The sequence below is a fragment of the Phaseolus vulgaris genome, chromosome 2 (genome assembly GCF_051622355.1).
Source record: "Phaseolus vulgaris cultivar YP4 chromosome 2, ASM5162235v1, whole genome shotgun sequence".
NCBI classification, from domain to species: domain Eukaryota; kingdom Viridiplantae; phylum Streptophyta; class Magnoliopsida; order Fabales; family Fabaceae; genus Phaseolus; species Phaseolus vulgaris.
Window position 1 is genome coordinate 40,042,900 of NC_143499.1, and position 66,771 is coordinate 40,109,670.

Consider the following 66,771-nt stretch of genomic DNA (forward strand, 5'->3'; position numbering starts at 1 on the left):
TTTTTTAATTTTTTTATCAAAATTATGATTGATTTTAGAATTCTTAGTTTTGGAGTATTGCATTCCACAAAGAGTAATTTTCAAATATGATGATGAAATGTGAAATCTGAAAAAAAAATTATAAATAATTTCTAGAATTTATATTTTGAAATATAAAATAAATAATATATTTCGAAATGTGATTTTTAAATAGAAAAAATATATTTTGAAACGTATAGTTTAAAATATAAAATATTATTTTTAATGTTTTAAAATGTATAATACAAAAACATCATCTGAAGCTGCGCAAATGAAAACCTTTAGATAAATAATTTTTGCGGGAGTGAAACTTGAATTGAACTGTTCTTACTTAATCCGTTTTTGTTTGATTCTGTGCCCTTGAAAATTTAGGCCTAACAAATCATTGTTGATGAATATTTCGGTGTAAAAGTTTTATAAATCCAAAATGTCTTTTAAACAATAATTTTTTTCGGATGGAAAGTTGATTCTTCATTACTCAAGTACCAAGTCAAATAATAACTACGTATGATAATATGTAATTTGTTATTTTAAAAAAATTTTGCGATTATTATTAATCTTGCTATATACACGTTCTTTCCAGATCTGATGGCGTCGTTGTTTTCATAAACATGATGAGTACAGAAGAAAAAGAAGAATTATTAGTCTGGTCCATGTCCTTCTCAGATCGGAGGTGATAATTAATTCTTAATTTCTACGAAACCAGATTCTAATACACAGGATTTAGCAGTAAAATTCAGATGAGATTTTTAAATGTCATGTTTGTCTAAGATTGAGGATGGTGAGGGTAACAAAACTTCATACATAATATATTTATTATTACTTTTATATATATATATATATATATATTATTTAATTGAGATATTAAGAAGTGAACTTTAAGTCTAAATCAACTCCATAAACGACTCATGAAGTGAGGTTTGCATCCACCTATATACTATGAAAAACTCTAATATCTAGTCGATGTAAAATCTCTAACACATCCCCTCACGTCGAGACTGCCAACTCATGCGTGGAACTATATATTATGGATAGTCCGATAGCGAGTGACACGATAGGTCCAACACAAACACTTGCTAGGATAGGTTCGAAAATGGCTATAATATCATCTTAAGAAGTGGACTTTAAGTCTAGCTCAACCCTATAAAACCGTCTCATGGGGTGAAGTTTGCACCCACTTATATACTATGAAAAACTTTAATCTCTAGTCGATGTAGAATCTCCAACATGAGAAGAAATAAATAGAGGAAATAAATGAAAAAATGTAAAAAAAATAATAGAAGGAACCAAAGCAATTATAATCCATTATATATATATTATTTATTTATTTTAAACACATTCACTTTATTCTCCATAACATACTAATTTCATTTTCAAGGATTAAAACATTCGTAAAATATTCCCCTCAATTTATTTAATTTTTAATTTTTACTGATAAAAAAAATATTAATTTCATTTTCAAACACATCTTTTCATTTTTAGAGTATAATAAATTATGTTTTTCCATATTTCACTAGCAAATCAGCATTATTTCTTCTTTTCTTTCTTTTTTTTCTCTCTTTTTTTTTCATCCAAACTCAACATTTTACTATAGAATATGTAACTTTTGAAATTCTTAAAATTTTGTAATAATTAATTCTAATAAATGCAAGCGAAAATGCATAAGAAAAAGTTGTTTTACTTTTTCTGCACGAGCATAGGCTCTCTTTTTCTTCATGTTTTGCATTAAACTAGAATAATTTATCCATAACCTTTGAACAAAGAGAAATTCTACTGTGAACAAATATACTTTAATAGAGAAATTATAAAATAAAGAAGAAAACCTTCTGGTTTGTATTGAAAGTGTCATAGATTTATGGTTACAGGCATGGCCAACCGAAAACTCTGACATAAAACATTGGCACTTTTGTTCTTCATTGGCCCTAGAATGCATCTTTGTCAGCTTATGAAATTCCTTGTTACTACAGTCTGCAGGCAAACACATGCAAAATGTGTCATGCTGTTTCCTTCCTCCAAGAATCCAATGCATGAATCACTTGTGATGTTTTCTGGTTGGAACTGTGTATCATGTTACTTCTATAGTAGCAGATAGGTTTTTACTTATTCAGGAACTCACAGACCGTGTTTAATGGTAATTATATTAAAAACTATATTAATATCAAAATTAAAGTATGCTTTTAATTAACTAGCTCAAATTTATAAGATTTATTAGAAAAAAATTATTATACTTATAATTTTAATATGCTCTTTAATAAAAACTTATTACTTTTAAGTATTTAAAATTAGTCCATGAGATAGAGATGTTAATGAAACTAAATGAAATTTATAGTGATTTTGTTTCTCTTAAACATCTATCATATATAGGTATTTCCCATAAGGGTTTAATTCTAAATTATTTTAAAATAAAATTAAGAATTAATTATTCATTTTGTCTAGTTTTTTAAAAATTAGTTTTAATACTTAACATTATCTTTTTGTCTTTGATTTTTTAAAATTTCTTTTGATATAATACTCAAATTAACACTAAAAAATAAAAAATAAATACATATGGAAACTTAAAAAATTATTTTATGTAAAAAAACTAAAATAAATGTTTTCTGACACATGAATTAATAGGAAATTAAATCTAAAATAATTTATTTTAAGCTAAGACAATCTTCTTTTTAACCACTACACAGATGTATATAATTAACTTCTGAAATTTAGAGTGAGTCCACATTTATGCTAGTATTAGTTACATTAACTTTAAATTCTTATTACAAATTTAAAAGTAAAAATAAATGAAATATTTTTTTAGAGTAGGGAAATGTCTCCACCTCTATTGCAATATCAGTCTTAAAATAATCATTATTTTTTCATTTTAAATTTAGTATAATATAATTTTAAGGGAAAAAATTTTGTTGACAAAAAAAAACATAGATAAACCATCATAATAATATTTTATACTAAAAAATAAATTAAATATTATTAAAATATTAATTTATTTATTTGTTAATTGCATGTTGTGTCAACATATCATATGTTAAGTTAAAAACATTTACCTCACAAAGTAATAAAATAATATTTAATTATTTATTTTATATTTTAATTTTAAATATTATTATATTATTATAATGTAATGTGAAAGTATATATTTTTTAGTGTAAAAAAATCTTTTCCAAATAATAACTAGTATAACTGAACTCACTCAGACCTTTAACATATTACACTACATCTCATGCCTCAACATAATCGGCACCTAATACAAAATTGCAGGACACAGATGGGGCATAGATCACCAATCATCCCATGCAAGAGCTTTTATTCTCTCTTTCCCAATATTTGTGTACAATTTCATGAAAGCAGGGACGAATATCACACACAAAACGACATAGTTGCCACCCCATCCCTAATCCATTAGAACACACTCCCTTAGTTTGTTGCCTGAATGAATCTACCCTATTTCATCTGCATTTTAACTTTTCCCCATTGCTTCTTGTCTTTTGCTATTAATTTTTTTTGCATATCCCCACATTAAATGCACACCCTCACTTTCACCCCAACAATTTACTCGGTTCCTTAACTAACATTAGCTGTGAAACACCAAGCTCACTCATGGAACCCCCAAAAAACCTTTGAGCCTTCCCTCAACAATGTTTCTCCTTTGAAGGAAACCAAACACTTGGTTTCCCACATAGAAATGGGTTGTTGTGTCAGTTGTAGTCACAAAACCTCGACCTCGCCACTAAGAAACTTCCATGCTTCACCACAACCGCTTACTTACCGAGAGAATCCTTTAGAAAGCAGCAGAGCAACAGAGGAAGAAAGTGAAACAGTGAAGCAAGTGCTCTTGGAAGGCCCCAAATGGAACCCAACAACCTTTGACAAACCAAAACCTCAGAAGCCACTCCAAGACAAGTTCAAAGATGAACAGAGCAAAGTTCAGAAAAAGCCATTGTCCATTCATAGAGCCGAAGACCCCACAGAAGAAGTTTGCAGCTTGAGCGAAACCATGTCCACAACTACTTCAATCACCGAGCACAGAGAAGAAACGTGCAAAAGGGTCGATATATCTCAGGCCAAATTGCAGAAAAATCGTTCCTTTCCCGGTGAGAGAAGAGAGAGAACAGTGCATGGTGCAAGGAACAACCTTAAGTCTATGAGGCTAGTTCAGTGCAGAGACCAAACGGCTCAGAAAACAGGCAGCGTTGGAACACTTCGCCGGCAAGATCCGGCCGAGAAATCTTTCCGGCAGTCAAGGTCGCCGGCCACCGGTGCCAAAACCGGAGGATCTAAGTCCGTCGTGGGTCGGAGCCCATCTGTGAGAAAAACTAACCGGTACCCAGCTAGGGTAACGACAAGCACAACGGGAAACGGTTGCCGGAAAAATGATAATCCGGCGACGGCGAGGAAATGGATTTCTGGCGGCGAGTCACTGGAGAATCCACTTGTGTCATTGGAATGCTTCATCTTTTTATAGGACTTTGTGAATGAGCAGCGATGGTGGTGGGTGGCGCCACCAGTGAGCCACCGTTTAGTGGGTGAGCTTAGTGTGAAATGATATTATGAGTAACTCGTCATTTATTATTTATGTACTTTCTTCGATCTTCTTAATTGCTTATGCAGTTTAGGTATAAATATGGTAAGTCAAAGGTGTGAAATAGGACATTGTCTTAACTTTTGAATTGCATCAATGGCATTGGTAAAATAAAAAACAAAAAGGGTAAAAAAATCTTGAGAAAATGTAAAAGAAATTAATAAAAAAAAACTAACAAAAGGCTTTCTTTCTAAATTTGTTGGTGAATAGAGCCAAAGCAATGCATACTGGAGTGGCAGATTTTGGAAATTATCCTCTGCAACAAGATTTTGGAAATTGTTTGATAAGATGGAGGAAGAGTTTGAATAGTTGCAACAGGTGTATTTATTTGGTGATGGCACTTATATTATACCAGAAAATCGAAGATGTTTTCCACAGGTGCCAGAGCCTCTTCATTATTAGATGGAAAACAAAATTAAACAACAATATGTAAAACTAAAATTGAAAAATATCGTATTTAAATGTAAATTTTACGAATTTCAGATTTGAGAATTAGAAAGATGGCTAATAATTTTTATTTTTATTTTTACTTTTATTGATAAATGACAACTTTTAGTTTTTATATAATATTTTTTGACCATGTCATTATTTAACCCAGCAAAATAAGGTAGCTACTTAGATAGCTTTTTTTATAAAAAAAAAAATATCAGAATTAGTTTAAAATATGACATAAAATAAACAGTATGAAAAAAGGTATATTAGTTGAAAGTAAAAATATAATTAAAACGATTATCTATAAATAAAAATCATAATAGTTTTAAATTAATTGAAAACTAAAATTATAAATACTCTAAAATATATTTTCAGCAAAATGAAATTGAAATTTATATAAAAATATCATATAAACAAGTTAATTTTATAATTTTCAACTATAAACTTTCTATAATACGTTTGTAATGTTATACTAACACTTTTGTATTATTTGGTAATTGATATATTTGATATGCATGATATGGCAACTTTGTAATATTTGTGATATTACTGTTAGAAAATTATTAAATATAAATTAATTTTAAAAATTAAAAATAATTACTTCTTATATTGACAAAATTATATATTATTTTAGAGACAAAAAAATTATTGTATCTAAATTAGTTTTTATAAATAGTTTTTAAATTGATATTTAATTATCTACCTTAGTTTTAGCTACCAATTATTTAGATTTTAAAGTTCGTATCTAAAATTTTGGTATTACTAGTTTAGAAATTATTTATTAATAGAAACTAATTTAGATACCAATAATTTTTTTAGTCTATAAAAATAGTATTTAATTTTGTCAATATAACAATTAATTATTTTTTGTCTCTAAAAATAATTTTTATTTAATAATTTTCTTGTAGTGTAGGAACTAATAATATTATTTTTTATAAATAAAAAGATAAAATATATTTTTTTTTTTAAAAAAACTTCAACAAATATTTAAAAATTATAGTAAGGTTTTAGATAAATTTAGGGTATTTTTGTCTCTTTATTTTTAAGACAATCTCTTAAAATATAAGTAATAACAAGAGAACAACTAAAAGATAAGGAGATTTAAAAAAAAAAATACTACAATGAGAAGCTTATTTTTAGTTCAAAAGGTTTAACTAAGTTCACTTTTAAAATTCTAACCCATAACAAAGCGTTCACACCTATATATCCAAATTTTTTATTTTTATCATTATTATATATTAAATAATGAATAAAAATAAATTTATGATACATATATTTATAACATTTAAATATTTTTATAATTTATATTATCTTAGTATTTTTTATTATATATTAAATAATAAATACATATAAATTTATGATAAAAATAAAAAAATATAAATAGACATGCATTACAAATTATATTTAATTTTTCATATGAAATCTTGTTACTCACTCTCAATATATGTGGATTTCTAACCATAACACTAATTTAGTGTTTATTTTTATGATATTTTTTATGATAAACCTAATGGAAAGAGTGAAATAAAAAAATATTTATTTTAAAAACAAATTGATTCTGTACAAATAATTATATTAACATGTTATATAAATATTAATATTTAAAAATATTTTTATTAATCAAAGATATATTTGAAATTATTTATAATATTTAAGGTACGCTTTTTCATATTTTTAATATTTATAAATATAGTTATATATTGAAAATGCGTGTGCGGATAAGTTGGTTAATTTAAAATTTATTCATATAAAATCATTTCATTTGTATAATAGGTTTCCATCTAGTCTGTTCTTATAATCTCTTTATGAATATGTATAGTCTACCTATATATTGTTTTCGTTAATATATGGGTTTGGTCTACTCTCCCCATATTTTTGTATTTTCTTTCTTTTTTTTAATAATAGTTTTTTCATGTGATGATAAATGATTGTTGTTCATTGAGGTATAAGTCTAGCTGAGATGTCAAGTTGCATAGCGATGTCTAACATGAAAGTTTTTATAAAAAATATATAGTTATATATCAATATAAGAGGTTACGGGTTACCTCAGTGCACCACAATATTTTAACTCATCATTTCGAACAATTTTTTTGATTGTGCTTTAATAAAGAGGGTAATAGCTTGTGAAAAAGTTTGTGGGTCTTTGTGATTTGGTGTATTTGGAAGCATAGAAACAGGATTATTTTTAATCAATCAAAGATAGATGCAGAGGAAATCCTTACAATGACACAAATTCAATCTTAACCATGAATGAAACATAAAGTAAGGAATGTCAACTTCTCATTTTCTGATTAGATATATCTCCCTCTATTTGTATTAAGATGATAACAAAATAAGAATGTGGGCATAAAAGCTTTACTTGCCTTATTTTGTTTAGCTTTCTGTTTTTTGGCAATGCTGGAATTGAATTTAAAAATATGTAATTTGAGTCATTTGGTTTAACTTTGATTACCTTCTTGAGATGGCTAAGAGGTGTGGAAGGTCGTTCTTTTTAGTGCGGGTAGTTTTTGTTTGGTAGTAGGATGCTTATTTCGGGTAGGGAACCTTTGGGGCAGCCTAAAACCACATATTTCTAGTTTAGGAAAATATTATGTTTTTTGGGCTGTGTGGAGTGCATACAGTTTATAATCATATGTAGCTATTCTGGTATTTATGTAGAATAATTACAATATTATGTGGAGATAATTGATATGTCTCTTACTCTAGGAAGGGAAAGGTTTTACTTTTGGTGCAGATATTGTTTCTAATTTGAAGCTAAATAAATATGTAGCTCACGGAAAATTGTAAATTGGTGAGGAGGAAGTGTAAGTGCAGGTTGAAAAACCAGTCATCAAGAGATTGGAAGGAACAAGAACATCAATTCATTTTTGTTAAGAGATATTTGGAAGATGTTGTTGGAATATTGCATGAGACCACAAAGTTTTGTATGGAGGTTGTATTAGATTATTGATATAAAACGGTTGGACCACTTTTAAAATGTTGTTTTTAATTTTATTAATTATTTGTTAAAAAAAATTATTTAAATATAAATAATGTTAAAGAAGTCATATAAATTGTATATATTACATTAAAAAAACTTAATTATATTATTAGGTAGTGCTATGTACTTTTAATTCATATAGATTAGTGATTTATTTTTATTATTTTTTATTTATTACTATGTATGTAACAAAGTAATAATTCAAAATATTGAAATTTTAAAATATAATTAAGGATATAATATATATATATAATAGAGATATGTTGATTATATATATATATATATGTCTATTTTTATGTAAGTTTTTATCTTTTATTTTATTTATTAGTTTCACTTTGATTTTTTATATTTTTTTAGTGTTATGTTAAAATATTTTCAAATATATATATATATATAGAGAGAGAGAGAGAGAGAGAGATTAAGTGTACAAATTCTATGTCTTGTTTGTATAAATTATACTCTAATATAGAATATAGTTTATAAAACAAACTAAAATATGAATCATTTAATTATTTTGTTATTGTTTTTTAATTTTAACAAAATTTAAAATAATATTTATGAGAACATAAAATTATAATTTACCAGTTGGATTAACAAAATCTACTTTTATGTAAAGTTATTAATGATATAATATTATTTCACTCTTTCCATTACTAATAATGTTAAAGTATATTACATCCTTTATACACATCAGGACTATTTCAATTTCAATTTTAATTAACCATATTATGTTCTTTATCGTTCAATGACAAACTAATTTTATTGTCCAACCCTAAACAAGAACAAAAAAAAAATAATATACCTTTTACTAATATATGTATTTGATACTTAATCATTTGAAGAATTAGCCACACATTAACTACTAATAACTACAACCCAACTTTCAATGCGAAATATAAATCCGCTTAATACTTATTCATACAAATTATTTATAAATCAATAAATAAAAATCTGTTTGAAATTATAATGAAGTTGTATTAAAATTAATAGTAGATTTTTTTCAATATTCTTCAGCTAATATTTGAAGTATAGTTGTTAATATATTTTTTATTTGTCCATTTTGATTTTCCTCCCAAACTTTATCTTTGGATCAAAGTTTCATCCTAAAACTAAAGTGAGTTATGCACATGGTTTTGCATCTCGAGGCCTGCTAACCCCAATGGTTCACTTTGATAACAATTTTTATAGCACACCACCAACAACATTAATTGCATAGACCATGCAACAACACTTTTACAAGCAACTATCCACAAACTTTATAAAGTTCTTGAACTTTGTGTCGTTAAAACTTTCTTACAACAAAGTATGTAATAGAGAAGAAAAAATTGTTGCATGTTGTGTTTGTTTTAGCAATGTGATAAGAGTATTCAAATCATTTGTGTTAATAATTGAGCTAGGTCTAGGTGCTATGTGCAATGGTTGAAAACTTATAAAAAACATCAAGAGTGCATTAACTATATCCAATGCTACATCTTTTAATAAAAAACAGTTATGATTCTAATTCTTTATTTTCATTTGTTAATGAAATGGCTAGAAAAAGCATATTGAATTTGATTTGAGAAAGGAGGGAAACCCATTATAATGGTTGCCTTTATCTCTAGGACAATGTAGATAACTTCATCCATAGTGATAGTGGTCCTCATTTTTTTATTCTAGAAATTATTTTATGGTGCTATGGATATATGAACCATTTTGGACACTTTTTTAGGTTTCATCCTCTCAAGCACAAGAGACAAAGAGCAACAAAGTGAAGAAGGGATGACATGGTTATGAAGAAGGAAGGTGTAAAGGTCCAAATTTCAAAATTCAACCCTAAAGAGAAACAAAGTGATTCCATGATGATCAATAAAAGAATTATTTAACATATTTCAGTGCTTTCATGATTCTTCAATATCTGCCTCCACTGAAATTCAAAAGGGTCAGGTTTTTATTTCTCTTTGAAATGCACCCCAAGACAATAGAGATGCTTTGAATAATTTTTTTTTAGTACCTAAAAACGAGAAGAATAAAAGAAATTGTAAGTTAAAATTAATTTATACATAAAATTAAAAAAGAAATAGAGAAATCAAGTATTGAGAGATAGCTTAACACTTTTTTGGAAATAAACCAATTGAGAGATAGTTTAAGGTATTTGGAAAGTGGATATTAATATGATTTAACTTTCAATAATCTATTTATCTCAAGCTATCAAATATATATTCTTCATTTATAGCTTTAGATACTATTCTTTCAAAAAAAAATATTACTATCATTTCGCAAAAAACATCTTTAAGTTCTCTTTTAGTGCTTATGTGGTGTAAAATCAATCAAATTAAATTACAATTACACTTTTAAAGAAAAAGTGCATATCCACCTCAACGTGTTTATTTTGAACTTAAGTATGATAATGAACTATCTTTATGATTGATTTATTATTATCATAAAGTTTCATTAGCGTATTCCATTTATCTTTCAAATCTTCTAAACCAAAGTAGTTCGAAGATACCTATTATATTTTTTTTTCATTAAAAAAATACTGCAATCCCTATTAGAAAAATAACTTTTAATAATAGTTGAAAAAAATATATAATAAAAGGTTTAGAATTATTATCATTAATAATTCTGTCATTGTTAAAATTCACACAATATACCATGACAATTATAATTGTCAATTGTTTCATTCACATACAATTCCTCATGATAGTTGTTATGTCTCGTGTAGTTATATATTTTTTTTTACTTTTGGAGCAACTTTAGATAATAGTTGAAGATTTGTACCATAATCATTCGTAGTATGTGTTTTTTTATTTTATTTTTTTTATATATTTCTAAACATATGCATTCAAAAAAATATTTCTAAACATATAAGTAATTATAAATCACAATTTTCATAACAAAAAATTATACTCAAATGGTCCAACACCATTTGAAATTAAAACATAATTAAAGATGTGACTCACTATCAAACAAGTTATCAATGAAAAAAAGTTATAGATAGTACAAAATAATATCACATGAAACTGGAAAGATTTATTAACAAACTCATCAAAGACTTTAAACTTTCCATCCCATAATACCTTCAAATCTTCAATCAACAAACTCATTACATTTATTTCATCTCTTGGTTGTCTCTTGATCATAGGTCATCTTAAAGAACATCATGCATTAGTCTTCATACATCATTATAGACGAAAATTATAAATAACTAGTAAAATAATTCATAACTATGATTAATACCTAAATTATCAAACAAATTCATTCCATTTGTAACTAGTACAAGTCTAAGATTTCTTGTCAATGGTTGACTCGCCAACATCATCAATTTGATTCATGCTTGGCAAATTCAACAATTCACTATATTATATTTATATTGTATAATTTTTAAGAAATTCATCACAAAGAAAATACTCATTAATTTCATCAATATGCAATCACTACAAGAAAATAACAATTTAGTCACCGAATTTAGCGACCGAAAATTAGTGGTCGCAATTTGCAACCGAAATAGCCACCAAATACCCGTAGTGTCAGATCTGCGACCGAAATAGCGACCGACTGAATTATTTATAATGTTAGTTAGTTTTGCGACCGAATCCGCGACCGAATATGAGAGTGACAAAACCATTGGTCGCTAAAGTGGTGGCTGTTTCGAATAAATTGGGAAAAATATATCTGCAACCAAATTAGCAACCGAATATGTTTATTTTTTAGCCACCGATTTTATTTCGGTCGCTAAATTTTATTGCTTTTTTCTGCCACCGAATTAGCCACCGATTATGTTTACTTTTTAGCCACCGATTTTCTTTTGATCGCTAAATATAAATGTTTATTTTTGCCACCGAATCAGCCACCAAATTTATTTAGTTTTTAGCCACCGATTTTGTTTCGGTCGCTAGATATAATTGTTTATTTTTACCACTGAATCAGCCACCAAATACGTTTATTTTTTAGCCACCGAATTTCTTTTGGTCGCTAAATATAATTGTTTATTTTACTACTACTATTAATAATAATAATAATTCATTTTTATTTTAAAAAACTATACAAGGATCACACACACTTTTGAATATTAATGAGTACTCATCCGTTTAAAAAATAATTAGTTGTATTACTGGTTTCTTTTTCTATTTAAAAAATATATGTCAAATATATTTGTAATTTCTTAAATTTAAATAAAATTTATTAAATATTCTTTTTAAAATATCAGCTCAAATAAAAATTCTAAATAAAATTACATAAAAAAATATTATTATTAATAAAATTAATACTTTAAAAAAAGTAAATTATGCTATATAATTAAATTTAAATAAAATGATATCTTTAAAATAACTTTAATTTTATAAAAATAAATAAATTTTTAGAATTAAATTGTAAATATTTTTTTAATTATTAAATTTTAATTATTAAAATATCCATATTTACTATCATGGATATTTAAATATTTGTTTTTAATTTTACACAAATGCTATATTTTTTAATATTTTTTAATTTGGAATTTGTTTTTTTTTTAAGCTTTGGAGTTATTTGGAAGTGCAGGTGCTCTTAGGGTACCAAATACCCAAAATTGCTTATAGGAGTGAAGAAAGGTGCGGAGGAAGCTGCAGCGGTGGTCGGAGGAGGAGGAAGTTGCAGCGGTGGTCGGAGGAGGAGGAAGTTGTAGGTGATGGTCGTGGTGCGAACGGAGGTACGAACAGAGGCGAACGGAGGTGTGAGCGGAGCCGAGCAGAGGCTAACGATGCGAGCAGTGCGAGCGAACGGTATGCTTGTCTTTTGGCTATATGATTGATTGAAAATAGCTACCCCTAGAGTCGTATTCTTTTGGCTTTTTTCTTTTCTTAAAGCTTCATCTTAGTTCTGTCTATTGAAGTGAAACTCCAATTCTGATTGGAAAACAACAGCAAAAGCATATGTAAAACTGCATCTAAGTTTTGTTCTAGTTAATAGCTGTTTGAGTTGAGTAAACATATTTGACCTTCATTTCAATCAATATATCAATACCTTGGCAGTGAAGACCGAATGAACTCTCCCTAGTCTCATAGATTTATGCTTATGAGGTATGACCCATTCTACCAAGCAGACAAAAGACTCCCACTGGTTTCTTTGCAGTGAATCCCCAACAAATAGCAGTCTTTTCCCTTGAAGCTTTCTGAGGGCTAGCTCTGGGTTGAAACTGCAAAATATAGTCATTTTGGAATGTAGTTTACATAAACTAATCATACATGTATATGATAAAAATGTTTATATACATAAAGCAAGTTCTACAATTACAATTGGCAAGTTGGAGTGAGGAACTTACCGTGGCAAGGTGCAATCTTCTGGCTGCCACTCCCAGTGACGATAGTCAGAATCATTCCTCCCATTCTTGACACAAGAAAACTGTCTATCTATATATGGGCAGCTTATGTCAGAGTAGAGAGGCGTTACTGAAGAGTTAAACACCCATTTCCCATTGGCAACATTGCACTCCTCAAGGTCAAAATCAAACTTGTCATCAATCCATGATGATGCATTCACAATCACAACCTCTTCATCTGCCTTTTTGTCACCTGCTAGGACTGTCATTGTATGATGAGATATAATTGCATTAGAATCAAACTCATAATAGATAAAAACATAAGAAGGCAAAGATGAGGTGAGGTATATAGTTGTGGCATATGAGAAGCTGACTTACTCGACTTTGGTTTGGTGATTTGTCTAGGACATGGTTTGAACTTGAAATGGACTTGGAAGAGAGGAAACTGAGTCTCTCTGCATACAAGATAGCCACAAAAACAAGAACGCAGGTTGTGATGATAATGATGGGAAGAGGAAGCTTTCCTCTGGCTTGCAACCAGTTTGAAATCCCTAAAATATCTAACCTACCATGACATTTATATGAATTTAAATTAATAGACAGAAACAGAATATATAAAAGATAAATTTGTCATAATAATAAAAGAAATATCTAAAACTACTCAAAATTTGAGTAAGGCAAAATCTTATAAATTTTGACATGTTAGAGATGTAGCGGGCATGCAGTGAACTTGTGAGCATTAGGCATGTGTCCTAAAGACGAGTGAGATTATTCTGGAGGGATAGAACATGTAATTGGAGCAAGTGTAACAATCAAGATTGCTTCAATTATGGGGTTTGACTGGCATCACATATGAAGGTGTTGTTCAACGGGTATGCTATTGTTTTGATTTTGTAACTCACATGCTTGGGTTTGGGACATATTACATGGAATGATGTTAGAAAATAGAAGGGGATTAAATCACAATACTTGTTTTTCAGCTCCCTGAAAATCTCTATCATCTTATACGAGTAAACTTGAAATTAAATCCAACCCAAAATTTTAAAATATTATAAATATGGGTCATTCTTTTGATTGATCTTTTCAATTCAATGTGTGTCTCACTTGCCATTCCAACATATAATCATTTTGTGTAGACTATTGCAGTTGGAATGAAATTAGATTAGTTTTGGGAGTTTATCATGACTAGATTGTGCAGATAGTATTCTGACATTTGTCAGGTTAAGGAATTGTTATTTTCTGTTTCTAGTTTGACTAATAGCTATTTGGATTTCAGTTGATAGCCACAAAATTTGTCCTCAAACCAAAATTAGGACACATTCCAAGAAAAAATCAATACATTGTCAATTAATGTGTTGTTTTGTTTTTATTTCCCTTTGCTTCTAACAACAGATAACCAGAACTAGATCTTTACAACATCTGAATGTTGGTGGTACATTTATCACGGATGAATCTCTGTTTGGCATTGCAAGGAGTTGTCCAAAGTTGGAGGCAAGTTATAAGAACTTGAATGTTAGGTTTTTGTGTTCAATTATTGTCCTCCTTCCATAACAAAAGTGTTATTGCCAGAATTCCAGAACAAGAGTGCTATTGCCAAGGCGAATCGGGCTGTTGAGAAGGGAGGCTTAGCCTACTGTGGTGGTTCCATATCTACCGCAGCTCACTTTGAGAAAATGGTAATATTATTATATTTCTTCTCTTTCTATATTTAATTTAAATACAATCTATTATATCTTTTTATTGAATTTATGTAGACTAAAGAGCTTGAACGACAACCAACTGCTTGGGAGGTTGTAGAGAGAACAAAGAAATTGAAGACTGGACAATGGGTCAATGACAAGACTCGCGACCTTGCGGTATGTTTAAAATTTGTTATAGTTTAATTTTTACTATATGTTTTCTTCGCAATAATCAATTTGACTTCATTTTCAGGAGAAATATAAGAAACGTCGAGAAGAAGCCCAACAACAGCAAATGCTTGAAAGCGCATCTTCGCAAAACTCTCATGTTGCCTCTATTGATGACAATGAAATATACATCGATGTTGTTGGAAGTGGAAATAAAAAAGGGAATGTCTATGGTCTTGGTGTATTGAGCAAAAGGTTTAATAGTTCAACAAGTGCTCACTCTGCTGCAAGTCAAGCTCCAGTAGTCCATCAAATAGAAGAAATGCGTGAGATTATTCAAAAGCTAAATTATGAACTTATGACAAAACGTGTCAAGGAGCGGACACTTGAAGAAAAGATGGAGCTATTGATGAAAACTCATGAAGAGCAAAGTGAACGCATGCGCAAACAAGATGAGAAGATGCAACTCATCCTACAACACATTCAAATGAATAATCCCGCATCAGGCTCTTCAGATCCTACTACCAGTGGACATCATAAAGGAGACCAGAGTAGAGATGACAGTTCAGAAGAAGATTAGTTATATGTTGAATTATATCATAGATTTGACTCTTTTAACTAGTTTTCAACAGTTTTAGTTGTGTAGTATGATTTACCTTTAATTTGAGCACAACTTCTTCTTAAACTATGTATTTGAAGTTCATTACAGTTTAGCTTGATTGAATTTTGAGTATCTTTATAAGCAGGTTTGAATTTTTTTATAAAATGGTCAAAATACCATTTTAAATAGGTATTAATAATACAAATAAAAATAGCCACCGAAATTGATTTGGTGGCTATTTAGCCACCAAAATCAAATCTGTCGCTGTAGAAGTCTCCATTTAGCCACCAAAAGATTTTTTTTTAGCGACCGAAAATGGTGGTCGCTATCACCTTCTAATTCAGCCACCGATTTAGCCACCGAAATTTAGGTAGCTAATTTGGGTTTTGAATTTCTGTGACCAAATTTTCTGCGACCAATTTAGTCACCGAAATTTCGGTTGCTAATTTGGTTTTCGAATTTTGGTGACTAAATTTATCTGCGACAAATTTAGCAACCGAATTTTCGGTTGCTAATTTAGTTTCTAAATTTTGGTGACCAAATTCCCTGCGACCGATTTAGCCACCGAAATTTCGGTTGCAAATTAGCGACCACTTTATAATTCGGTCGCTAACGGCTTTGCGACCAGGGTTTTCGCTTCCATATTTATTTGGTGACTGTTTCGGTCGCAGATATGATTAGCGACCGATTATAGTGATTTTAGCGACCGAATTTTGTGGTCGCTAAAAGTGATTTTTTTTGTAGTGAATCTTATTCTATTTAAACAATTCACGCAAGCACACCCTAAATCTTCATGAATCAACACTAGTATAAACATTACGTTGTACAAACTGTAAAAATTGTTCTAGCCTTCTATCATTCTTATCGATTACATGTGCTAAATTAATCCAACTTCTATTTATAACGTCGTTTTGTACATATATGGTATCCACATTTAAATTTTTCTCACCATGCATGTTTTCTCGTTTTTTTAAAACAAATGTGTGTGACCTTATTCCATTCAAGAAGATTCATTTTTATTTGATTAGTACACATATTTTAATAAACTTTCTTATATATATCAAAAAATTTGGTAGCCTTCACATTGATTTTAAAGTCACAAGAAATGAAAGTAGTGATATGAAATCAACCACAATCAATTATGCACCCAAAAATTAACACAAAATGCAATGAACCAAAATTTTATAAAATATATAAAATGTTGATTAAACACGTGTACCAATGAACTATTAAAAATGATTAATCTTCAAAAACTATTCAACCACACAATTCAAGATGCATTACAATATTTATGACTACTACCTCCTCTTATTTTTATAAAAAAGCAAATCATAAGGACAATTCAAATTGTAGGTGTAGTACACAAACTTTTATATTGAATCTCAAATGAAAAACTAATATTCACTCAATGTTAAATATATGACACAAATATTCCAAATTTTTTACAGCATAACACTTCAAATATGAGCTTCCAAAACATAAACAATATAATTTGTTGGAGTTTGGACAACCCCCAAAAAAATAGTTGTTGTTTCTCCACTTTTGAAGGTGGTTTCGAAAGAATCATCATTGAAAGTGGTTTGTTACAAATACAAAATTTTAAAAATGTTATTGCGCCTTTTATACTACAGTTATTAAATATGACACAAATATTCTAAATTTTTTATAGTAAAATACTTCAAATATGAGTTTCCAAAACATTAACAATACAATTTGTTAGAATTTGACATCCCTTGACAAAATAGTTGTTGTTTCTCCACTTTCGACAATGGTTTTCAAAGAATTATTGAAAGTGGTTTATTACAAGTACAAAATTTTAAGAATGTCATTGCATCTTTTAAACTACAATTATTAAGGAACCATCGTCGAAAAAACATCTCAAATTACTATATTCAAACTACCTAATATATTTGTTTATCCCTCCAAATTCAAGATTTGTTTATAAAATACTACTATATCTTAGCAAGATTTTTCAATGAATAACTGATCCTGCTGAATTTACATCATTATTAGTTTTTTGACTGGTTTATATCTTATGTCATGACCTAAATCTCAACTCCAACATAAGAATAAGTCTTAAACTTGATTCAATATGCTAATTGATTAATTAAACTTGATTCTTAAAATACATTATCCAAACTTAAGTTTAAAAAGTTGGGTACATGAATACATGTATGCTAACAAAGAGGATTCATATCAAATTCAAGAAAGGTACAAATTCAACAAATTCTTATTAAATTGGATCAAGTTAATCTTCAACTCAACTCATTTCTAACCCTACTTATTGAGTTACAATATTTCTTTAAAAAAAAAAAAGTACAATGTCATATAATTGATATTTAATTAATATTTAATCACATAAAATCATCATTGGCGAAAGTCTAAAATTTTTTTAGGTGTGTATAAGTTGATCAACAAATGTATCATTAATACAATATCTAAGCTTACTTGGAAAATTTAATTAATCTCTTAGTCAAACATTGGTTCATCTCCTTATCCACCATTACACTTTTGTCTACATTATCTAACTTATGACTTATGTTAATATAACAATTAAGAAGTTTACATGTTGTGTAATATGTCTACCACAAAAACAAAATAGCATATATTTTGTTGTTGTGATATACATACATTTACATTGTGTTTGGATAGAGAATTCTAAAAGGATAATCCATTTTTATAGAGAATTTAAAATGTTTTATGGAAAAATATATTGTTTAAGTAAATAATTTCACAAAAAATTGAAGTTCTAGAATTTTATTAGAGTAATTAGATTACTTAAAATTTAGAAAATTATAAATTTGACCTAAAAAGTAAAATATGCTTAAATTGATTTATTATCTTTCTGTATTCTTTTCTCAAATCAATTTCGTTGGAACATGATAAGTCTAGCTAAGACCTAGACATTGTTGGTTTAACTTATGTGTGAGTGTCAAAATATCAACAATATCAACATTGTTTTTTTTATAAAAGTAGCTGAAAGTTTTTTTCAAACTAAATTGGACTGTATTTATTTTTCAATGAACATCATCATCAGATTCTTTTATTGTTGATTTTAGACGATAGTTATTTTCCAATCAATATTAGTTAGACCTTTCTTAATCATCATTAATAATGTCAAACAGAATTCTTTTTATTTCAACTTATGTCGATTGATTTTATTTTTACTTAATGTTAGGTAGAGTTTTTTTTAATCAATATCAACTAGAATTTTTTATCAACATTAATTAGAATTTCCCAGCCACTAATGGTTTCAATTGATGCTAATCACAATATTTACATTGTTATGAATATTTTTTTGTTGTTGTAGACAGATGTTATTTTTAGTTCGATATTAGTTAAGTTCTTTTTAATGTGAACTATATTTTCTCAATTAACATATGTCGTATTTACTTTATTGTAGATAGTGATTACTTTTTTTATCAACAAAGCTAATGTTATTCTTTATGAATAATAAATTATGAGGAAACCTATCATAATTTCCTTGCCCAACTATTCTAGTTTAAATTTAGAAGCCCTGATACTAAAAGCTATAAATAATTATCAGGTCATATTTTAGCCCTAAGACAATAAACCTTTCAATTTATTAGGTACTTAATGTAACTTAAAAAGGTACTAAATAAAAAAAATATGTCAAAAACCAAAAACTAATTTAAGTTTTTAAAAAATATTGAAAGATCAAACAAGTAGGAGTAAAACATAATGCATAATATTATCATGTTAATTATTGAAAATAACAAATCTTGAAAAAAAAAATGACTAAATATATTAAATGTTGAGCACTTAAAATCAAAAGTCAAATAGTTGTGACTTATAAATTATCGTATCGGATGTTTAAGAAGTAATCTGATAATAAAGGTTGAAGTTTAAGAATTTATTTGACATTCTAAAAACTTGTTTCGAAAATTTTAATTTTAAAGATTAACATGACAAACATTTTAATTTTTTTTTTTAAAGACTAATGTCTTACTTGATTTGAAAGTGATAATGAAATAATAAACGCAGAGAAAAAAATAAAATATGACAAAACCTGTGGGGAAAAAAATCATTATTTAAGAGACAACTTTTTCTATCCCCACACATTATTACTGTTAGTAGTGGAATCATTCTTGTCATTTTCTATACCACAATGGATATAAAAGAGAACTGAACTTTGTATTGTTATATTTAAAATTGTGTCGTGACTCCAGTTGAACAATATTGATCTACCTGTAAAGTTTCAATAGCCATCAAATGCACTCGTAGTACCATTTCCAAGTGAGATGATTCGTTGATCTTGGTTTACCTCACTTTCTATTATTAATTACAGTGATATGTTTCTAACATTACTATATAATATGAAGATCTCATGAGGAAGAAGCAGAGAGGATTTACCCAATTGATGGGCACAATATTCAATCTATTGATAATTGATTTACAAAGGAAAAACCCCCCTGAAAGCTTCATTATGGGTGGACAAGAATTGGGAAGACACATATGGACAGAATTGATGTTTTACTTCAAAGATGGATATGATATGATATCTAGGTGCCAAACCCAGTTTGCCTAAAACTAAATCCTATTTCACATGTCATAAACTGTAAAGAGAGCTCCAGAGGTAAAAATGGATGGAAGGTAAACCCCAAGAAATAGTCTACTCTTCACAGAAAATGAATCAAGCCCTTGATTTGATGCAGTATGCAGAACTTTGTCTATATTCATATCTCTCAGACTCAAGTGAAAGTAGTAGGGAGGGTGTTGGAAGAGGAACAAGGTAACGTGTTATGCTGATGAGAAGGCCAAGAAATCCGTTCTGGACAACATGGAGCAGGATGGGCAATAAATGTAGGAATCTCATCTCCAGGCATCAGAACTGAAACCCCACTTGCATATACACTCATCTGAAAACATTACAGAAAACCAGGATGAAATTCATGCATAATTAAAACAAAAATGAAAGTTATCTCCAGCAATAGATTAATCAAATTATGGGATTGATTGAAAGAGTTGTATTATGCTACAACTTAAGTTAATCAACCAGGCTTCACATATTGTACATTCTAAACTACAGAGAAAAGCAAAAAATGCTCATTTGTTGCTCCATTTATGTCTAAGGATGTGTTTGTGTACTAAATTGAGTCAAATACAGCAAGTCTTTTTACAAAATAAGTTGTCACAAACATGACTGAAATTTATTGAAACAAGTTAAAAAGAATCACAAGTTATTTTTATAGTTCAAATAGATTATGTATAAACTCTTCCAAACACCCATTAAAAGCATTAGTTTTGGCATCATAATAGAATAAAATGTATTATCAATGAACATGTGAATTCTTTAGGGGCTAGCCTATTTACAGTATGGAATAGTATAGCTGGTGTTTATACACATTATGTATGTAGATATATAGTAATGCAATAGCTGCAGAACTATTTTCTAGTTAGACTTCTCAACACAAAAAGCAAATTCAGCAAGAAGGACTAGTCCATAAAAACGGAAGACAGTAGCATATCAGAAAGGAGAAAACAATTGATTAATACTTGACATTATCACCCCTTTTAAACAGAAGATTCGACCAGGTTAGTTGATTGTGACAACTTTACGATGGAAAGAAAAGAATGGAATCAGTTAGACACACAATGTCAGTCACAGCCAGGCAGGTATGGATCTAAGATGCAAGCATACAGGGAAAGTGAATTGGTCAGTGTCATTCATAACGTTTTATAGAAAAAGTGGCTAAAACAATCGTAGGTAAAACAACATAGAGCCACCCATATTGACTATTGTTGCACAGAGTTTTACTGTGAAGTTGTTTGCATCCGATGCTAAACTTATAAACCAAGATCTAGCGAGTGAATGATTAAATGTTACTGTAAGATTCACTCACAGAATCTTTTCCTAGACGCCTAGTGGCCCTCACTTCTGTATATGATTAAATGAAATAAAGTGAAAAAAACAAAAGCATTTATATCATAAATTTGACAAAACTGCATTATGAGCAAGACAATGAAATAAACATACACATGACACATTGATACACAGAAAACAAAGCATAGCAATTGCCTTAATTTTAAAAGTAAATGTTCTGCACATGTAAATAACATTTTGATACCTTTCAATAGTTAGTTATTATTAGAGGACAGGGGCACTAGTTAAAGAATCACTATACAATATTTTTTTTAATTAAAAATCACAATAAGATCATATTACAAAATACTCTTTATTCTTTATTTTTTAACCGGGTATTTGAGTGTCTCTGATAGATTAACAGTTCAAGAATCACATGCTATATGTCTACCTTTCTGTGTGATTCGTCTCCAATCCAATTTCCTTCAGGGCCTGGTTAGTTACAGAAATGTGAAGCTAACTTTTATATAAAGAAAATTCCAACACGGTCTCTGACTACTATCATTTCCATAAACAATAAAAAGAATCCAAGTCAGAAGCCAAAGTGCGTGGAGCATTTTCACTAAAGTCCATATTCTGTCAACTATATTCCATTAACACCATACTGAGATCCTCTAAGTTGATGAAAATGCCAAAAAAGAAAGCTATTAAATCCGTTCTGGATTAGTTCCTTTCAAAATAAAAAATTGAATTGGTTGATGAGGAAGCTTTTCTGTCTAAAATCTAATTGGCCAATACTAGAGAATCATTTAATAGTTTTGATAAAGGTGAAAGAAACAAATCCATCGGAGACAGTGTCTCAATCAAGTTGTGCCCTACTACCGAACTGAGATTGGATAAGTAGGTGGGTCCAGCGTGTTCCACCGAAGGAATGGCACAAGGCAGACAACACAATTGTTACATGGTACTGGTTCATCATAGGATGCTACACTAGACTACATTAAAAACGAAATATTAAAGTGGTATAAGCCAAGAAGATATATATGTACAATAAAATACGATATACCATGTGGTTACTTTATTTCTCTGTTGGCATAAAAGACTAGCATTGAAACGTTGACCAACTGTCTGAGACCACAAACACCGGCCACACACGGTTTCATCAAAGATTTTGGAGATGCTGGAGAGGATGAACAACAAGGACAATGTGGGTCTTAGCTTTAATCACAAAGATTTACAAAGACTCGTGGCAAGGGACCAGGTGTTGAGTAGAATGCTTCCACGCAGGACCATCTTCACATAAAAAACTTACAAGACAATACAGTTCACTCGCGAATCATAACGAAGATAATTGACAGAACGTGCAAATGCAGAATGAAATCAAACCAAAAAAAAAAACTGGTGGGGTTAGATAAAGCTATAGAGTTCACTTTCCAATGAAGAAAAAAAAGGGTTGTCAGAGCTAAACTCATATTTGACTGAAGGGAAGTTGAGGATTAATATTAAGCACCACAGCAAAATATTAGACCATGTCCTTACCAAAAAAAAAGTATAAACATTAAACATTTGAAGAGAACTGAAGAGTAAAGCCACTAGGAAAACCTCTAAAGGAAGACCGACATAGTTAGAGTCTCACATTCGTTGCAATATTTACAACCAAATTGGTAAATATAAGTAGGAGAACTTTTAAAAGTGAGTTAGACTCAGGTCCAAAGAATGAACAAGAAAACATAAAAGATGGTGGTGATTAAGATGATAGGCACAATCACAAACGTCTAAGAATCAAAACCCCCATAAGAAATTTGTTAAAAAAAACAAGAAGACTGAAAAATTTCAGAAAATCCCAAGATCCAGCATTCTTTGAGCAATTAAGTGAGGAAATTATCCGAGTTAAAAATTACATAAAAAAACACGAAAATGAGAAAACCCACCACAGAAAAAAAACAACTTTTGGCACGAAAAGGTGGAGACTTTATCATCGGGACGAGGGAATTTGAATTTTTTTTATTGATTTTACTTACTTTTGGTGAAGGGTGAGCGAGCTTCGAGGAGAAGCCGATCTGGGCTTCGACGTCGCGGGGGCCGGGGCGGGCGGCGGGGGAGAGGGGCGGCGAGGTGGGGCGGAGGAACCTCTCAAAAATGGCCATGACTAGGAACATGGAGATAAGAATTGCGGTGGCGACGAAGCCGAAGGAGACGGCGTTGACGGAGCTGTCAAAGTTGGTCCAATGCTCGTCTCTGTGGACGTTGAGTGGAGCCTCAATTGGTGGCCACCCGTTCGCATTGGCGTGGTCCCCCACCACCATTTTGGTGCCGATGAAGCTTCTCTTGTCTTCTGATGCTATGCTGTTTTAACCATTTTTGGTGTTTGACCAAGAAAGAGAGAGTGAAGTAACAGCAGTGTGGGAGAGTGTAGTGAAGTTTGGCAATGGAGAGAGTTTCAGTGTTAAGCAATGCAGAGAGAGAGCGAGAGAAAGGAGAAAGCGAAGAAGTGAAGTGAACTTGGAATTTGGATGAACCTCTCTCTCCTTTTCTTTATATTTCACAAATCCGATAAAAACAGAACCAAAAACCTCTTTCACAGTTATACCATGATTATTCATTTTTCTTTTCACTTTTTCTAATGAACCTGTTTAATCATTAATGATGTCTTCCCTCTCGCAAACTTTTTTTTCTTCTTTCGGTCTCCCACATGAGAATGTAAATTACAATCCTTTAATTACTGGACACTAAGATTGTTTTACACGGATTAAAAACAGTGAATAAATAAAAATATAATAATTTTATTAAACTGACTTTATTAAGGTCTTTAATATTATTAGAACTTTAAACAAAAATTAATTATCCTTAAATTAAAGATAGAAGCTCTTAACTAACATTAAGCACACTGCTTTACGTGCTCTAATATCATTATTCTATTTTTACCGGGATATCTAATGCAGTTATTCACATGAATTTCAATAAAAGAAAACTATTTAAAAAAATTTAAAGCACAGGCTAAAAACATCTAAAAGCTAAAATAGAATATATTTTTCGTTTATTATTGAATAACTAGAAGAAAATTATTAAAAAAACTTATTTTAAAAATAAAAAATAATTAATTGTTATATTAATTAAATTATATATTATTTTTAAGACAACAAATTATTGATATTAAATTTAATTCATATTATTGATAAATAACTTTTAAATATATATTTAATTAATTATAAATATTTTAAATATTAACTTTAAAATTTGAATAATTGATTATGGTATTTAACTACTCATCAACATTAGTTATTAGTTGACATATATTATTCCACAGATTGATCTACTAGACATGTTTGTGACAGTAATGTCAATGTTTAATGGTAAAAAAACTTTCTAAAATAGATCAAATTGTAATTTCATGATGTCCATACAAATTGCAATAAAGTGATATATATTACAAAAATTATGATGAAAGATAATATGAAAGACAAAAGAAAGAAGAATTTGTGATATTGATTTGTTATATAATGTACTTATCAGCTTAGAATATAATTTATTCTTAATCTTTATCCAATTAAATCAGTGTGAGACACATTTAGAGAGAAATATAAAATTAAAATCAAATAACTTTTAATAAAAAAATTAAATACAATTTAACAATTTTCTCATGTTTTTGTGATTTTAACTCGTATTTTATGAATTCATTTAATTTATTTTTAAAACTTTTTGAAACTACTTTTGTCATCCAATATTAAAAAAATTATAAAATTATATATAATAGAGTTTACTTTGATTAATAATAATTTACACATTGTAATATTTACATAAACATTATTATTTTAGAACACTACAAAATAATAGATTTTCATTCAAATATTATAATGTTGACATGTTCAAGGAATTCACATATATTTTTATACTCAAATTCTTTTTATCATACTTAATTTTACTATTATCTAAAATTTATTTTAATTTTTATAATTATTTTAATTATTGATAATAAAATTTATACTTTCAATATTGATAATAAAAATTAATTTGAAAAATATTTCATATTACATTATATTAAAAATATATTATAAATTATATTTATTTATAATTTTACCTTTTTTAATACTTATATTTAGATATTAATAAAATTGAAATGTTAACAAAAAGTTAATATATATATATATATACACTTTTTGTTAATTTATTTCAAATATGTATTATTGTATTTTTAACAATTCAACATATAATTATTGTAATTTGTCAAAATCACATTCTAGTAAGTAGAGTAAAATATCATAAATGGAATAAGGTATTCAATTTATTCAATCTAATAAATGGATTTTATGTGAAACTCTTCAAATATTATCTAATATATTAAACGTACTAGTTGTTTTAACAAAGGTTACCAAGCCTCTCAAAAACTCATTTAATTTCATACCTTCATGAAAGGCATCACCAAATACACAATAATTAAGATTTGGTGACTTTTTTAATACTAGATTAAAACATTTATGACTAAGCATTTTTCATATGTTTCATATAATACTTTAATATCAAATTGTCTCACAATTCAACTCCATGGAACATGTTAGAATTCATTTCAAAAGATATAATGTAAAAAAATAAAATTTATTTTACACTTTAATTTTCTCTCACTTTCACTCCATTTAATAATAAAATATTATATTTAACTAATAAAAAAATTAAATTAAATAATAATATATCTAGTTATCAAATGAAAGTAAAAAAATATTATGTAAATCTATCATGTTATATATATATATATATATATAATTTAATACTTACACATTATTCATGCGAAAAGTCAAATTAGCATCCTCTAATACACAATTCAATAAATAAAAAGAATCTCGTTTGAGTGAACAAACAATGATGTTCTATATTTTAGAAGTCAATACTTTTAGGTGTTGGCTCACTCAGAGATGAGTGATCACTCGAAAGAGATACTCATTATTTAAATGATAATCACTTAAGTTCGTAATTTCAAAATTAGAGACCTTACTCTCAATCTCTGTATAACATCAATTTATTGAGATCTAGCTCTTGTGATATAATATCTACTTAATGAAGAAATATATAAACTAGTTTGAATTAAAAAGTTAGTTAAATTATCATCATGTAGATTTCATAACTCACTCATTCCATAACCATAAAATTTCCAAGAATTTCATCAAAACTAATTTAGACTAAATTTCTTACATGCAATCACCCCTCGACAACTAAATATCAACTCATTACATGATCATTCAAATTATAACACTAAAAGTTACTCAATTTATAGGAAATTAACATTTACATCAAACATCATTAAATTCTTAAACCATGTGATTTTGATAAATTCCTAAAAAAATTACTTTAATTAAGAAACACTCCTTCTATAAAATTAAAGACAAGACAGATTCATTCTATTATGTTCAGGACTTCATGTACAAAGATCATGCTCTATATATACATATCCCAAATTCAAAGTAGAACCTATCAACTAACTTCAAAATTTACATTTGACTTTATCTTATTAATATATAATAAATAATACACTTAGAGATAATAATTTATTTAACATTTCTCCTTCAAGCTAAAAGATCCATATATATACTAAATTCACAACAAAAAAAACTCATTAAACTCTTAATTTCTATCCATGTGCAACTATACGCTTAACTTACCATTTATCATAAATCTCATATAGCTCAAAATTTACCACTTGACTTACACATGCAAGGTTTTTCAAACAAAATCCAACGCAAAATATCTTATATAACTTGAATGAATTGTATAAACTTAAGTTTCTTACACTCTAAGTATCTAAAAATGGAAAAAGATTTTGAAGCACAATACCACACGAGTCCTTAACTAGTTCAAGATCCTAATCCTAAAAAATACATAAGATAAAACCACATAATTTTTTTTTTTCAATAGCCCTATACATGCACGTGTATTTATTGAGTAATAAAAAATAATTTAAAGAAAGGAAAAGGAAACAAAACTTATCTAAAACACCTAATAATAAGATTTTACACTCTTATATATATAGCTTTCACAAGAAAAGATGTACAATATATAGAGATTAAATAACTTGGGACTTTAGAGTAGAGGGAAAGAGTGGAGGAGTTAGCTTTGTAGAATGAGGATGTGTTATATCTTTTTGAAAAGAAAGAAAAGTCCTAAATTTCTAATGGCACACTCTTCTTTTCTAAGTTCACTCCTTGCTTACTAACTCTCAATTTTAACCTCCACCATATCAACTTTTAAAATTTTCAAAACTACCCTCCTGAACCATATCAATTTTAACCTCCACCATATCAATTTTTTAAATTTCCAAAACTACCCTCTTGCACCATATCAGTTTTAACCTCCACCATATCAATTTTTTAAATTTCCAAAACTACTCTTATTCCAAATTAAAAAATCCAAAATAATAATTATAATTGAGAAATAAAAAAATACATGCTGGAAAAAAAATTCTGAACACAAAACTAAAAATACATTCTGGATAAAAAAATTTCAGAATTCAAAAATATGTTCCGAAAATTGAAATCCAAAATATTTCAGATAAAAGTTTCAAAAATAATTTTTCCATTTTTGTGTAAGGTTATTTTCATCATTTAGGAGGAGTATTTTTGTCATTTTCTAGAGCCGATTGGGTGCATGCTGAAATTGATATGGTGGAGGGAGAAATTGCCAACTTTAAAATGTTCTCAACCCACTCAAAACCCAAATTTTAAAGCCCAATTTCTCTTTATTATTTGTAACTCCCATATAAACACATACACCACATAAAATACATTATATCAAATAAGTTAAAACTTCAACAAATTTAAAATTTAATTTTCACTTGTGGATTATTTCACACACTTATATATTAATAGGTACACAATGATAAATGCTAAAAATAGCGTTTACCAATCTAAATTTATTATTCTATGAAATATAATTTCATTATTATTTAAAACTGGCTTTAAAATTTTCAAAACATAAATAATTAAATACTTATAAAATATTCTTGTATATTACAATTTTTGTTTCTTTATTTTTTTTTAAAGTATCGAGTTTCTACTTTTTTTCGTAAAAATATTGTGTCTCAAATATTAGTTAATAATCCACAATTAAGCTTAAATTACTTTAAATATTTTTCATTTTTCAAATATGAAACGTGTATTTTGAGACTTCAAATATCAAATAATATATATATATATATATATATATATATATATTACATTTTTGTTTGAAAAAAAATATTATAAATATAAATACTTATTTTTTTAAACTATAGAAACTTTTTCAGTTATACCTTTTAAGATATCTTAAAAATAATTTTTTATTATTCCAAAACTTTCTCTACCTTACAACAATCATTAAATAGCAATTAAATCTAGAGACAAAAAATAATTAATCATGACTAATTTATAAACTAAAAAATTATTGATATCTAAAGTGGTTTCTATTATTAATAAAAATTTATAAAAAAAATTTGTACCGGTTGAAGTCGAATGAGTCACGTCACTCGGTATCATTGACTGACCGACTAGATGATTAACTACACTAAAGAGTAAATCAAAGATAAATGACAAGTATGGTAACATCATACAAATCATGATAACCTTCCTATAAATTTGGGTTGCACCTCGTTAATATAGGATCTATGAGATAAATTAGCTAATACTGATTTATGGAAGATACGTGGCAGATACAACCCATAAATCAAATAGTTCACTACCAAACACTATAAATAAGCTTTCTATGCAAGAGTTATGTACCCTTTTATCAATTATATCATACAATCTTGATATACAGTACTTAACCTTATGCAGATTAACTCCTTACCAACCACCAAGGAGTTGAAGTTTTAAGGAGCGAAAGAGGAACAACTGAGCATGAAGGAGAAAAACAATAAGAACAAAGGAGGAGCGATCGAGACATCAACGATAATTGTTATTGTCAATTCAGTTTTAAGTAATATCTAGGTCCCTTTTAGTCTATACTATTAAAATTTTTAAATTGATATATAAATTAGTCATCAGTATTTTAATTACTAATATTTTATATTCTAAATTAATCTTTAAAAGATTAATAAAGACTAATTTAAAATATAAAATAATAAATAATTAAAATCGTAATAGTTAATAGTTAAATATTAATTTAAAAAATATTTTATAAATTTGTATTAATAATAAAAACTATTTTATATATTAATATTTTTTAATTTATAAAATAATCTATAATTTAATTAAATAATAATTAATTATTTCCATTTTAAATTAATTTTTATTTAATATTTTTTTAGTGATAAGTCAATATTTAGCCATTCACTTAATAAATTCTTGTTTGGTCTTTTATGTTATTTTTTCAAATATGATCTTTAGTGAAAAATGTCACTAAGTAATCTCAACATTGTAAACATGGGACACTGTTCTTTCAGTTATATTTTTATGATAGTGTATAATGAGTTCCTAAAGAAGTAAACTAACTTATTCAATCTCTTAAAAAATCATAATGCCCAAACTATTTCCGAAATATATTAATTAAAATGAGAAAAGAAACAATCTTTCGCATGTATAAATATAATTTTCAGAGACTATATGGTGACATTCAAGAAAATTATTCTGAAAAGAATAAAAAATAAAAAAATATTTATTTTCTCTCAATTTTGTTGTCTTCTTATACTTTCAAATTATTTTTTTTAGTTTTAAATTTGATCTTTGACTATTAAATTACAACTACATTCCCTACTTATTTTTTATTCAACAACGAGTTTCTTCATTTGATTTTAAATATTTATTTTTTATTGAAAAAATTATAAGTTGCATAAGATATTTATTATAGTTTTAAAAAAAATGTTATTGTATTGCTCCAATTTAAACTGTTTGTAATTTTATAAACAAGTTAAGACAACACATGTTTTTATAATTTGAACTATATTATTTATTTTACATTTTAAATTTATTTAAATTGAAAATACTTATATAACAAACATTTTAATTAGTGTGTATTATACAAGAGATATATTTATTTTTTTACATTTAAAATTTGTTATAAATAAGTATTTTTAATATATAAATTGTATTTTAGAGTAACAATAAATATTTTGAATTGTAAATATTTATAAAGTAGTTACCTTTTACCTTCCATTTTTGTTTTATCATTGATGACAGAGTCTCGAAGGTGTGGGACATAGAAGGTCAGTACCCAGTGGCCATTATCTTAAGATTAAGCTATCTTTCATCTTGATAATGACGTGTATAACAATCATGAACTTAACTTTTTATTATTTTTCGGTGGAAAGTTTATTTATATAACCATCTATCATTTACATATTTAAAGAGTTTTATCATGTTTTCTTTAAATATTTCAAATAATATGTTTTATATAAAAACTTGTGTTATTATGATCATTTTTATCTACTTTTATCTACTAAAGATAATTCTTTTTTGTTAAATATAAAATATTAGTTTTTATTTCTAATTTTAAATCTATTGACCAATTGTCATAAAAAAGTTATTAGAATTATTTTTTATTTTTTATGTAACAAATGAATTTCTAGCATGTATTATTATATTATAATATTTATGTTAATGATAAATAAATATAAAATATTTTAATATCTTAATTTATAGTGAAAATTCGTTTCTCATTTAAAAAGAAGCTGATGATTACCTATTTTATTCTAATAGAAATGAAAGACAATTTTACATTAAAAAAAATCACTTTTTTTTAATAATGTGATGCTGTAAAAAATAATATTACAATACATTAACATAAATTATAATATGAAAAAAATATATTAAGCTTTTCAACTTGCATTTAAATATTATATTTTTCTTGTTTGCTGAATAATTGTAAGGAAATAGAAAAAAAAGGAAAACATATTAACCCTTGTAAACTTTTGTAGCTGCTGGAAAAAGAAGTTAAAGGTTGTGTTTCATTCTCATGATGAAGCTTTTTACTTTTGATCATGATTTGGACCTTTCCCTTTGTATTACTGAAAAATAACATTTTTTGATGTCTAATTCCTTTGTGTATGATTGAAGTTTGCATGCAAGAGATGGCTCAAGATTTTCCCAATAAATTTTCTTCCTTTGAAAGTTTCAATTATTTAAACTTTGTGTCTAATCAGAATTCGACAAACTTTAATAAAACTTAGTGGCTAATTTCTTAATCATATCCATCAAAAAAATTCAGTTGCATCTTCCTGTAATTTATTAAAATAAAAAAAAGGACAGGGAACACCTTATCTGTGAGTTCCCAATACTCATTTAAAATAATATTTCTTTAACTAATTTTACTTTAAAATAATTGGAACAAAGGAAGAAATGGACAAACAAGAATTTTATATCAACATAATTTCTTAATAATTATTCTTCACCTCATAAAACATTGTAGCTATTATGTATTGAAAATATATGTGCTGCATGGTTAAATTAAACATGTATATTAGCAAAAATAATTGAGTTGGAAAAGTAGTAAACCAATGCATGGATTCAAGAAAAAAAAATGTGATGGATAATTAGTGTGTGTTTGATATTATTGCAAGAGGTTATATAATATGGGAACAATCACTGTATTAGGAATGGTTTTACCTAATTATTTTGATTAAGTGCAATTATTAAAAGAGTTATCTCATGTCATGATTATCCCTTCTAAAGAAGGGTCATTTTCATTAAGGTGCAAAGTGTATATATTGTAATCTAAAATATACAATATTTAGAAAATTATAGTATCATTTAAATATAAGTTATCATATAATAACATTATCATGCACCAAAAAAAATAAAAAAATAACATGTAATAGTTATTTTAAAATTTAAAATAATTTCTTCATTTATAAAGTAAAATTTTTAAATACTTTATAAAAATAGATTGTATATTTTATTTAATTATTATATATATAGTCATAGTAATAATTAACATGAAAGTTTTTATTTTAAAAAAAATTATTATATATGTAGCAAGATTATCAAGTTTTTATTTTTAAATTAAAAATTATGCTTTATTCAAATAAAATTTTTCTACGAACTAACGTGTAAGTTTGAATTTGTTCATTTATATACTAACTTGATTCCTCAAATATAAATTTAGCATAAATGTTTGAATATATAATGTATTAAAATAAATTATTGAGATTAGATATATTACATATATTAAATTACAAAGTTTTTTATGTTTTCCCCGAAATTTTATTTAGGGTTAACATTAATAAAAAAATTAAAATTAACTTTGTCACTAACTAAAATTAACTTATATATAAAATAATTTATAAAAGTTGTCTTCTATAATTTATCTTTTTTTTTAATTTGTGTTTAATGTAAATTTAATTATAGAGAAATTCATTTAATTTTTTTATCCATAAAAAATGCTTATGGAAAAGTTTATCCAAAGATACTCCTAAACTTAATTGAATGTAGCGTCTAATCCATTTTTTACAAATGTTACACGTTGAATTCAACTTTAACTTTTTAGGTATTCATATAGACTTGTATGTAAAACTTTATATACATTTAAATATTTCTTATGAGTTAATATCTTCATCCAATACTTCTTTTTTGTGTATTATTAAAATCAAAAAGTCATATTTAGAATATCATTTAGGAATCTTAGACATCACCCAATAATAATTTATTAAGTCTAATCACATAGATATAGTCTAGGTTTTAACACTTAAAATCATTAGTTTTAGCTATTATACAAGCACTTTAGTTTTGTTTTAATCTTTATCATTAAAATATATTTATGCCATTAATGCACACTAATTAACGTTGTTAGTTGTAGATGATGTGATGCTAATGTCCGTTGCATGGTAAAACAACTTATTTAAGTTCCTGTAGAAGCAATTGTTTATATTTTAATCCCTATCAACACCTTTTTAACTTTTTATTTTGTCTTCCTCTTTTAAAAAATAATTTTTATTGATCCTAACTGGGAGAATCTGTGAGGTTGCAAAGTTTAAATGAATTCTTGTGTTCATGGTTCTAACATACAAGGGTTTGTCGCATTAATATATATATAAGAAAAAAAATTATAATTTTTTCCTCTTTGTGATACTATTCAAGAAGATTCAATAACATATGGACTTAGATTTCAATAGCACTCTTGCAAAAATATTTAATTTAGTTATTTTTTAACTAATTATTTTTAATTTTAATTAATTTTTATTTAATAATTTTTTTAGTAGTGATAACAAAGTTTTTAAAATCAAAGCATTTGTGTTTTCGATCAAGTTGATCTATATAAATGCATAATCCTGAAAGAAAGAAAAAATCAAAAATAGATATGGTTGTAGTTTCGCTAGAAAAGATCAAGAGATTATGCAATATTCATACTAAAAAGGGATGTAGGATTTTTAAAAATATTATTGATGTAATGTAACTTTATAATTCTTTATCTTGATATACATACAAAATAATAAGTTATAAATATAATATATCATTTTTATGGACCGAAACACTAAAAGAACTCCATTTTATTAATTTATTATTGTTGATTAAAAAAATATTATTTCAAAATTTTATAATTAAATTAGTAATATATATATTCAAGTGGGAAAATAATACTTTGACAACCTTTAGAGTTGTATACAACTCTTGATGTACTCTTAATGTGATAGATTTATAAATAAATATATATAATAAAGGATAAATTTGAAATTAAATAATATGAAAAAATATTAAAATAATAATATTAAAAGTTGTAATGTAATTGTATAAAAAATGTGAGTTGTAAATGTATCATTATCTTCACTACAAAAAAAATCATGAAATAGAAACTAATTTTTAGAGACCAAAATAATTAGTTGCAATAATAATTAAATTAGATACCATTTTAGAAACTAAATAAAAGATTGGTTTCTAAATTAGTTTATATTATTGTTAAATAGTTTCTAAATTGGTATCTAATTAGCAACCAAGGTTGTAGAGACCAAATTTATAAATTAAATAATTGGTAGTTAAAACTTTGGTTGTTAATTAGATACCAAATTAGAAACTATTTAATAATAATAGAAATTAATTTAGAAATCAATTTTTTATTTATTTTTTAAAATGGTCTCAAATTTAGTTACTACTATAACTAATTATTTTGGTATCTAAAAATTGGTTTCTATTTCATGATTTTCTTGTAATGCTTATTCAATTGTTTTGAAGCTATTTGAATTTTTTTTCTTCACACTATAAATAGAAAGAGTATTAATATAAATCACTACATACAACATGTTATCTTCTCTTATAAAAAAAAAGTGCATTTCAACTTTTAATACACTTTAATTTAGTCAATGAAAATAAATTGACATGAGAGAAACTAAAAAAAAAAATATAATACACAAAATAAAATAAGGAATGAAGTGCTGATGAGGAAAAAAAGAGAAAAGAGATAATTGTTAACATTAATTAAAACACACACAAAAACATTAGTGTTTGATTAACACATTATTTTCTTAAAGTTAGGAGTATTACGGAAAATTAAAATAAGGAATTAGAAAGGATAATTGTGATTTGTTAGAGCTTAGGGTTGGTGAAAAAAAAATGTGAGTTTCATTGATCTAACTTTCCACACTAATTGAAAAAAAGATTTATAGAGATGAACCAATATAACGAATTAAAATAATTAATAAAAAAACATTATGAATAAAGTTATTAAAAAATATACACCACTTTTAGTTTGATTATTGAAAAAAAAAGGCAAATATAAATTATTAGATTATGGTTTGTATGATAAACCATATGAGCTAGTTCCATAAAAAGTGAAGTGAATATATCTCATACCACTATGAAGACTAACAAGAAAAATAATGTTAGAGAAAAGTTTTTTAGGAACTTTTGTTTTTTCTTTTAAATTATGATTTGTGAGGTAAAGGATAAAGGATCAATCAGGAATAGCGGTGATTGCACTGCCACCACGGCAGAGGATATTGGTCCCATCATGGGACCACTAACATAAATTAATCAAAAATCATTTGGATATATTGCTAATTAGTAAAAACTATTATAATATTATAAATAAAGTATGACTTAAATCTTTCTTCAAGATTTTTTTTTTAGTTTTAGTTTTTTGAAATATATTTTACTTTTAGTTTCTCTAATTTTTATCTTTGTTATTTTATTTTAATATTTATAAACTATCAATCTATTTATTTTTATTAATGTAATAATCTAAAACATGTAGTTTTAAATTCATCAAAACACACAAATTATATATAATATCCTAATTTGCATATTTAATATATTTTTAAATACATAGTTTAAATATATACAACTAAAATTAAAAGCACATAAAATAAAATAAAAAAATTGTAAGTATAAAGGTTCCTTCCAATTTGGTAATCTAAATTTATTTACTATCATGTCATAATATCAACAAAACTACGAAAATAAAAAAATTTAAGACTGATTTATTATTTTGAAAGATTTTTACAAAGTTCAAATACTAACATGATCATAATAACAATAAATATTAAATATTTTTTTTTTACATTATTTTTAGGTGAAATTGATTTTGTTTTTAATTCAAACTTAAGATTATTTTTTGGATAATTGTAGTAAGAAATTATTGTCAATTTTTGTTACGTGACAAACCGATTTTAAAATATTAAAATATTTCATGTTGACTCGTTGTTGACGTGAATGTTATAATATTATAATACAATTCATCCTAAAACTTCGTTTGTTACATAAATAGAAATACGGGTGAGAACTTATTCAAATAATTTTCTTACTACAAGTGTCTAATAGGTATAAGGTTTTAACTAAGGACAAAAACTAATATCGTGTTATAGTACATGAATAAAAACATATTTAACCCTATACATAATTATTATATTTGTATCAATTTTATTTAACGGTCTCCTATGATAGAATAATTTCACCTTAACTTCTCGACTTGATGTTAAAATTCTTCGTCAATTTTTTTATTACACAATATCTCTGTCTCTTTGATTTAATGTATCATTAAAACTTACATGCGGTGGATCTTTAGGAATTATTTTGTGGATGTCAAAATAGATGAACACAAGTTTTTGAGTCTGAAATATATAAAATATACTAAAATTCACAAAAAGTATATTTATACATTAATTTATATATATACAAAATGGGGGTGCTTGTTATTATTCACAACATCATTGATAAAGTAGTATACTCATTAATCACACTTTGTGATTTCATAGTCTCATATATCATATATATAACAAACAAATTAATTGTAAACTTGAAACAAGTGAAGATGAATAAATAAATGGCAAATTACTTAATTCTACACAAACTAGGAAATGTAATTGAGTTGTGATTTTGTTGTTTGATAAATTGTGCACATAGTTTGAGCAATAATATGTTTATGTGACATAGTATTAACATCATCTCAACGCTTAGGACAATACTTCAAAAGATGAATGTCATCTTTTCATTTTTTAAGTGACAAACCAATATTTGAGTGTTCAACCTTTCAATGGAAATTGAATTAATATTGATTCTATCATCTCTCAAGTGTCAAAACAATTATTGATTTAAGAGATAAATTAGACTGATGTCTCTCATGCTCAATCCTCAAATCACAGTTTAAACGATTGATTAGTGATAATGCTTTATACTTATAATAAATGTAATAAAAAACAACATAATCATGCATGAATCACACATCACATCGAAATTCATTCACATAAATCAATCTATAATAATTATATGCATTCTAACTTATTTCAAATGTTTAAATTGTCATTCAATCAAATTAGGTCATTCATACACTCCAACAAATTAAAATAATAATTAGACACACACAAACGATTTAACTTGTGAAACCTTAAAACATTTATAGAAAAAGTCAAAATGAAATAAAATACAATGTGTTAGGTAAGAGATCACAATAGGATTGACACAAGTAATACCTACTCATCTTATTTTAAAAAAAGTAATTAATTATACCCATTTCATCATTTATTGAACTATATAAAAAATATTCCCAAGTTTTTTTTTTATATTTATAGACGTCCATTAATACCATAAATCTTAAAAAAATATTTTAATGAAATTATTTAAAGATATTTAAAAAGTATAAACTTAAAAGTATTATTCAGGGAAAATTATGTAATAACATATTAAATACAAATAAATGTACTCTTTTTAAGAAAAAATTAAAAAAAGTTGCATCAAAATCATCACATTCTAAAGAATTATCTAATTATTATTTTTATTAAATTAATAACTTTATTTTTTTCACTTGATTATAAAGAAATACTAAAATAAAAATAAATGTGAATGAAAAAAAATAACGAATGTTCATGTATTAAATATCATAATATATAATATGTGCAATTATTTTATTAATAAGTAGATAATTAAAATATTCTTATTTTTTACTTATAAGGATTTTTAAAATACCGCATTAATATATACTATTGTAAATTTTACCCACAAACACAAACTATTTACCATCCCAATAACCATATTATAATTAAGTTTCGAACACATCTTATTTAGCACCTAAAATTATAACATATGAATTGATACAAAAATCATACTAATAAACATTTAAACTCAACTTTCCATTTTACATAATTTTTAGCCTACACTAAATATAGAACACAATATTTTAATATATAGAGCAAGAACATAATTGTTTTTCATTACAATGGTAAACGGTATTTTAGTTTTCATCCTCTTAAATTTTAATCATTTTTCATAATTAATTTTTTTCTTAACCTTATCTCCCATTTTTATCTTATGATGCAGGCAACATTTAAATTCAAGGAGAGAGTCAAAGAATAAACTTTTCTTATTTTTCTTTTTCTCTAGAGTGTCACAATATACTTCTGTATATAAATTAAAAAAAAAAGTTACAATTTTTGGAGGTGAGCATGCCATCCACTCCTATGAATAATCTTCGATAATAATAGATAAAAAAGAAATATAATAAATAAATTTACTTCTGCATTAATTATATATATAACTTGAAAATGTTATCATCTAACACTCATTCAATTAGATATTTTTAATAGTTTATTTTATCTGGTTTATATGAATATCTGACGCACAGGTACTATATTTGCAGCTTGCAAACAAAAAAATATTTTTCAAATATTTCACATAATTATTTATCTGTATTTGATATTCTTAAATGTTTGTGCTTTTGGAATTCCTGCATGTTTTTCTTTTATTTATATATATTACATTTGAATTTATTATTGATATATAAAAAAAAATTATAATTTATTTTTTTATTATAAATTATATTTGAAGATTTTTGTTTACTATAAATTTCGGTCATAATATACACTATATATTTTTCATATATAATAAATATTTATATCTTAAAATACACGTATTAAAATATGAATTATATCTTAAATTAAATGAAAGTAAATATCTAGAACATATCAATAAATTAAGTAATATGCACGTTAATTGCGACACACAAATATCGAATATTCATCTAAGTGTTGAAGAAACTTTTCAGACTCACTCTTGATCGAAAGTCAAAATCTAAACGTTAAAAGAGAAAGAAGAAAGAAAAATAATTTATTCAGTCAATAGCATCTACTCTCAATTTCTAGTACAAGAAAAAGAAAACATAGAAACTGTATAACATAACTTAAAAAAGACAAGTACGAGGAAAGAGAAATGAAAATGATTTGGAATGGTGTCTTGCCAACACTTGCACGATTGGAACCTACAAATTGTTCTCGTCCTATTTACTTTAATGTGTTTCTCCTCTTTTTGGTTCTTGTATCAGTATAGTTTTTGGACAACATTGCAGATAGAAGTTCATTGGAAATTTACAGAAGTTTAATGAAACAATGAAATTTCCAGGAAATAGGAACAAGAGTGTTGATAAATGAGACGCATGATGATAAGAAACAACACTGTTCAACGTGCAAGGGACCAATGAGAACAATTTGAATCCACTCATAATGCATCATGTCTTTATGCCCCCTCTCATGCTTCACCTACAAAATGCAGATGTTTTCAAAAACCAACCACATGCACTCTGTCTTATGACAATTATTACCAACTTTATCAATACAATATTTCACAAATACTAATACTATATTTTCCAATTTCTCTTTCTATGCAAAATCACTAAATTACATCAATTTTCTTTTTTCATAAAATCTCATTAACCAAAACAACTCTTATAAAAACTTATCAAAATCCTTTCATTTCTTTCTGCAAACAATAATATATTGTTTATTTTTATTTTATTTTATATACACTGAATTACGCTTGTTTAAGTTAATTCAAGTGTGAAGTGAAACAAGGTCTTAGGTCCCTACTCTACTCTTTTTCCACGTGTCCATCACCAAATCACCTCAATTTGTGTCGCCGTTTACAGGCCCAACCCAACATCAGGCCCACTCCATGTTGTCTCTCTTATCAACGGCCCTCATCCATTTTCAAGGGAATCCTAACCGTTGATCCTGTTCTTGCGGTGGTCAAAGTCTCAGGGGTCAACACCATCAGATCATCAAATCATTCTCCACTGATGTGAAGAGTTCACGCTTCCATGCCTCCCCTCGCACGTGCAAACTTCTCTGCCAAAAACACTCTGTGCATGTATGTATGTAATGTGATGTGTACGATCATCACCATCCATGTGCATGTGAGGCTTCCCTCGCTCGCACGTGCTTCCTCAGCCCATGCCTCACGTGAGCAAGCCCTGCCAACTTTCTCTTCTTTTCATGCTGGTTAGTTACATCTTTCAATTGTTGTTCATTGAGATTTAGAAATTAATAAAAACAAGAAAAATAAACAAATAAGGAAAATTATTCTTCAACAGGCTATATGTACACTTATTACATTTTATACCAACCTCCTTTCTAATATTTAATTTATTTTTATTAAAATAAATTAATCAAAAAAAAATATTAGTTAAAAAAATAAATAAAAATCATTTAGATTTTTATTTTATAATTTATTTATTTATTTAAATACAATAAATTAATTTTTAAATAATTAATTTGATTTAAAATTATATTTTTAGATAGATTAATTTTATTTGTATTAACATTTTTTATTTGAATTATGTTTTAAGATAGTTTTTTATTTATTTTGAATCTATATTTTGAGAATAGTCTTTAGATGATTTAATTTTAAATTAAACGATTAAAATAAGTATGGAATTCCATAAATAGCTATAACTTTAAAATAATTTATAAGTATTTTTTTAGACAGGTACCAACCAAGTAACATGACGGGTACAGTATTTCCATTAATAGGTGAGGTGAGGAAAGCTGAAAGAAAGGGCTTCAATGGGGCTGGGCTTTGGTTCCTTTTTTTGGGGTTTACACTTTGAAACATAGAGGGCCTCCCTGTATGGGCTTTGGAGTTTGTGTTTATGCCCACACAAGACATGGGTGGAGCCCATAATCCATAACTTGGGCCCACTTGACAGACTAACCATATTACGGGCTTGTCGTCAGAGACATGCCCTTGGTTGTGGTGATTTCTGAAAGCTTAAAGACCAGGCAATTAGAATCTCTGTACTTATAGCAAACTTTGTAGGACAATCACACAAACACTAAAAAAAACACTAATTTCATTTTAAATTGCTGTAATATTTACCATCGCTCCAACACAATTTGAAGTATTTTTTCATTTTTTTTACTAAAATAACTGTAATGTAGTATATGGGTAATACAAAAGGAAATCACATGCCTGTCCTTTGGGAGGGGAGATAAACTTTTTTATTATATTTTAGTTTACAAGAAAACAAATCAAACATTTTTATTTAAAATAATAATAAGTTAAGTTTTGTTTTTTTATATGTTATGTTTGAACTCTCATTGGGCATCACGAAACTCTAATACTCCCCATGCATAATATATGTCTGCAATGCAGAATGCAGTGGGAAAGTTGATGCAGATGGAGCTTTGAAAAGTGGTAGAAGGCAAACAAATATGGCCCAGAGATCTATAATGAATGATTTGTGAGATGCAAAATTAGTCCATTTGTGGTTAAATTATGGGTAAATGAGTGAGCAATGATAACAGTAATTCACAGGCATTAGGGTTTAGGAAAATAGGTGTTATTTAAAAAGGTGAAAAAAGAATCTAGAGACTATTGATTAGTAGATTTAGTATTTGTTATAGGTGAGAAAGGAGAAAAAAAGTGAGGTGGCATGATGATAAATGGAAGCAAAGCCAGCTTGGGCATTTGAATGCTTGTTGTCTAAGAGAAAAACATAAAGATGGTTCCACGCGTTTGGTCTTAATTGTTGTGATTGTCTTTTTTTATTTGATGGGTATCTGGTTTGCTTTTAGTTAATTTGAAAGCGCATGAATGATGCATGAAAAGAGTTGCAGAAGAGAGGAAAGAAAGAAATAGCAGAAAGTGTTGTTATTGGGTGAAAGGTCTTAATGTGGACATGGGACATTACCCCTTAAACGAGCCAAGACAAATAATTGAGTCCCAATTGGTGGCATAGTTAGGTAGAGTCGTTGGTTGGGAGGCCAATGCTCAGAGTTGGTCTCCATTTTGGAAAAGGGTTCCTTATGTCATCCATCCACTTCACTCCAAACCTTATGTCTCAACATGCCTCTCCCATGCATTCAACTAACATCCTAACCAAACAAACACTTTTGCAATATCATTACCTCCTATACACCCAATCCCTTTTGCTTCTTTTTCTTTCTTAACACCTATATTTTTTACTATAAGGCTTTTTAAACGCACATAACTATTCAAATATATGTTTTCCAGAATGAGATGTTAAAAACAAATTATTTAAGTTTCCTGTGATACGAATTTCCAAAGAGAAAAATAAAATAAAATTATCCATTGAAATAAGATTGATCACTAATTATATAAATTTCAAATTTATAATTTATATAATATGTATTAAACATCAGTTATGTTAAATTGTATGTTTAGTTATACAACATTGACAAAAGTGCTCGACTTTTTTTCTTTTGTACAAACCTTTCCATCAACCAACTCAGGGGTGTTTCTTTTTGCACCCCATTAATTTTTAAATATCAAAATTGTTCTTTGCATTTTATTTCAAAATGTGGCTTTCATGGCAGTGTGTGAGTTACAGGTAGAATCATGGAGGTTGTTTCACAAAGGTTGAGCTCAGCGGAAGTTGTGAAGGTTTTGTTCGTGGGTTGAGATAAAAAGTGATGTGTGTTGTACTTTTTTTGTTGGGTATGGTGTGTTTTTGGAATCGGATTCCAGGAATGAGTTCTAGAATTGGTAGTTTGGAATTGGAAAATAAACCCTAAATTCTAAAGTTTAAATTCGGAATGAGGTGAAATGAAAATTATTTTTTAGAATAAGATCTCTCGAAGCGAAAAAATCCATTTTAGAATGCATGCTCCGTAATGCAAAGTTATCTTCTGAAATAGACATTCCATAAGAAAAAAAACTTCCAAAATTATTTTTGTTATTTCACAATTTTGATGCGGTATAGGAAGAAGAACATGGAGTGCAGGCAGAAACACCCCCAAACTCAGGCGATTCATCACAGTCAAGTGAGAAACTTGGACATCAATTGGGCTTGGGTTAGAGCCCACCAAACTCAATGCGGTGTTGGTCATAGTGGATCCACAAAACCCATTTGGGTCTATGAGATGGAGGCCATATGTTGTAGAGATATAATTAGACTGTTTCTTCCTGCACCTCCTTATCTTCTTCTCCCACCTCCATACACAACATGAAAATATATTTTTATCCTTTTTGTGTCATCCTCATAAACTAGTTTCCGGATTATGTAATCTGGAATACATTTGAAAAAAGACTTATGGATTACATAATCTGGAAGCTAAATAAGACTTCCGGATTATGTAATTCAGAAAGTAATCATGTATCTGAAGAAAGAAACCTGGATTACATAATCCAGAAGCTAATTATAAATTTGAAAAATGACTTTCGGATTACATAATCTGAAATTTTATAGAAGGGCATTTTTGGAAATTTAAAAATTTATGGAGGTGAGAGAAGAAGGTATGGAGGTGCAGGAAGAAACATTCATATAACTAAAGTGTGATTGTTTCTTCTTGCACCTCCATAGTGGATCCACAAAACCCATTTGGGTCCATGAGATGGAGGCCATATGTTGTAGAGATATAACTAAAGTACGACTGTTTCTTCCTGCACCTCTATATGTTCTTCTGCCACTCCCATACAAAACATGAAAATACTTTCTTATCCTTTTTGTGCTACTCCCATAGAGTAGTTTTTGGATTATGTAATCCAGACATACATTTAAAAAAAGACTTTCGGATTATGTAATTAAAAAACTAATGCATCTGACAAAAAAAACTTTCAGAGTAATCCAGAAAATAATTATAAATTTGAAAAAAGATTTTGAAATTATGTAATCTAAAATATTAAAGAGAAATATTTGTTAAAATATGAGAATTTAAAAAGATGAGAGAAGAATATATGAAAGTGCAGGAAGAAATAAAGTGTATATATATAGATGTATATAAATTTTATCATAAGTGAGTCCATAAGGTTGAAATAAATAGATGTTGTTATTTTTTAAATCTCTTGTTAAATTAAACCCATTTTGCATCGATTAATCCGTATTTGTTTGTTGTTTGACTCTTTTTTTTTTGTCTATGGCAAGTAGGAAAATGTAACAATGATAATGTTCATGATCTTTGAGAGGACGACGGAGAAATTTATGAAGATTTGGCCTGTGATTCGTGAGCATAGCCACCGCCCCTAAGAATAACGTGTGCCAATAAAATTAATTAACTTAGGTATGACTTTAGTTCATATAAAAACTGTTTTCTAAATTTATTTATTTTTAGTCTCACTAAACTTAAAGTTTAATATTTTTTTTTTATCACTTGTTTATATAATATTTGCTATCTGTTTACATGTTGAAAATTATTTTAAATTATGTGTATTATTATCTTAGGACAATAGTATAAATCTACGCCTTTAAAAAAGACTTGTAAAATTGCTCTATCGTTACCGCCACCCTTTGCGACTCTCAGTGTCACCCATTGCTATCCACGTATCTTATCTTGTCGGTGTTAATATATTATCTTACAATAAATTTAGAGAAGAAAGTATTTTAGATAGTGTAACTTATGAAACACATTCTAATTGTATATCTTACAAGATACATTTTCTTTATATAATCTAAAAGTTATTTTTTATATAATATTTTTTTTAAATTGTATAATTAAGAAGTTAGAAAGTTAAAAAATGACTTTTTAATTATATAATTAAAAACAAATTCGGATTATGTAATTCATTTTTTTTATAAAGAAATGGCTTAAAAAAATTATGTAATTTAAAAACTTAATTTCATTAAGAAAATACATAATCCGAAGACTGAAGTCCAAAAACTTTTTTCATGAAAAAAATATTTTTAAATTGCACAATACAAAATCATTTTTTCATAAATCGGAAATTCAAAAGTAGCAATTTTTACATTTAGGTGACAGAGAAGAAACTTATGGGTGCAAAAGGAAATCTTCTTTCCTTTCTCGTATTGCATATTTATGTTTTTGTATGTGCAACTTTTATATTGGGCTTAAATTCTGAAGTGGCCTAGATCTATACTTAATGTTTATTTATTATTTGGAAAGATAAAGAAGACAAATAGAATAAATGACTCAAAAAGAAAAAAAAATTACGAGTAGACATTTTTTAATTTATAATGTGAAAAATTGTATATTTATTTTAATATAAGTAAGAGTAGAGACTGGTTTTGCAAAAGATGTAGCTTTGAAGTTCAATTTTTGTTTTGCAAGGAAAATGTTTGTTCACATTAATCAGTATAGTACATGACAGAAATTCAGTTATGCGAAGCAAAATGGTTTCATATAAGTAATTTTTGAGAAAAAAAGTTTCATACGAAGCTAAAAACTCAACTTAGGTGTAATAAAACATGGCCATAGTGAGTGTTTCAATTTTTTTTTTAAAAAAAAAACTTACTTTTCAAGAAAGTATAAAGGTACATTTTTATGAGCTTTTTTTTTTTAAGTTTATTTGAAAATGTTTATTTTTTTGTAGCTTATTAAAAAAAAACGTTTCCAAAAAAGAGGTGTAAATATAGCTTTCTCATGATGGGAATTTTAGTATTCAATTAAAAGTATAATCCTATTCTTATGAAATTGTTTACTACGGTAAATAATTATACATTTTAAAATCTAACAAATTTTAGTCATATGAGAATGATGAGATTTTGACTTATGTTAAATGAATTAAAAGTTTGTTGAGGCAAGAAACTCTTTCTTATTTTGGACTGAAGTACTTTTCCCTCCATGATGAAAACATTATCAATAGTTTGAAATTAACGCAATTTTTGTTTGTCTTCAAATGTTTTTGTAAGGCTTAAAAACAAAACAAGTTTAGGCGGAACATCGGATGATATAAAGGGACAAGAATAGTCTCTTAATTCATAAGCAAATACCAAGAAATCACATTAACACTTTAGTATATAATAATATATTATTTTCTCAGCCCAAAATCTATTTAATTTCATTATACGAAAATAAACTGAATATAGATTTTTTCAATTTTGTAATGTCCCTTGAATATGTCTAAAAGGTGAAATAGGAGAATAAAGAAGGTGCTAATCTGACTCGAGGCCAACAAAAATGAATGAAAAGAATCACATTTATCTGAATATAAAATTATGCAAACATTGGACCACTTCACCAACTTGTTCAAATTAAGCAATTAACGAAACGCTACTCTTTTTTTTTCTCTGCTTTTGACTAGTAGGTAATAGCATACACACCCGTGATCAAACCCTTCCTTAAACCTATCCTTTCACTTTCACTTTCACCGAAGTTGCGTGATCTCAATAACTTCCTATGTATGTGAAATTAAAGCAGAAGATAGTAAAAATGTTTTTTATTTAGTTTTGAGAAGACAACACGCGCATGCAACGCGTGAGGGTATCTGGGTACTTATTCCTGGTCAACTACAATGAACTCCCAGTGTGAATAAGGAATAGAAAAACTAAGAGAACAGGCCAATGATAAGGCTTCTTAACATGCGCACCCTTCCGTAACGAACCCAAACGGTATTTAAACTGCGCACACAGGCGTTCTTCACGTTTTACCATTCTCTCTTTAGTTTTTTATTTTTTGATTTGCCTTTTCTGACTTTTGGCTCCTAAATTGGGACGAAAAGTCGAAGCTTCTAAGAAACCCAACCATCGCTGACTCCGCAATCTTTCGTCGATTCCACACTTCATCTCTCTGAATTCTCCGCTATGTGATTTGACGAGGAGGTTTTGCTTCTGCTCCACTGTGCCTTTCTTCGCAGCTTAAGGAACCGCGATTAGGGTTTTTGTGGCGGTGTCATGGCGGATGAGGAGGTCGACTTTTCGAAACTGTTCCCCGGTGACGATGGCGATGACGACATGTTTTATATAGATATACATACCGTTCAGAAGGTTCTTGATGAAGACGATGATTGTGATTTTCTGGAGGTAGGGTTTTCTTTTTCTTGCCGAACAGAGACTGAAATTCGGAATGTTGTGTGTGACTGTGTGAGTAGGCTTACTGTGAAAGCCGAATCAGTAATTGAACCGTGACAAATGAAGTATCCTGTGATAGAAGACTTGAAGCTTCTGTGCAGTGACAACGTCATTTATGTTCTCGTTCTCAAGATTTATTTATTTTTCTTTTGTTGAGTTGATGGTGTAATCTGCTCAGAACTGGAAGGCCTGTTCTTTAAATTTTGTTTAACCAGTAATGATTAATTTTCTTTAGGAAACTATTGTTTAATTTGACACTGTATTTGATTAATTATTCTCTAGTTCATCGAAAGTAAGAAATTTATAGCATGGTTATTAACATGACAAATTTGTCCTTGGAAAACATGAGATTTGTGTGCCTAGGAATGATTTTTGTAAAAGAAAAAAAAGAAGGTCAATTCATGCAAGGGGTGTGGTAAGTAGCTTTGAAGTGATTCTAAGAAAATAATGTTTAGCGCACGTTATTATTTATTTAGTTTTTGAAGTTCATTGCTTCTGTATGCTATATTCACATTCACTTGACAATGAGAAATGCTAGTGACGTGTCAGTTATTCTGTTGCTGCGTCACTTAGTTCCACTTAAAGTGTGAAGGTCTACCCTCCAATCATCTAAAAAACCATTTCTTACATTTTAAAAATGATAACTAACCAATGTAGTTATCGTTGCTATTGAAAAATGTGTCATTTTGTCTTGGACTTGGGTCATGTATATGTTTCTGTTAAGTTCGGCATTTTGGATACTAGGACATATTTCTTCTGTATTATGCTGTTAAGAAGATAAAGAGTTGTACATTATTTTAAAGTTTTTATTTTTTAAATTTCTTTCCAAAACAATGAGGGGTATTTGTTTTTCTTACTGTGCTGCTATGCTGTTAAATCTATTTTGCAGATGGTGTGATTCATATAACTGACCTCACTTAGTGGGATATGGCTTTGTTGTTGTTTTCATGTTGAGGAGTGGGGTTGTGTTTTAGTTCTAATAAAGATAAAGACAGAGGTTTGGTGTTCTGCTTGGAGTTTGGGAAGCTCTATTATCTGTCTGTCACTATATATACAAAAATAATAGGGCATTTTTTTTATTTCAATTTTGTTTATTTGAAAAGAAAATTGAAATGATCATCTAATTTTTTTCATCTGCCTCCTTGCCTTTGTATGCTTGATATTATCCTTATACCTTTTTATTTTATGTCCTAACAGAAATTTCCCGAGGATTCTTCATCAAAAAATGTTTCACCCAGTGAATCTGGAACTCATGACACATTTCAGATACAAAATGGTATGTACATATCTGTGTTTTTTCGTGTTATATGACTTCTTATATGCTTTGGTTTCAATTGGCTTTCAATGAGGAGAACTAGACATTATGGTTCTTGAGTTAATTATTAATCATGGATGTAATATCTTTTCATGTTCATTAGGGTCTCAAGTGTTAGAAGAACCACAATTTTCTAGGTTGGGCTTTACAGATTCAGTCACCAGTTTTTCTCCATTCTGCTCGGATGCGTCAGATTCTGGTGTCAGAGGTTCAGTTGGTGTATCTGATTCTGTAGCAAATTCTTGGCTTGATTGTGAACCTGAAAACCAGGGACCTCGATCTCAGGCTTGCTCCTCCCCAAATGCATTTCCTGGTAATCTCAGTAACTCACTCTCCCAGGGTGAAAGTGATGAGGTTTTCTGCACAGAAAAGACCAGAGTCTCTAAACATGAGGTGCCTGCTTGTAGTGCGGAATCAAGTTTACCTGAGGCACAGTCAAAAAATATATCAATTTGTGGAGATAATTTGAATCCAAGTCCGTGGAATGGTGAAAATGAGATCCAATTCAAGTATTTGCGAGAGGATGTTGAATTTGAAAGTATGTGAAATATTCTCTTGGATATGGTTGTGAAGAATCTCAAAATTTTACTTTAGACCATTGTATATTTGAAAATTGGGCAACAATCTGATTATATTTTTTACTTGTAGATACTTCAATCAGTTCTATCGTTGACAATGATGATGTAAATATTGAAGGATACGTTGAAGACACTATTGGAGGAGTTTCTGGACAACAGGAAAATGATTCGTGTACATCTTTTGAAGCGTTTATGGATGCTGATATATCTTTGCATGTTGCAACTTCATCTGATTCTACTATTGGTCAAGGTTCCCATGCTTCAAGTGATTTCATTGACTACCATGGATCTTCAACTTATTACAAGGGAATGCATAATGGACCCTTTATTGCTGACTCTTCTCTTCGTATTTTGCCAAATGGTTTTTGCTCTCAATTGCCAGATGACGAAATGATGAATAACATGAAGGCCAAAAATGTGGATTTAAATGCTGATATTACATGTATGAGTAGTGGCATGCCCTCAAACACTACTGGGTGGATGTCTTTTCTAGATTTAAGTGATAATGTTTATCCATCTTTTCATTCTAGTAAAGGTAATTTTGATGACATGTCATCACTGTCTCTTTCAGCTTGTGATTCATACATGCCATATGGAGACCATTACCAAAACAATTTCCACTGTGAGGATGCTAAGTTCAATGTAGGCCAATCTGTGAAACAAACACCTGGTATTTTTTCTTCTGTAGGGTGTCAGGCTTACCAATTTTTTGAGATTGAAGATAATTATGCAGTTATACCTGGGATATCCAATCAAAATCAAGATAGCAATGGTGGAATTGCTAGTTTTCAAGGAAATGTGGACAATTTGAATTTACAAGCTGCAAATATATCTTTGCCCCATGCCCATGCACTAATCACCAGTGAGAAGCAGTTTGGTTCTGTTAAGAGAGAAGGAGGAGTTCAACATAAACTTGTTGATTCTCATCTTTCAAAAGGAAAAATTAAGAATTTCCATGTTGAGGAAGACCCTGATGTTTGCATTATTGAAGACATCAGTCATCCTGCTCCGACAAGTCGATCTACAATCACTGGGAATTTCTCTAGTATTTCTCAATCTTCTGGATATGCCAATCCTCAGTCTTACATGGTTGGAAGTACTAAGCTGAAGGCATGTGATGAGCGTAATATATTACGAGTTGCATTGCAGGTTGGCTCCTTTATTTTATGGTTTTTATCCTTTGTAGCTGTTGGCAGATATGAAAATATTCTTCTGCCACTGCACTTAACTCTTCAGTGGTTCATTGTAGGATCTATCTCAGCCAAAGTCAGAACTTAATCTACCAGAAGGGTTGTTGGCAGTTCCTCTCTTAAGGCATCAGGTTACTTTTCTTGTCCAATATTTTAAAATAGATAACTTCTATGACTTATTCAGTCAATGATTGAATCAATCATATCAGTATTATTGTATGGCACACACTCACACTTGAGCACACTCTCATGGTCTTTAAAGATTTGAAATTTCAAAGGCACCATTATCCCAAAGTTCATTGTCATGTATTTTTGAATAATAAAAAAACTCAACTTTCCTCAGGGATAAGATTGTTGGGACTAGAAATCATAGATACATGTGGCAAACAACATAGTGATGCCTTAGCACCCATTTTAATTAAAAAAATGTGTATTATTTGGAAATTATGTTTTGTTGGATCATACAGGACAAGATGTGTACTCTTCATGTGTCTAATTCTGAATGTTGACCTGATCCTTTGTAAACTCAATCCTATTTTTCCTGAGATGTTCTGATAAAACTTGCTTTGTATATATAATTGGAACATTGAACCTCCAACTAATTGTGGTTGTCCTTGTCAGAGAATTGCTTTATCATGGATGGTTCAAAAGGAAGCATCAAGTTTATATTGCTCAGGAGGAATTCTTGCAGATGATCAGGTTTGTCGTATGCAGTGTTAATAATGTGAGATTATAAGTAATTGATAAAATGTGATTTTCTTTTGCCTTAGTGAGTTAAAGTGTTTTTTCTTGTAGGGACTTGGAAAAACAGTATCAACTATTGCATTGATATTAAAGGAAAGACCTCCATTACTTAATGGGTGCACCAATGCCCACAAAAGTGAATTGGATCTGAATCTGGATGTGGATGATGACGTGCTTCCTCAGAATGGTCGAGTAAAGGAAGAATCTAATATTTGTGAGGATAAGTCAAGTAGATATCCAGTCAAGAGCATGAATTTGCTAAACCAAGCAAAGGGAAGGCCATCTGCCGGGACCCTTATTGTTTGTCCCACTAGTGTCCTACGTCAATGGGCAGAGGAGTTGCGTAGCAAGGTAACTAGTCAAACAAATCTCTCTGTGCTAGTGTACCATGGAAGCAATCGGACAAAAGATCCTTATGAGGTTGCTAAGTATGATGTTGTTCTAACAACTTATTCCATTGTCAGCATGGAGGTTCCTAAGCAGCCTTCAGCTGACAAAGATGATGAGGAAAAAGGAAATGTTGAAGATCAGGCTGTATCAAGCAGGAAAAGAAAATGTCCCTCTAATTCTAGTAAAGGTGGCAAGAAGAGATCAGATGGAACAGTTCCTGAGGCTAATGCTCGACCGCTTGCAAAGGTGGCATGGTTTAGGGTTGTCTTGGATGAGGCCCAAAGTATAAAAAATCACAAAACTCAAGTTGCAAGGGCCTGTTGGGGTCTTCGTGCGAAGCGAAGATGGTGTTTGTCAGGGACTCCTATCCAGAATGCAATTGACGATCTCTACAGTTACTTCAGATTTTTAAGATATGACCCGTATGATGTCTATATATCATTTTGTTCTAAAATTAAGAATCCAATTAGCAGAAATCCAACAAACGGATATAGAAAGCTACAAGCTGTCTTGAAGACTATAATGTTACGCCGGACCAAGGGTGAGATTTGATTAATTTGAAAACATGAATTCCACTTAATCAAAAGAGTACGCTATAATTATTAGTTATTTCCGTCTTAGTCATCTATAACAACTAATAAAGCCGATTATCAGATTTTGTGTATACAGTTTATTTCTGAAATTATCCTCAAGATATAAATTTATCATTTCAATTTTGTATGCTTTATTACATGGATAGAACTTTAGGCATTGGATGGAATTGGATAATTTTTCATTTTATGCTTGTCTTGTTAGTAGCTAGTGCATTGTTCGTGAGCTATTCCTCTAAGCAATCAGTTGTATTGATTTGAAGTTTGCCAGCGTAACCATGTGATCATTTTCTTCAGGTACACTTCTTGACGGGGAACCTATTATTTCCTTGCCGCCTAAATATATTGAGCTGAAAAAAGTTGATTTTTCAATGGAGGAACGTGATTTCTATTACAAACTAGAGGCTGATTCACGTGCACAGTTCCAGGTATGATCTTTCCTTTAGATAGGAATCTTTATGTGACTTATAATATTTTTTTTGTAATGTGGTAAAGCCTATTTTCCAACCCAAGTCTTGGTAAGCCATATTTGAAGTCCACTATTTACATGCGTGTGATGTGATGTAATGTCAGGAATATGCTGATGCTGGAACTGTCAAGCAAAATTATGTCAACATTTTGCTGATGCTCCTGCGCCTCAGACAAGCTTGTGATCACCCTTTGCTTGTGAAGCGATACAATTCAAACTCTCTATGGAGATCTTCAGTTGAGATGGCAAAGACACTTCCTCAGGAAAAACAAATCTCTCTTCTGCAATGTTTAGAGGCTTCTTTGGCCCTCTGTAGTATTTGTAATGTATGTATTGACCACCCTTTAGCATTTACAAATTTGGATTTATCTGACTGCACATCTGTGTGTATGGTTATTTGTTTGCTTGAATCTAAACTGGTTATATTAGTTCTTAGGGTCGTAGACTATAGGTTGTGGTTGGAAGGGGTTAGAGCAGCTGAAAAAGTAAACTCGAGTGGAGTAAAAGTGAATGGAGCGGAAAAGGTTTCGTTTAATCTTATAACTCATTCCCTTGCAGAAAGTGGGGAAGGGTGATTGAGAGTTATTTTTATCATCCTTGCTTACTTGAGGGTAAAAGACTTGTATAATTGTTGCATGCGTGTATCAATCCATTAACCGTATTTGTTGCCACTGTATGTCCTCGGATGTACCTTTCCTAACACTTGTTTTCTGGACAGGATCCTCCTGAAGATGCGTTTGTTTCAGTTTGTGGCCATGTTTTCTGTAACCAATGCATATGTGAACATCTTACCGGTGATGACAACCAGTGCCCTGCTGCAAATTGTAAAAATCCACTGAGCACATCTAGGGTATTTTCAAAAGCCACTCTGAACAGTTGTCTTTCTGACCAGGGTTGTGATAATTCACCTGGTTGCTCTGGTTCCGAAGCTGAAGAATTTGAGCCTTGGTCTCAAAGTCAGCCATATGAATCTTCAAAAACAAAGGCTGCACTTGAGGTTTTGAAGTCACTGTGTAAGCCACAGTCCTATACATCAAAAAGCTCTTCTGAGCATAGCACTTTCAGGAAAGATAATGATTGCCCTGGGAACCCCTCCAATGCTGACAATGGGAAATCCTTCATAGATTCTCATGAGCATCAAAATTTGTCTGATGATAATAGATGCCATGGTGATTCAGTTACTGTCGTAGGGGATAAAGCTATAGTGTTTTCTCAGTGGACGAGGATGCTAGATTTGCTTGAAGCGTGTCTCAAGAAATCTTCTATTAATTATAGAAGGCTTGATGGAACAATGTCAGTTGTTGCAAGAGATAAAGCTGTTAAAGATTTTAACACTCTTCCCGAGGTTAGTAAAAATGCAGATCCCTTAAAATCATGATTGAAGTTTTTGCTCCCATGCATATGGCAGCCAGATATACATTGAATGATAAGGTTTGACATACTGTCTTGTAGGTATCAGTTATAATTATGTCTTTGAAGGCTGCCAGTCTTGGTCTAAACTTGGTGGTAGCTTCCCATGTTCTTATGCTAGATTTATGGTGGAATCCTACAACTGAAGACCAAGCAATAGATAGAGCACATCGAATTGGGCAGACTCGTCCTGTGTCTGTCTTGAGATTAACTGTGAAAGATACAGTTGAAGATCGAATTTTAGCTCTGCAGGTAATTTTTTGTGCCATAGTAAGTTGCTTTTATTAATTCTACACAGTGGTCTAGTTAGCGCCTAAGTGAAAGTGTGTTTATATGGTTGGTTTATTAAGCTAGAATGATTTGTTGTGGGGAGAAGTTAGTGATTTAAATAATGTTCCCGGCAGGAGATTAGAATGCTTCTGAACAGTCAGTCAATGACACCTACACTTTGTTTTTTGGGTTGAAGAGCTTAAAATATATAATTTGTATGTGAATAATTATTTGAGCTGAATAATGTGTTGTATTTTGCATAACAACGATTCTTAGTTGGAGCCTGTCTATCTTGGCAAATCTTTTGAGTCATGTGACGTGCCATCTGACAACTGTTTTTGTTTAAGTGTCCTGATTTACTAGGCATAAAATGCTTATTCATTGCACAGCATTTGGAGACAAATGTTATGAAGAAAGTGTAAAATGTAGTGATTGCTTATACGAGAAAACTCCTACTTGTTCTTGCAGCAAAAGAAGAGAATGATGGTTGCATCTGCTTTTGGGGAGGATGGAACTGGTGATCGTCAGAGTCGCCTCACTGTGGATGATTTGAAATATTTATTCATGATGTGATTAGACGTACATATTTACAGATATAGTCAAGATTTTTTGGATTGGTGATTTTTTAGCTGGGGGGGAGGGGGACGTATCATCTTCGGTTTCTTTCTGCTGACTGCTGAAGAAACCAGAAACAGGACATTTTCTAACAAAGGATTGGAAGTAGTAACAAGGTCGCTATTAAAGCATGACTTGAAGATTATATGAAATGTTTATGTTTAGCATGAGATGTTTCATTCTTTGAACTGGATATTTTAGTTTAATCTCACATCTTTGTAGGATGTAGAGAGCAGTGGCATATATACCAATATAGAAAGATTTCATGGATTGTTTCTTTTCACTGTAAATATATAGAAATTTTCACTCCATTTTTTAAGTCCAATGTCTAAGGTTATACTCGATACCACTGTTATCGTTGTGCGTGTTTAAGGGTACTTCCAATCCGAGGTTTGGTATGTTAATTTTAAGAGCAGTATTAAGACAATCTCTTTAGTGATTATAAATTATTAAAATAAGTTGTGGTATTTATCAAGTTTTGTGATTTTTAATAATTTTCAATCAATAACAGAGCATGTGTTCAAAATTGTGTTGGAAAATGTATTTATAGCAACAGAAGAAAAAAAGATTGGCATGTGAATTTAAATTTAATCCATTATACATCTCTTGCTCCATGTACACATTAAGATTACCTCGAACTGGAAATTTCATGAATAATCTGAGTGGTTTTGTAAAGCTACGTTTTTATCAAATAATCACGTTGATCTTATTTTGCTGGTTAGTGAATTTTCGGATAATTAAATACATGAATTAAGAAAAGTATAATTAATTCGACATCATAATGTCAAGGAATAAAACAAAACTAGTGCAGATTTGAAAATGTGATGATACAAACAAATAACGAAAAACAAAAACAAAATTAGTTCCAATTTTCGGTTTCCCTCTAATAGAAAACTAGTATCCTTCCGTTTTGGTGAATTTGTAGTTTAGAATATAGAGTAGTCCTAAACACACCACATTAACCTAACAGTACCTAAAAATCTGAATTTTTTTGGCAGCCTTCTTGCAAAGCTGAAACACGTGGCAATCAAGAGGTCGACTCAAGGATTAAATAGAGTACCTGCATTAATAATCTAAAAGTAATTACATTATTAATAATATTTTAGATAAATAATATAATATATATTTCGTAAGCAGCATTAATCTATTAATAGTTAAATACATTATTTTACTACAACTAAGCCTCAGATTTTGTAATTTGATTCTTCGTGAAAAGTTATATTAATAATTGGAAAGTCATTAATTAAATTACAATTAAATGAACATACATAATAACTTATAATTATAGATTATACGATACAAATAAAAAGGCTCAATTTAATTATCTATTAAAAATATTAAACTAAATTGATTACTTATTTAATAAATAGTTTTATATCCTAAAAATCTCAAATAAATTTTAAGTAACATTATTATCATTTAAATAAAAAAAATCTTTACAAAATATCGAACCTTAAAGTTTGCTTCATATGTGGGCACGGCATTAACCTTTAAATAGTCATTTTTCGAGAAAACTACTGGTAAGGTAAACTATGTATGAGAGACTCTAATAGCCAAAACTACAGACTCTTATTTTTATGATTTGCCCATACAAAAAGATGAAGTGAACACCTCAGCTGTTGTGGTGAAGGGAATAAATTTCATGCATTCATATATGCACAAATTTAGAAAACATTCCCAGTGAAGCTCGTGTGGCCAAAACAATAACCATTCATTTATCCATAACCACACCACAACACAACAACACAGAACAACAACAAGTGGCTCCTGTCCCAAACCTTGGACATTGTTCTGCAATGAATTCTGTACAAAAAAGACATAATTTGGTTTTGTATGGAATTAATAAACCGTGTACAGAGCAGTCATTGTATAATCGAATTCACCAAATGCATCATCACAATTAACAAATTGTATCATCGAATTCACCAAATGCATCATCACAATTAACAAAACGGAACCTTGAAACCTCCATCGTTGAAGTCATGTTTCCCCACCAGCCCTAGCGAGTAGCCACGACAGAACATCTTTCCTGACAATCTCAACATTGTCATCGGTCTCTCCGAACAGCAAGGAATGCATCATCCCGTCGTAGACCCTAATGGTCTTATCCAGGGTCCTGGCTTCGCGGTACAACTCCCTACTCACATCAGGGTCGGTGACAGCATCGGCGCTGCCATGCAAGACAATGAAAGGAAGATTGACATCAGAGAGCCTCTGATTCAGGAAGTCGGTGACCCTTAAAAGCTCGACGACGGTGCCCAACCTGGGCTTGCCGCGATACCTCAAAGGGTTCATGTTGGCGATGAGCTTCTTGCGGTGAACCTTGACGGACTTGAAGAGCAGATCAGGGGTGGGGACAATGGGGAGAGTGGGGAAGAATTTGGCGAGGAAAGTGAGGATCTGGGGAATGGGCCATCTGGGTCTGACGCTGTCGGAGATTTTGCACATGGGGGCGACTAAAACTGCGCCGTGGAAGGGTTCAGGGGAGAGGAAGTGGATGAGGAGGCAGATGGCGGCGCCCATGGACTCGCCGAAGAGGAAAGAGGGGAGGTGTTGAAATTGGGGGTTTTGTTGTTTGATGGAGTTGAAGAAGCAGAGGCAATCGTGTGCGACCAGGTTTACGGAGGGAACGAAGGCTTTCAGGCCTTCGGAGTGGCCGTGGCCTTGGAGGTCCACGGCGAAGCAGGCGAACCCCGATTGGGCCAGGAAGATGGGGGTCGCTTGGAAGGTCCAGGAGATGTCGTTCCCGTAGCCGTGGACCATGAATACGACGGCGCGTGGGGTGGTGCTGGGGTTTGGGAGCCATGACCTTGTGAAGAGCTTGAGGCCACGCGCCGTCGTAAACTCCGATTTTGTGGCTGTAATTCCTTGCTGCTTGTAGTAGTCTTCTTCTGGGGTGAAGCCCCAATAGTGTGGGTAAGAGTGCACAGGTTTTTCCTCTTCTTCTTCCATTCTTCTCATACAATTATGTCAAACACTTCTGGTTTTATTGGACTCACCCTAAAAACTATCTTTTTACTTCACTAATTGGGCTCACCAATAATCAATCCAATCTTCTTAATCACTTATCCTTATCATCATAATTTCAAATTTTTTGCTATAAATAAATATTACAAACTCTCGTGTATATTTCTATTATTAATTTTGAACATTATAAAATCAATTCAGGTTATATATATATATATATATATATATATATATATATCTTTTTTATATCTATTGCTCATAATCTACATGGGAATTTGACTGAGACGAGGAATGATAAGGTATCCAATTCTCATATATTTCATAAAACAATCAAATTTGTAGAAGATATGAATATATGTTATATTGAAACAAACTTCTAATAAGTTAAGATTATGATGATCGGAAATATGGGCACGAGAAATATATAACTTGAATTTATTTTTTAGTGTTTAAATTTAATCATCGAAACCTACATAATACGGGGTAACATATTCTAATAGTTGAATTACCAGATTATAATATTTTTTTATAAATTATTATGATACATATAAGTGATTCTGAATGCTCTGGTGTAGAGGCCCAACAACGATCAATCTACGATCCATGACGAAGGCTAACTCCAATTCTCCTTGCACCTAAATATCTTTAACGTTGTCCTTAATAGAGCTCCAATCATCATCACTATCATCGTAATTTCGTTTGTTTTCCCCGATTTCCTACATCACAACAATATCACTCTTCCTTAACTACTATTGCTTCGAGATAATGAGATGATGGAAGATAAAGACATCAATAGTTAGATCAACGAATATCACAAGTTATTTGAAGATATCAAAATAGAAAATATAATCTTTTTTAATGAATTTATTTTTGAATTATTGATTGAAAATCTTCCACAATCTTGAACAGATTACAAATAACAATTGAAGTATATGCACAAACAAATGTTATTACTAGATCTAATCACGCATATCATCATTGAAGATACCAATAGAAAAGAATGTGTTGTTGCAAGGGCTAAAATGTTGTTTGTCAAGACAAATATGATAGAAGACAAACCAACTCCAAAAAGGTACGAGAAAAACCTAACCATAAAAAGAAAAATAATAATAAATTTTCTCATCTCAATGGAACTAACCCTACCTTCAAGAAGAAGGGAAATTGTTTTGTCTACGGAAGACCATATCATCATGCACCTCAGTGCAAACATGAGGTCTAAATCAACAATCCTCCTAAGACAAATATAGTCAAAGGGGGAAAATACCATTGTTGCGGTCGTTTCACAAGTGAACCTTGTGAGCAATGTGAGTAAATGAGTGGTAGACTCTGAGGCTACCAAACACACGTGCAAACAAAAATGTGTTTTTCTAATACACAAGTGTAGGGGTGGAGAAGAACAAGTTTATTTCGGTGATTCTAGGACAATTCTTGTCTTAGAAAAATGAAAGGTTATTCTAAAGCTCCAAGAACATACGCAGGATATAGCAAACCGAGAGATCAACCAAGTGCAAGGTCTCATAAGCTCATATGGTTGAACTTAAAGGTTTGTAATTTTTTTTAGTTAATTTTTTGTCTTTATGTTTTCCTTGTTTGTTAAAATATCAATAGATTAATTTTAGAATCAACAAATTTTATTTATGGCTTATCAATTCTGATCTTTATATAGTACACTGTGTTATGAACATAATCAGAAACTAAATGCTTTGATCACAATGGGATATCAAAGGTTCAATTTAATTCAAAAACCAAGATTTCTTTTAAGAGTTTCTTATCTTTAAGAGAAAGTATGTCAAAGATTAAGGTTCAATCAGATTCAAAGATTGATTAAAAGACTTATTAAGAAACTGGAAAATAGAATTTAAAAGACTTATTAAGAAACAGGAAAATAGAATATGATTTTTGTTAATATACCAGTTAAAAACAACATATTCAATTTTAGAACAACAGATTCATTTTATCACAGATATTCAGATACCAGTTTTAAATGCAGTGATTGAGAGAGAAGAAAGGCACACACAAATTTATACTGGTTCACTCAAAGTGAGCTACATCCAGGTCGACGAGGAGAAGAGGTTGACAGCGAAAGAGGAGGTTGAAAAGCTTCTATCGGCCGAGTTTATACGAGAGGACCGGTATACCACTTGATTGGCCAATGTAGTCGTGGTCACCAAGGCCAGTGGTAAATGGTACATGAACCTCAACAAGGCGTACCCGAAGTACTCGTACCCGCTTCCTAACATCAACCGACTGGTGGATGGCGCAGCCGACCATAAAATTCTTAGTTTCCTAGACGCTTATTCTAGTTACAACCAAATAAGCATGCATCCTAGGGACAAGGAGAAGACCGTCTTCATGACGGACAATGCAAATTACTACTATGAGGTAATGTCGTTTGGCCTGAAGAACGCTGAAGAAACCTACCAACGGTTCATGGACAGTCTTTAAAGGACTCATCGGTCGGAATGTAGAGGTATATGTGGACGACATAGTGGTGAAGTCAGACTCATGCGACCAACAAGATCTGGAGGAAGTCTTCCAGGCGTTAAGGCAGAGGAATATGAAGCTCAATCTAGAGAAATGCGCATTCGGCGTGAAAGGCGAAAAGTTTTTGGGTTTCATGCTAACCCACCAAGGAATTGAAGCCAACCTAGATAAATGTCAAGCGATAACCAAGATGTGAAGCCCTCAGAACATGATTTCGGTGAAACAACTCATAGGGCGTCTCACAGTCCTCTCCATATTTGTCCCTAGATTGGCCGAGCGGACACAATTGATGGTACAACTACTTCGTAAAACAGCCAAATTCAACTGGGATGATAAGTGTGAAGAAATCTTCTAGCAGCTGAAGGAGTTCCTGTCCTTGCTGACAGTGGTTCAGAAGCCAAGACCCGACCAACCAATAATTGTTTACTTATCGGTCTCGAAAGAGGCAATCAACGCAGTGCTCATACAAGAGGTGGAGAAGGAAGAACGTCATGTGTACTTTGTCAGCCTAACGCTCCATGTGACCGAGACAAGATACCAAATGATTGAGAAGGTCGCACTCGCCCTCGTTCTAACGGCCAAACGAATGAGACCGTAGTTTCAGAACCACATCATAACGGTAAAAACCAACTATCCAATCAAATCCTAATGCTTAACTGATTTCTCCACCGAGCTAACTCCCCAGCATAACCTTTTGGCTGGGTAGACTTTATACGTGGATGGTTCATCCAACAAAGCTACGTGTGGGGTAGGAGTTGTCCTCGAAGGCCCGGGCGACCTCCTTTTGGAGCAAGCACTCCAGTTCGAATTCAAGACCCCCCAACAATCAAGCCGAATACGAGGCTATCCTAGTCGGGCTTAACCTAGCATACGACATGGGAGCTTGCGAGACAACTTGCTAAAGAGACTCCCAATTGGTGGTCGATCAGATCAAGGAAGAGTTTGAGGTGAAGGAACCCTTATTGCAGAAGTATTACCACACGGTCTACAACCCCATCGCCCCGTTCAAGAAGGTAACAATGGAACATATTCGTCGGGAGGACAATACGGGAGGTGACGCATTGTCCCGGCTTGCCACAACAAAGAAAAAGAGTCACCACAGATATGTAGTACAAATCTGCTTAAAACGACCCAGTGTGGGAGAAGCCAAGTGCCTCGCAGTGACTGAGACCGAGACCTGGATGACTCCAATTATTTAGTACCTGGAGCTTGACAACTACAAACCGGGAGAGGAAAAGATGATGAGCCAACAGTGTGCAAGGTACACCATGATTGGCCAGGACCTCTACCGAAGAGGATACTCCAGGCCGTTATTAAAATGCATCACCAAGGAGCAGGAAGAGTATGTCATCCGAGAAATCCATGAGGGAGTGTGTGGAAGCCACTCAGGAGGAAGAACGATGTCCGCCAATGTGCTTAGAGTCGGGTACTATTGACCGACCATTCAAAGCGACTGTGCAGAGTATATGAAGAAATGCACCAAGTGTTAGGAATTCGGTCCCCTATCCCATCTTAAGCACGAAACACTCCATAACACGGTATCGCCATGGTCTTTCGCCATTTGGGAATGGACATTATCGGCCCCTTCAACCCGGGAAAAGGGCGGACAAAGTTTCTCTTGGTCGGGGTCGACTACTTCACCAAGTGGATCGAAGCTGAGCCCCTCGCCTCCATGTCAACCAAGAATGTTCAAAACTTCGTATGGAGAAGCATTGTGTGTCGATTTAGAGTCCCTCACACTATCATCACCGTCAATGGTCGACAATTCATTGACCGAGACCTCCAATCCTTTTATCAAGACCTCGACATAAAATCAATAACAAGCTCGGTTGAGCACCCCCCAAACCAACGGACAAACTGAGGCGGCGAACAAGGTTATCCTTAACGAGTTAAAGAAGCGACTCGGCACGACAAAAGGAAGGTGGACCGAAGAATTGGTAGAAGTGTTATAGAAGATAATGATGATCACTCCAAGAAAGAAGAAATCTAGATTGATTTATCACTTGAACTTTAGTTTTGATCTTGTTTTAATATGAGTAATTATCAATGTTGTTGGTTTGATGGATGATTACTCTCTTATTTTAATTATCTCAATATTGTGTAATTTTAATGTCAAATTATATTTTAAAAAAATATTTTTTAAATAAAAAAGAAACAAAAAATATTTAAAATAAAGAAAAAATAAAAATTCACAATACTTGTGAGTTAAACTTTAAAATAAAAATTCAAGCTTTAAGTACCACATACAATAACGAAGTTATATACAATAATCAAGATACTAAATACAATAATTAATAATCAAAATCAAGTTTATGAATAAAAATTCAAGCTTTAAGCACAAGATTTAATAATCAAAATTCATGAATAATATTTCAAGGTTTAAGCACAAAACACAATAATCAAGAATAACAATTCAAGCTTTAAGCATAAAATGACAATACCAATATCAAAGAATAATAAAATATCATATATCAATATTATCAGGATTTCATCTGAGTTTGAAAAGACTACATCCAATCCCGAGAGAAAGGAATTTGTCACTCATGATGGTTATTACATGCACCAAAGCAATTGAAAAAATCGAAAACCTTTCTCCTTAACATGGTTGCTTCCTAGGGTTTCCTTTCTCTCCCTTCCTCTCTGCCTTATACCTTTATTTAATCTAATTGGGCTTGAGCTAAGTGACATCTTTATTCATAATATATCATTTTTGTTTCCTCCCTCCTTAAATTCTTGAAAAATAACACAAAATTGATAATAAATAATTTAATTAATTTCATAACTCCAAAATATATTATTAAATTTTAATTTTTTAAATTAGGGTTGAGTCATAGCTTAATCAATAACTAAAATCAATAAATATCTAAATTTTTGTTTGAAATTTTACTAAATAATAACCTTAAGGTAAGAATTATTGTAATAATTATTAAAAAATATAATTAATGCTATAAATTTAGTGATAAAAATTTAAAATAATTAATAATAGTTGCAGGGTTAAAACTATAACTTTTGCAGTTTAAAAAATTTGGAATGGCATTTTTTTAATATAAACATAACTTTATATATTAACTAAATTTATTACAGTTTAGTTTATATATAAAACTGTTTATATTAAAAAATTCCATTTCAATTACGAATTTTATTAATAAATTAAATCACTGTATTCGTTTTTTGAATGCAGCACTCCAAATTATTAGATTATTATACAATTATATTATTACAAAAAATATTTAATTAATTATTTTTTTTATTTCTAATTTTTCCACAAATAATTATTTTATTTTATTTTAAAAATATATTAATTTTTAATATAACATTCAAAATTATAATTATTATTTTTATTATTTTTTATTTTCAATCAATTAATAATAAAAAGTTAATTCCAAAACAATATTACAAAAGTAAATTATATCCCTCTACATATTTTTTATTTATTTTCTTCTCTCTTAAACCAAATTATTCTTCCGTTTTAATTAATTATTTTAATAAAGAATTTACGTTAAATTAATTTTATTTTATTTTTTTTAATTTCTTTTATTTTTCTCTTCCCTAAATCCTGTAAAAAAAACTTAAAACCTTCGAAATTCTATGATAAACGAATTCCGAAGAAATTACAATAAGAGATGGGAATTCAATTCTCATGAGATCTAATTCTAACCCTTAAGAGTATCGCAGTGGACCTTAACCCATATATACACTGCACTTTAATCCCCCATATATACATTCCACCTTAATCCGTATATAACCCATATATACACTCTACCTTAACGCATATATATACATATATATACAGTAAGTATTAAAATATAACATTAAAAAGTAATATATTTTAAATGATATTTTAATATTTTATTACTAAAATAAAAAAATACAAATAACCTATATATAATATAAGGATTTAAAAAATAATTTTAAATCACATCTGAAATTTTTATTATTAAAATAAAAAGAGTTTATAAATATAAAATTCAATTATTCAGATTTTATTTAAAAATAATCACCATTTCTCTAAAACTTCATTTTTTCTTTTCTCTTCTTTTTTCTGAGGTTCTGACCTTATTGCTTATCGGTATGATGATCAGAGTTCGTCATTAGACTTCTAGCAACAAAGACTATAAGACTGTCCGAGATTTGTCAATTGTTAGGTTTGTCAAAGTTTAGGCTTTACATGTGACTCTTTTAGTTACATAATTAATAGCTGATAAAATAAGTTCATTTTTATTTTTTTTTTAGTTTCTATTAATTTCTCTTTTTCAAATCATTTTTGAAAAGCAACTTTATTTATATAAAACATCCTACTTGCATTAGCATTGTTTACTTTATTTATGTTTGTTTAAAACCTTTTTAAAAAAGTTAACAATAACAATAAAAATATGAAATCAAATTCTTCTTTATAAATTAAAATTAGTTTATACAAGTTAAATTATAAAAGTTATTTTATATTGTTTTATTTAAAATTTAATTTGTAATTCACATGTAAGTTAATATCAACTTAATTTATAATAAAATTAACTTATTTTTCTTATATGGAGTGCTTGTAAAAAAAACTCCAAACATATTAAACGTATCCTTATTACTCTAATAGTAAATTGTCATGCAAATTTGTTCAACTTTAAACAACTTTTTGTAGAAAAAGACATTAAAGATGTTCTTATTGTCACATATACTTTTAGAATAGAGCTAAGACTTGCAATTTCAACAACATAACTCTTATGTAGTTGATCTAAATTTTCATTAGCCAGACACCTTCTTCCAAAGGTAAAGAGGTCGACCAAAGATTACAAGAAAAGGGTGTGAAATTTCAAATAAAAAGAATTCAAACTTGGCGCCTTTCTTGAGTAACATCGCAAGCATGAGTGATGTGTGCATCTTGTGACCTAATTAGGTTAACATGAGCTGTAATTAAACCCAATTATACCCTGACTAGGTTTTAGAAACCTAAATATAACCCCTAATATACTCAAGGTCAAAATACAAGCCAAAATTTTATTCTAATTTTAAGCAATAAATTTAAATCCTACTTTAGGTTGTACCACTAGGTTATAACTCCTTCAAACATGTATAAAATAATGTTTATGCCATCAATATTAGAGTTTTACTTCTCTCAGATTCTTCTATCTATGGTTGTAGTGGTTGGTCCTAAACTGAGGGTTCTGCCATCATATTATATCCAAGATGACAAGTTAACAATTTTTTTTTTATATCTTCAACATGTTTATCCTCATTTTAGATGTAACGAATATAGCTTTTTAGAAGCATCATCACAAGTTGGATGGAAATTCACTTGTAGGTTAAATAGATATTTATTTGATGGAGATTAATTAGATGTTAGGAAAAATCATAAATAGTAATGTGTTTAGAGTAAAATTGTTCGGTGCAAAGAAATGACATCCAAAATATTTCATACAATGATTGTGTAAACATGATTGGAGAATTTTGATTCACTATTTTGGATATTTCTTCATACAATAATGTACAAATCTTTGTATGTCTTTAGTGAAATAACTTCATATAATGGGATGCGTAACGGTTGAAAATCTCACATTGATTAGAGATAAGATCAATTTATAATATATTAGTAAATGCAAACTTCATGTTACTAGTCAGTTTTATATAATTGAATTAGTCTTACAATTCATTCTTTAAAAAAACTCTACTATATATTTCTGATAATTACTTTATGTTAAACTTTAAATATTGATGAAAATTAAATTAAGACCAATGATATATACTAAAATGATAAAATGAATAGTAAACAAATATCTTTTGGTATTAAAAGAGTGGTTATTATTTAGTAATTCCACAATACACCTATCTTTATTACTAAAAAGTCCTTCTTTAAAATATATGAATTTTTTTAATCATTATTCCAAAAGGTTGAATTATCAATTTAACTAATTTTATTAATTATTTTTAAACTCATGTTCATCTAAAAATAGTATATTTTAATGTTTTATTTTTGACACGACATTTCATGATAAACCTTATCTTATCCGCAGCTAACTTCCACATTTCCAATAAATCCATTATATTTTAATGTTTTTTTCTTCATTTTCCTCTCTTAGTTCTTGGGTTTACATAAAACTCCTCTCAGTTCCATTACACGCCATACTCGTCAATGAAAAGTAAGATGTTTTAACTATTTTTTTTTTTTTATGGTTTCCGACCAACTAAATTGGCGAGTTTGTGATTGTTTATGGTTAATGACTCTGACCATTCTTAGCAAACTATACCTTTGAGTATAGCTCATATATATATAGTTTGGTCGTGAATTTATGTAAAGTTCCGTTGTTCTTCCTCCTGATATTTTAATTGGGTTTTGAATTCAGTAGATTATACGAGGATGGTTGTTTAATATTTTCTTGTGGTTAATTTGGTTGTTCTTTAGATAATCAGGTAGGTTTTTAGTGGTAGGAATATAGTAAAGTGTTTTGTTATTTATGTATAAGGGTTGAAAACCCTGAAGTGGTTCCCATTTATTTATTTTTTATTACCAATAAAAAAAATTTAGATAATATCTTAACCTATTTTTAAAAAAATAACTAAGGTGTATATCTTAACAACCACTAACAAATAATTTTTATTTTATAAAAGAAGTATACTAGCAACAGCCTATTTACATATATTTTAAGAAAATATAAATTTAAAACTTTTAATATAGCTGCAACACAATATTACTATTGTTTTTGACTTTTGAGTTGATGAAAAGAAGTGTTATGAGTTTTATTCTGGTTTGTAATGAATTAGTGCAGGGATGAGAGGTGATAGTGTGATAGAGATGTTATC

At 29.4% G+C, this 66,771-nt stretch overlaps 5 protein-coding genes across 8 annotated transcripts; 3 read left to right on the plus strand and 2 right to left on the minus strand.

The window, feature by feature from the left end:
• Positions 1-3,229: 3,229 nt before the first annotated feature.
• Positions 3,230-4,691, plus strand: LOC137809484 (uncharacterized). Its single transcript, XM_068610591.2, has one exon. It carries the CDS (start codon positions 3,698-3,700, stop codon positions 4,475-4,477), a length of 780 nt encoding a protein of 259 aa, XP_068466692.1. The 5' UTR covers positions 3,230-3,697; the 3' UTR covers positions 4,478-4,691.
• A 10,034-nt stretch (positions 4,692-14,725) lies between these two features.
• On the plus strand, positions 14,726-15,823 carry LOC137809764 (uncharacterized). Its single transcript, XM_068610847.2, has 4 exons — positions 14,726-14,762; positions 14,848-14,954; positions 15,033-15,134; positions 15,211-15,823. Exons 1-4 carry the CDS (start codon positions 14,726-14,728, stop codon positions 15,703-15,705), a joined length of 741 nt encoding a protein of 246 aa, XP_068466948.2. The 3' UTR covers positions 15,706-15,823.
• A 4,272-nt stretch (positions 15,824-20,095) lies between these two features.
• LOC137811997 (uncharacterized) lies at positions 20,096-24,106 on the minus strand. Its single transcript, XM_068613865.2, has 2 exons — positions 23,572-24,106; positions 20,096-20,606 (listed from the first exon to the last, which is right to left on the minus strand). The coding sequence occupies exons 1-2, from the start codon at positions 23,854-23,856 to the stop codon at positions 20,439-20,441; spliced, it is 453 nt and encodes a 150-aa protein (XP_068469966.1). The 5' UTR covers positions 23,857-24,106; the 3' UTR covers positions 20,096-20,438.
• A 22,309-nt stretch (positions 24,107-46,415) lies between these two features.
• Positions 46,416-54,853, plus strand: LOC137811998 (helicase-like transcription factor CHR28). 4 transcript variants are annotated; one of them, XM_068613867.1, is made up of 13 exons: positions 46,504-46,915; positions 48,161-48,239; positions 48,382-48,816; positions 48,927-49,298; positions 49,428-50,005; positions 50,106-50,177; positions 50,668-50,745; positions 50,842-51,721; positions 52,068-52,198; positions 52,344-52,565; positions 52,958-53,584; positions 53,692-53,901; positions 54,388-54,853. In XM_068613867.1, exons 1-13 carry the CDS (start codon positions 46,787-46,789, stop codon positions 54,490-54,492), a joined length of 3,918 nt encoding a protein of 1,305 aa, XP_068469968.1. In that variant the 5' UTR covers positions 46,504-46,786; the 3' UTR covers positions 54,493-54,853. The 4 variants fall into 4 exon arrangements, 3 of the variants coding, with proteins under 3 accessions (XP_068469967.1, XP_068469968.1, XP_090154934.1); XR_016518738.1 differs by having other exon boundaries at positions 46,535-46,915; positions 48,927-50,005; positions 50,842-51,141; positions 51,255-51,721; XM_068613866.1 differs by having other exon boundaries at positions 46,416-46,915; positions 48,927-50,005.
• Positions 54,854-56,226: 1,373 nt separating this feature from the next.
• LOC137812000 (alpha/beta-Hydrolases superfamily protein) lies at positions 56,227-57,567 on the minus strand. The gene has a single exon (XM_068613872.1). The coding sequence runs from the start codon at positions 57,493-57,495 to the stop codon at positions 56,515-56,517; it is 981 nt and encodes a 326-aa protein (XP_068469973.1). The 5' UTR covers positions 57,496-57,567; the 3' UTR covers positions 56,227-56,514.
• Between the last annotated feature and the right edge of the window lie 9,204 nt (positions 57,568-66,771).

Coding starts and splice junctions, on each gene's coding strand:
- LOC137809484 (XM_068610591.2), top strand. CDS start 3,698: ATGGGTTGTTGTGTCAGTTGTAGTCACAAAACCTCGACCTCGCCACTA.
- LOC137809764 (XM_068610847.2), top strand. CDS start 14,726: ATGAATCTCTGTTTGGCATTGCAAGGAGTTGTCCAAA. Junction 14,763..14,847: donor ATTGCAAGGAGTTGTCCAAA/GTTGGAGGCAAG, acceptor TGTTATTGCCAG/AATTCCAGAACAAGAGTGCT. Junction 14,955..15,032: donor CAGCTCACTTTGAGAAAATG/GTAATATTATTA, acceptor GAATTTATGTAG/ACTAAAGAGCTTGAACGACA.
- LOC137811997 (XM_068613865.2), bottom strand. CDS start 23,856: ATGGTGGTGGGGGACCACGCCAATGCGAACGGGTGGCCACCAATTGAG. Junction 20,607..23,571: donor TCGCTCACCCTTCACCAAAA/GTAAGTAAAATC, acceptor TAATGTTTTCAG/ATGAGTGTATATGCAAGTGG.
- LOC137811998 (XM_068613866.1), top strand. CDS start 46,787: ATGGCGGATGAGGAGGTCGACTTTTCGAAACTGTTCCCCGGTGACGAT. Junction 48,240..48,381: donor CACATTTCAGATACAAAATG/GTATGTACATAT, acceptor CATGTTCATTAG/GGTCTCAAGTGTTAGAAGAA. Junction 50,746..50,841: donor GAATTCTTGCAGATGATCAG/GTTTGTCGTATG, acceptor TTTTTCTTGTAG/GGACTTGGAAAAACAGTATC.
- LOC137812000 (XM_068613872.1), bottom strand. CDS start 57,495: ATGAGAAGAATGGAAGAAGAAGAGGAAAAACCTGTGCACTCTTACCCA.